This window comes from Rhamphochromis longiceps, linkage group LG2 (genome assembly GCF_057381845.1).
Source record: "Rhamphochromis longiceps isolate RC_006_pf linkage group LG2, R_longiceps_female_GT1.1, whole genome shotgun sequence".
Lineage (NCBI taxonomy): Eukaryota > Metazoa > Chordata > Actinopteri > Cichliformes > Cichlidae > Rhamphochromis > Rhamphochromis longiceps.
The window spans coordinates 13,252,829-13,324,917 of NC_140558.1; the positions used below are offsets into that span (position 1 = coordinate 13,252,829).

Consider the following 72,089-nt stretch of genomic DNA (forward strand, 5'->3'; position numbering starts at 1 on the left):
CGATAGACGGCAGACACGGTTTAAACCTCCTCCTCGCTTCGAGCCTCCGCTGTCTCACCGTCACCTTTTTTCTTCTCTTCTGTCCTTGACCTCTGCATCCCCGATGTGTTTTCCTCCAAATTTCAGCTGGTACTTCTGCGGGCACTTCTGCGGGCCTGGCCAGCGAGCCGGCCGGCATCAGGGCGATCAGCTGATCTCTGGAGTAAACAGTCCGTGCGTGTAGGAGATGTGCCGCGGTCCCGTTCCATGATAAAAGTAACAGTTCCACGGCCACCAGAAGAACAAAAACTCTCTCAATCCACATGATTGAGTAAGAGATAGAAAACGGAGGAAAATACAAGTCAGAAAAAAAAAAGAATACGTAAGAAAAAAGAGCTAAACTAAGAGAAAAGCAGGAGCGACTGTAACAGGCTGCACGCTGGTTGGCGCATGCGCACTGATTTTTGAAAAAGGCGAGCGGTTGCCAGAGACCTGAAACCCGCTGTTCCAACACCCCACCCACTGCCACGTCAGAGGCGTCGGTGATTAACGCGATCTCCGCCGACGGAAACGGGTGGGCCAGCAGGGCGGCGTGGGCCAGCAGGGCGGCGTCAGCCAGCGCAGACTTCGCTGCGGAAAACGCACGGACGCGTTCCGGCAGCCAGTCAACCGGATCTTTGGCTGTTTTACCTTTTAAAGCAGCATAGAGTGGCTGTAGCAGGTGGGCAGCTCTGGGGAGAAAGCGGTTGTAAAAATTTATCATCCCCAAGAACTCCTGCAATGCTTTAACCGACGTGGGACGCGGGAAAGCCGAAACGGCCTGGACTCTGTCGGGCAACGGAACCACACCTTCAGCGGAAATGCGGTGCCCGAGGAAATCCAGAACAGGCAACCCAAACTGGCACTTGGAAGGGTTGATGATCAGGCCATGCGCTGCCAAACGCTGGAAAACCTGGCGCAGATGGGACTCGTGCTGGCTCGCTGAGCAGCTGGCCACCAATATATCGTCCAGATAAACAAAAACGAACGGCAGCCCACGCAAAACGGAGTCCATCAGCCGCTGAAAGGTCTGGGCGGCACCTTTCAGGCCAAACGGCATGCGCAAAAACTCGAACAAGCTGAAGGGGGTAATGACAGCGGTTTTAGGAACGTCTTCGGCGTGCACGGGAACCTGGTGATACCCCCGCACCAAGTCAATTTTAGAAAAAATCGACGTTCCGGCGAGATTGACAGAAAAATCCTGAATGTGGGGGATGGGGTAACGATCATTCTCCGTGGCATTATTTAAACGGCGGAAATCTCCGCATGGCCGCCACCGAGCGTCCGATTTGGGCACCATGTGAAGTGGAGAGGCCCATGCACTGTTCGAACGCTGTACAATGCCAAGGCGCTCTATGGCTGCAAACTCTTCCCGAGCGACGGACAGTTTCGTGGGGTCGAGGCGGAGCGCGCGCGCAAACACCGGGGGCCCGACCGTGGGAATATAATGCTCAACCCCATGCTTCGTTACCGTGCTAGAGAAAGTAGGGACAGACAGCGATGGAAACTCTAAAAGCAAACGCTGAAAAGCATCCCCGGAGGTCACTACATTAGCCCGAATCAGTGGCTCGGCGGCCCGAGTAAAACAGGGTAGCGAAGAAAACGAGAGAGCATAGATTAAACGTCTGTTAGCAACATCGACAAGTAGTCCATGAGCACACAGGAAATCAGCACCCAAAATAGGTACAGAGCTAGCGGCAACAACAAAGTTCCACTGGAAATCCCAGCCATGAAAACAAACAGTCACCAACCTTTCCCCAAACGTTTTGATGGGAGAGCCATTAGCTGCAATGAGCTGCGGCCCACAGTTCGCTGCTAGTCCGTCGGCAGCGGTAGGGGGAAGGAGGCTCTTCTGGGAGCCGGAGTCCACGAAAAAACGTCTCCCGGAGCGCGAGTCCTCTATGAAGAGCAGCCTTTCTGTATTGCCAGCGGTCGCGGCTGCTACGGCGCGCTGGCGGGTCCGTTTCCCTGGGCCGTGAAAGCGCAAAGCGGCAGGCAGCGACGTGCTCTGTCGCCAAAACGCTGATGGTAGAAACAGATGCTCTTTCCGCGGTGCCGGCGTGTAGCAATCCCTGCCGTCAGCAAGGGGGCGGATGCTCCGGGGGAGGCAGGTGGAGGCGTGGAAGGTGCCGCAGGCGTGTCCGTAGCCAGGGCGTGAACGTCGAAAGTGCGGCTAGCCAGGAGAATACGATCCGCTTCTTCAGCCAGGGAGCGATAATCCTTCACAGGCAGAAGCGGAGAGTTCGCGAGGACAGCTCTCACGGCGGCCGGTAGTTGGCGGAGGAAGAGGTGCACGAAGAGGAAACCACCGTCATCCGGCCCGAGCAACGATAGCATGTTCTCCATGAGCCCGAGCGCGGTACCGCCACCCAAGCCTGACAGGTTGAGGAGCTTTTCGGCTCGTTCGGTGTCGGAGAGGGCATTGCGCCGAAGAAGCAGCTCTTTGAGGGTGGCGTATTACCCTTGGGCGGGTGGGTCCCGGAGGAGCGCCATCGCGTGACGGGTGGCCAGCGGGTCGAGCCACCACATGGTGATACTTCGTGTCGTCAGCCAAGATGCCGCGAAGGGCGAACTGAGCCCCCACGTGTACAAACCATGACGGGGGGTCATGGAGCCAAAAGTCCGGCAGTTTCAGCGCCACAGCGAACGTAGCTGCAACAGGAGGCGGAGGTCCGGCGGCCGCTGATGCATCCATAGCAGAGTCTGCGTTATCTACGGCCCGTTGCATGCTCGAGTCAGGGGTCACCAATGTGGAGGTAAGCATCAACGACACAGAGCTCTCAGTTCTCACTCCTTCTTTATTCGTCTCCAACATCAACTGCGCATATCGCGCCACAAAACACAGGAACACACTTCCTATACACTGGGTGTGAGTGGAGCCCTCTAGTGGTCCACCACAGTAATACCATTTTTTTTTTTAAAAAAGCAAAAAAAAAAAAAAGCTTGTACTTCAGTAACTCCTCATTAATAATTAACTATGGATTAAACTCTTGAACTGAAAAAATGTAAGAGAAGAACTTCAGATTCTGGGTGTGTGAGGACAGAGAAGGATCAGCTCTATTTCAGATTTGAGAAATAAACTTTATATTTCAGTTTGTGATGGTTCTGTTCTCTTTGTGATTACAGGAGCTGTGCTCATATACCCAGGATCTGAAGCAGACAGATCATCCAACATGTTAACTGCAAAATTAACTGATGAAAACAGTACAAAGGTTAAAGTACCACATGTGCTGTCAGTGACTGTTTAAAATGAAGAGTGGAATCCCTATTTTAAATTGTGTTTTAAAAAACGTTTTGAAAATCAGGTTAATTTGGAATTTGAAAATGGTTTTTGAAACAAGGTTTTTATTGACATTTAGGTCTTTTCTTTGTGAAATTCATTATCAAATTGAAGTGTTTATTGATCGATTAATAATTCATTTTGAAAAATGTATTTAAAAAATAGTGTTTAGATTAAGTGATTTAAAAATCAATTCGAAAATGAATTTACAAGTGCAGAAATCATTTTATAAATTATTATTTAAGCACAGAATTCTTTATTTCGATGTGTGGCTATTGTGGTCCTCCATAGAAGGAGGCGATCATGGGAGCAGGATGACGCTGTCAGTGAAGGGAGGAGGAAGAGGAGGAGGGTCCTGCCCGCCGGCAGCAGCAGCATCGTACTGAGCCTCTCTCCATCCCATGTGCTGCAAAGGGAAGAAAATGAGCTCACGTTCAGACATGTGCTCCTAGAATTTCAGCTCTGTTCGGCTTTCCTGTTTTTAAAAAAAATATAGCTGGTGATAAGAATACATCAGCAGCCTGGAAGATAATTTGTCAATCAAAATGCTTCCCTGCTCACCATCCGCGCAGATGGAGGGATGCGAGGAGGAGGAGGAGGAGGAGAAGGACGCACACATGCAAACAGAGGTAAAATGACACAAACGTCTCCTGTGCTGACTTCCGACACTCCAAATCAGCGTGTGAGAGGCGAGCATGCATGCGGGAGCCCGAGCGGCTCTGTTGCCCTTGTGGGACATTTCGCCGCCCGGCTTATGCTAGTGGAGCTCAGACATCAAAGAGCCGGACCCCTCCCTAAATCGTGCTCTTCACGCCATTTAAGCGAACTGAACCAGTCAGTGAGGAGAAATGATACGAGTAGCACAGCTACATCTTCCTTCATGGGGAAGTTTCTGAGTTTAAAACACGCTGTGTGTCTTTTTGTGTAAAAATGTGCGGAGTGAATGAGGCTGCCGGCTTATTCTGGACCGTGTGTCTTACTGCGTGCTCCCTTACAATAGACAGAATGAAAAACGCCTTAAATCATGTTCTCACACCACCAGGGCTTGGCTATGACCCCAAACACCTGCATGGTAGGGGTGGGCACAGGGGAAGTGAACCCCAGACCCCATTTCAGTGGTAATGCCTTGCTCTTGGAATTTAGTTGCCCCACCCTTTGACCTCCAAGAGCGAAAAATATGCTTAAAGTTGAGGTGGGAACAAAACCATCAACCTTTAGTGCTTATTCACCTGCTTCTTGCCCCCTTTTGATGGCTTTATGCCCACTTACTTACTGGGAATCGGACCCTCAAACCAAAGTGTATCAGTGCCTTGCTCTAATGTTCAAAGGCAGTAATGGATCACTAAGCTTTATGCTCGATCAGAGTCAGGGTTTCATCAGAAAATTCTGTTTTAGCACCATCTTCTGCAGAAAAATGTATTTGTAGCTGTTTTGTGGGTGAAGAAGAATAGAAAAGAGTCAGAGTCTTACTCACATTCTAATTTAACCTGCTAATATTAAACTAGTTTGCTTTAGTTTCTTCTTGAACTTTGTAAAGAATTAAGTTATAATCCAAGAACAAGAGCAGAGTCTTAGGGTCATATTGCAGTTTTTATAGGTTTCAGCTAAATTTCCTGGTCTTCATTTGACTCAGGCACTCTCCCAGACACCCACCTCAACCATGATCATACAGTTAAAGATCCACACTTTAGCCGTACTCTGGTAATTACTGTATTGGCTTATCAAGGCCCAGCTGTGAAGCCTCAAGCTGGATTTTTAAATGCATGAGCGAGGTGTGGATCCAAGAAACACAGCATGATCACTGCAAAGAAAGAAAAGCATCTACATTTTAGCTAAATCTACCTACCGTTTACAAGGATTCAGCCAAAAGAAAAAAGCTTAACCTTCCAGGTATTATCATATGTGGACCATGTTTTAATACTGTAATTGTCTCGGTGCAAAGAAAATGAAAAAATATTCATAATAACAGTTTGTTTCCATTAAAATTAAAAGGAAATGAGAATCAAATAGCTTGGGACTGCTACTCTGATAGGTGGGGAATAGGTTTTTTGTCGTGGTCGGTGGGAAGTGCAGGAGATCGAACCGCTCAACCAGGCAACCTCAGTGCCTTCCTGTGTGCCGATGAACCGGCTGCCCTCACTGTGCTCCTGAGGGAAATCTAAGCTGACAGTGTGTGAGGCTGCAGGTAGAGCCGGGCAAAAGTGGGACAAGTGCTTCCTGCTGCTGGAGGAAAGAGAGAGAGAGCACGAGCGAGCGAGTGAGCTGGATGCTGAATGTCCTTTTCGTGCTTTTTTATCTGAGGAATGTCCGTTTTGTCGCAATTCCGCCCTTTAGTGGCCTCGAACTTTGACCACTGATATGAGATCAAGCACCGTTTTCCTGTTAGCATCAGAACACCATGAACACATCTGTGTCACTGACACAAAATAGATCCAATCAGACTGTGTTCATCTGTTTGTAGAACTTTTTAGGTCACATCTGTGAAATCTAATGTAAGGGGAGCTGAGGATGGTGAAGCATCAGTTTAGGGCTACACCCCAAGAACAGTTTAGGTTCTTAGAGCTCAAACCAGGAAGTGCTGGTGTCTGTCGGTCCTAGATTTTAATGGAATAACATTTAACGGGTTTAAGAATTCCAGAAATTAGCCCAGTTCTCCAAGTAGCTGAAGTTACACCTCTGACATCAGTGTGTGCAGGTGAAATGTGTGCAAATAGGTCTTACATTACAAATCACAAGACAAGCGAGCACCAATTGTAAGGAAAAAAAAGATCCCATCCATCCCAGAATTTATATCCATATGTGGGATTTTGCAGTGTTGTTACTTCTCTGTTTTGTCAAGTGTTGGTACGTCATCCACAAAATGTCCTCCATCACTGTCAGAAACACCAAGTAGCTTTAGGATCTTCAGTGGAAAATGTGGTCAAATGTGTCCCTGACCGCCTTGTTTAGTGATCTAAATGACCAAAGAGCTATCTGTCTTGGTGGTCATTCATGATCTAGTCTGCCTGCGACTATAATACTAGGTCATTATGGCCACACAGAGTGAAACTAATGGTGCTCTGTGAAACTCATCAAAGTCAAAAGTTGGTTCATCAGCTGCAAGTTGCTCTGTAATGGCAGATTAAGTCAAATAACTAACATTTGTTAGAACAATCACAGAGTAAATAAAGAGTAAGGGGGGAAGCCACCAACATTAAGTCACCCAGCGGTTTGTAGAGTGTTACGAAGCTTCAGGTTTGGCCTTTCATCCGTCACCATCTTTGTTTCATTTAACCTGCATCATGAGGTGGAGGTGACTGAAAAAGTCTAATCCACCTTTCCAATCCCAAAGCAGCCACACCCTGATGCAAGCACAGCTTCATCTCCTGTGGATCAGAAGTAGAAAGAATAGAGGCTTAAGATGCCTTTGAGCCCTGTGCACACTCTGTGGAAACAGCCAGTCTGTGTTTGCATCACACCCAGCTGCTGCATCAGTCAGATGCTTCTCCTGTATTTACCAGTGACTGATGACCACCTGAACACAAACCCCTGATGAGTACAGTATGGTCACCGTGGGATTTGTCCAGGCTTTACAAGCAGACAGTAACTGCCTGAATGCATCTTTAAATTGCTGATGGGCAAGCGAGGATGGACACTAAAAGCCACAAAGGAGACATCATCTTCTATTTCTGAGAACTATAAAAATCGAACGTCTGTAAGTCCAAATGTTTGAATCATCAGTCCTTGAAGGAGCCTGTATTTGGGCCACCAGGAAAATTCACTTCACCTTGACTGACTATAAAACTCGTCCCCAGCTTCTGCCTTTTGGCTCATCTTATGTCAGTCCATCTGAAGTAGTTACCTCCAATGACTGTGCTAATGACATGCTGCATGTGGACATACCATTTGGCCTAAAAGTTCATCATTTTAACCTTGTATTTGGCATTTCCTTATGATGCGCCTTGTCACGTGTGACATCACTGCAGCGGTCCGATGGAGCGTGTAAAAGGTAAATCTTTTTAACGATGCACTCCCTGCAGAGGGTCTGATTCTGATGAATCTTCAAGGTTTGGCTGTTGCCAGTTTGCATCAGTCATATGTTAACCATTATGTTTGTTTCACTACATTGCTCCAGAAAATGAGCTTGAAGCTAATCAGTGTTCTCCGGTATGCAGAGAGTGATGTTTCATGCAGTGCATTTGTACTCTGGAGGTTGTTTAAACCCACAGGGAGACGTTTCTTTGCCTGTGTACTTTTGTTTTTTGCTTTGCAGGAGATCACTGAAAGCTTTACGAGTTTCAATTACCATTTTAAATTAATTGTGTGCAGAGCACAGCAGCACAGCAGATACTCTGTTGGTGGCTGTGGTCACTCAGGAGGGCACTTTACTTCTGTCCTGTAACAGGGAGGAGATATGAATGATGGGATGATAATCCAACAGTTACTTTTCTGCTCAGTGAGCAAGCACAGACACATATCTGAGAGACGGCTGACTAGAAAGAAACCGTCATCATCCCAAAGCTTCTTGGGGCTGCTCTTTTATTCACACGATGCCACCACACACCTGGCTTTACCTGTTTGATTTAGCAACATGAATCCTTTCATATGTCAGGCAACTCTGTCAATGTTAGTAATACGGGGAGATTCTAACCAGCTGTGCGTGTTTTTCTCAGTCAGACTAGAAATACATGTTTGGGTGTGGTGGAAAAGTTGATTTGTCTTTGAGTGTGCATGTTGAGTTTCTGTTAATCTGTGACGTTTGCAGCTGCTTTCATTTTTCCAACATTCAAACGCGGCGTCTCCTCAGCTGCTTGTCCGAAACACAGCACAAGAAGAGACAGTGGATGCGAAAATAAGCAGTTATGGCCTTTCTGGCTTTTTCTATGGTGGAAGTCAAGTCAGCAGGAGCAGAGTGAGTCAGTCTGTTATCAGAGGTGATGGGCTGTCAGTGTTATTACAGAAAGCCAGGCAGCATTTTAAGACGATGGAAGAGGGCAGCGCAGCCTTCAGCACAGAGGGAAATCGGGCAAAATGAACGTTTATCTGGAGGACGTGGTAGGAAGGAAGTGCTTGTGATGCTTGTGTTAGCTGCTAACACTGTCGCTGCAGTGTTCTAAGCATTACTTCATATTAGCCACATTCAGAAAGGATTAATATTATTGTTGGATTTTAAACGTTGGTGTCACCAAGTAAAGTAATGCCAGTGAATCTTAGCAATCACAGCTTGAGAATCACCAGATACATGCAGCTAATCCTGCAGAAATATTCTACAGTGGCAGCAAGGTCATGGTTCGTACCCGCCTAACGTGTGAGTGTTTCTGTCAGGGGTCTTTGTGTTCTCCCTGTGCCTGTGTTGGTTCTCTCCAGTTTCTCCAGCTTCCCCAAAGGTGTGCGTGTTAGGTTAACTGGTGACTCTCGATTTGATGTAGGTTCTGAATGATTGTTTGTCTGATGCACCAGCTTCCAGGTACTGCTCGTTGTTGGCCTGTTGAAAGTGTTTCAGGATAAAATCGCTGCTTTGTCACAGCTGAGTGTGTAAACTGTTGTGTGTGTGTGGGTGTAACTTCACTCTGCTGATATCAGTGACCTGTACGTTCAGCCTGTTGTGGAACACGATCTGATGGGTTGACCCTGCTGTCTGCTCCAGCAGTGCAACAGACTGACGGAGGAGAGAGACGAGGCAGAGAGACAACTCAAACACATCAAGAGAGGTGAGTCCAGCTTGTTTACACCTTCTCAAACTCTCAAACACACAAAAAAATGTGTTTTGAAGCAGGAAATGAAATTAAAGAATCTTTGCTAAACAATAACCTTCAGCAGCTATAACAACCAATAATGGAGTGACAGACATTTATTCTGCAGACATTAGTGTTCTATAGAGGATGAATAATACCAAGTCATCTTCTTACTTTTAAAAGCAGTCAACTCTGAAAAACCTTTACACATATCCCATCAGAATCAGTTGATTGTTTTTTTGTGCAAGAACTTGTATATCCAATTTTTTTACCTTGACTTTACTATGAATATTTTCCCAGTTACAGGTCCTAAAAGTACATGGGTGTGGCTTCGAATTTTTATCAATGGTTTTCAAGCCTTATAACTTTATAAAACAGAAGATATCTATACCAAATTTCCTGGTCCTAAAAACAAGCTTTGTACCATGGATGTTTGATCTGTACCCTGAAGATCCAGCTACTCCTGGCATTTCCTGTCTGCTCACTTTGACCTTGGGATAAACTGGTTTAGAGTTTCTGGATCAGCCCATATTCATTAATAGTTTCTAACTTACTACTCATTTTTCTTCACCTGTCAGATTTCCATTTAGTAAAGTCCTCGTCCTCCTAGAGGTTGCAGAAAACTATAATTATCATTTAAAAGTAAATAAAATAAAATAAATGGTGCCATTAATGCTTCAGTGCACACAGACAAATACTTATGTCCAGATATCAAATACCACAGAGCAGCCTGACACCTCATCCCAGCGAGCCTTCACTTCCTCCGTCCCTCTTCACGTTATTCATCTGTGCCTCTGCTGGTATGACATCACCAACACCTTGTCCTCTGAACAGGTGTGTTTAAGAGGGTGTCACCCGTTTCCATGGTGACTCTCAGTTTAGTCAGCCAGTTGTAGGGGAGCACTTTTGTTCTGAGGAGTTTAACTCCTGATTCTAAAACTGAGGAAACTGCAGCACTTACCTACGGCTCCCATGCCTTCCATGATTATTCACAGAGGTAAGAGAAGGTTTACTGATGTTTATCTATTATAGAAGCATGTAGGAGTCAAGTGTTTGCATAGCTACCTGATTATGTGTGGGATGGATAAATTAGTGGTGCTAAATGTCTGTTTAGGATGCTAAAATTCAGACTACCAACTTTTTCATATTCAAAAGGCTTATATTCGATATTCTTGTAGATTTAGCCATATTAACGAACACACAAGCCAACATTTGTCTTCCAAAAAGATTACATTTTAATTATCCTTTTGTGTCTTAGAGAAGCGGGTCAGTGATGTCAGTCGGTTCAGTCAGCTATGTGTATGTGGGCGAGCTGTTATTGTCCAAAGGTAACAGGAGAACCAGGCGTTCTCCATCTGTGGCTTGTCCTCAGGTGACGTTTCAGTAAAACAGGCCGATTCAGAGTCATCGCCTACCTCCCCTAACTACAGCAGTTCTTCCTAAATCTAACGGTGTCGTGTCAATGTCTGATTTAAAGATATTTTTGTTTTACTGAGCTCCTTTGTTGATTTAATTTAAGTGGAGGCATTCAAATGATCTTACCAAAGTTAGTGTCCCCTGAGGATGAACTCTAATGATGCTGTCAGGGCTCATACTCTACATCTGGTGTCACCACAGGGCATGACACTGTATTTTTTAACCTTCTATGAACATAAGTTAACAGCTGTTGGATAGATTACTGAGAATTTTGATAAACTCCATCTTGGCCCCCAGAGGATAAATCCTAATTCAGCTGACATTTCCCTGCCTGCCATCAGGTCAAACATTTTATTTGACCTTTTAATTTGCACAACGTGGTCATCTACATTCGTGATCCTGCAGTGAGACTGACCTTTTGCATTTTTAAGCATTTAATGCATTGGCATTAAATTTGGCACACAAGCATGATCCCAGCAGCATTATGTTAATCATACTGGTGATTTTTACTGCCTGGCATCATAAAGTTATAATTAGCGTTACCAGTTATTGGGTTTATGACCAGTTAACAGCCTTTTCTTTCCTTAGTGTTCTGTGAGAATGATTAAACTGACACGCTACAAGCTAAACTAAGATTGCAATCATTGCAGAGATCATTATACTTAAGCATCAGCTTTAACCCTGATGCACCGTTTGTGTTATATAATTAAGAGCACAGAGCTGCCATTGTGTCTGCAGACTTTCAGTCGGTTGTAATTTTGTCTAACTGAGCCAAGCACGAGCAGCTGTTGTTGGGGCGGGGCCTATGGCTAATGGGGATGAAATAAATGAATAAATTAACAAATATTTGTTAGTTTAACTGGCGTTTAAAGAAACATGAGCTGAGTTATCCAGCTGGTGTTTTGTTGAGGTCTTCAGTGACTGTCAGATATCGCAGTCCTCTCCTAGAACTCAATAATATTCATATTAAATGGTAATGATGTGGCAGTTTAAAGTGCACGGCATGCTCCTAATGGAAGGAAATGATTGTCTTTCATATTTTGCAGTTTAAAGTAGAGTCAGTATACAATACAACGATCGGCAAAAGCGTATCATTACACACACAACAAAGAGGCCTTCCTGTTTGCAGTCTTTATGTTTAACAGGTGCAAATTAAAATCTGGGTGTTTAAAATTTTTATCAGAAAGGCTTCTGTTCATTTGGGGATTTTTCTCAGAACATTTCATGGGAACCTGTGAGAAAAACATATTCTAGTCTTTTAATCCGACTCAAACCTCAAACTGCCAGGAAAGTGTCACAAACTTGTCATCAGCAGCAAAACTGGACCTAAGATCCTCAGCAGTGTCAGCAGAATGCTGATCCTCCTTTTCACCATGGGTCTCATCACTTCACACACCCAGTCTATCGTTCATTCACTCATTTATTCATTCACCGCCTTCCCCCAGAGAAGACAGCAGTCGCTCTTGTCATGTTATTCTCATGAATTATTAAAACCTCCTGACATGAATAATTCAGCAGCAGAAAACTGGGGACGGACGAGGGTGTGTGTGGGAGGGGGGTGGGCTCATCTTGCCTGACTCTTTATCCACTGTGGTCCTTGAAAGGCCCTTTCTACCTGTTCCTCAATAATTGATGACCGTGCTGTAATGGCTTTAATGAGGGAGACTTGGCTGCCTGGCAGGTACTTGATTTTGAGCTCTTTTGGAACTCAAAGGCCAGTCTGAGATTAAGTGAGCATAAAACAGTGAAAACATGACCCGAACCGGAGTCTCTGTGAGATAATAAACTGGCCTCAGTGACGGAGGATCCTATTCACACTGAGAGCAAACATAACTAACTGACTTTATTACAATCCTGTGAGTAAAGTAACAGAATACGTACATGATTATGATACTCACTCAACATTTCACATTTTTGTATTTTTGTTTATATAAGTTTAATTTAAGCATATTTCTGTTATTTCTGTTATAGTTTGAGACCAACTATATATTATAGTTGGTCTCAAAAATGATTGTGGTTAAAAAGTCCACCTCGGCATCACTGTGTTTGCTTCTACTGCTGTTACATTTCTTCTGTGAGTGCAGTTTTTATAAGGTATTTTTAAGGTTTTAATTTTATCTCCATTTATTGATTCCCATTGTCATTGTTTAGCATAAAAATTTATCAGTTAAATATTTGTTCCTTTTCACAAAATCAGTCTCTGAGTATTTAATGTTTGTTGCTTATAAAAGTTGCAAAAAGCACAGAGAAGAACAACAGCATGGAAGATCATGGGTTTGATGAGAATGCTACTAATACACATAAATGTGTGTGCAGGTGATTATAACAAGGCTTACTTTGTGTAGAACTGTCCCTCTAGTTGGTCTGTGAGATATCCACATTCTAATTTGGAGTGGATTTTAATGTGTTGAGAATTAATTGTTCCAAAAATCTAAAAATCTAAATACATTTCTGTTGTTTTCCTGTGACTGGACCAAAGATAGTCCAGGCATAGCTGCCCTGTCTCGTCTGGTGCAGCGTTGTGTCATATTCCATGGCAGAAATTGTGAGTTTAGTCCAAGATTACTTCTATAAATATGTTTGCAAGCTGACAAACCCTAAAGTAGGAATAACTAAACAGATTGCAAAGGTCCTAACATGTTTCCTGCAGCAGCGAGCACTGAGGAGCATCATTTAGGAGGAGGTGATCTGTCAGAAGGTTTCTTTCCCTTTATTTTGCTTTTCTTGAACCTTATATTTTCTCTGTTAAAATGGAAGCTGCCCGGCGCCCTCAGCTCTTTTCCTGAACCTTTCAGCCAGTAGGAAGCAGGCGGAACTGATGTCTCACAGTCTGCAATTTATTCTCTATTAAACCAGTGCAGCAGAGCAAGTAAAAGAGCACAGGAGCAGAGTGACAAACCTGCCTTCCTGGGAGGGATTTTGGCAGCAGCCAAAATTTGTTTGAGCTCAGTTAAAACCAAAGAACAATGAAAAACTCCACAGAACAGAAGACAAAAGAATATGTGAAATGCAATGAACACATCAGCAAATAAACTTTAGAAAAGAGACAAAAATATATTTCTATGTTCTTCTTCCACCAGTGCTTTGCATCACCTACTGTAATGCTGCATGTAGCTGGAGGCCAACTGTGCAGCACTCAGCTTCACAGGCTGATTGCCTGCAGTGTTATTATCATGTGCAGCCTAGTTATCCAGTCTACTGTACTTAGATAGAAGCCTGTGGCTGCACTTTCCATGCATTCGAGTACTGCAGGAAGTACTGAAATTACATGCTCAGAGTCCACAGAGGACCTGTGACCATGTGACTCTGGTAGAAACTTTCAAACTACATGAAATCAGGACCCGGGCATAAATACGATGAGCACAAAGGATCCGACACTCAAAAACAGTACAGAAAATAACAATGGCATCAGATTTAATCACAGATTGTGCCCTAAAGCATTGAAGCTGTTGATCATGTTCACAATGAACTTCTAAAGTTAAAACATAATTACACAATTAGACATTCAGTTATCTACAGCTTAGCTTAGTGTTGGAGCTTAAACGCCACAGCTCTCTGTCCTCTCCAGCATTTTAACCCTGTTTTAACACTGCGCTGGGATTTTGCTGTTACGCACAGATGAATGTCCAAACCGTTGGCTAATCCTCCAAATCTTCTGCCGATAACACAGACCGCCACTAAAGCGGCTTTACCAGCTGCAGTTCGTCGATGAAAAACAAAAGCCTGCCTCTGTTTTAGCTTCAATTGTCACAGGTTTTAACAGCACGTCATTTATCTCATGAGGCCCTGAGCTTGGAGGAATTACTGACCCAGAACAGCTTCTGCAGGACAAAGTGTGTCTGTGAGAGGACAGCCACATGTTTTATTTCAAACTGTTCCTGTGATGCTTTCAAAAAAGATGAATCGTCTGCTCTTCAATCCTTCAATCCTTATCTGACAAATGATGCATCATTTTTCATCATTTGTCATGATCTCAGTCAGCATGAGTACGCCATTTCAACTCTTTGGGGTTCCAATTTATATTTAGTTAATAAATAACATCTTTAAACTCCTAATAATTCATATTGGTAGCTTACAATTTGTCACCAAAAGGTTGATTCTGCTCATCTGGACGTAGCGTTTTCAGTGGGAGAAACGTTTCGTCACTCATCACTTATTTAAGCTACTATCGTCAGTGTACGCACACACGAGAAAAATAAAGGAGACACAACAAGCAGGGTCAGTGTGTCGCGTTCTGCTGGATAAAATGCTGAGCATGTGGCACAGCTATATTACATTAAATATGGATTATAAAACCTACACATATCCACATATGTAAAGACATCCTCGCAGACATGTGGAGATAGAAATAAATGAATTATGCATGGTTTAACTTTAAAACAACGTAAACAGCCACATTAATGGTTTTTCAATAGAGGAAAAAAATAAAAGAAAGAAGAGGAAGAAGCTTAACATTTCTCACTGCACATTATTAGGTGTGGGATTACCGGGAGATCCAGAGACTGCACCAGCTGAGGGTTTCTCCTGTAAAATAACATTTGAAAGCTATAAATAGCTGAGAATGAACTGTTTGCTGCGTCTGACCCGCAGAGCTGCAGCTGAGCTGCAGTGAAGTCAAGTGGAGGACGATCCGCGGTGGCATGTGGGCTGAAGCAGTGTTTAAAGGGACCAAAAGAATCCCTGAGAGATCTCTGAGGGTTTAAATGAGTCTCTGGATTGGAGGGAATCACACACCCAAAGCCCATCCACGAGCATTAAACATTGAATGAGGGATTAAAAAAAGATCCGGAAGCCTTCCCTGTCTCCCTTCTCTCTCACGTCATCCTCACTGCTGCTTCCTCACCCATACCCAGGCCCTTATGTAAGCATGGCCGACACTCTGGGTCAACATCTTCTGCAGCTGAAGCTTTTCTGTTTGCAGCTCTTGGCTGCTCAGAAATGTGTGGATGGATTTTATTTGGTCAGAGCTCTAATCAGCACTTTTCTTTATTCATTTATTACTTTCATCTTATGATAGGTTTAGAAACAGTTAAAAGATGATGTTAACCTAGCTTTATTCGTTTTTGAAAAATATGTACTTAATAGTTAAGTGGTTAACCAACAAATACCATCCATCCATTTTCTGCTGCTTTCTTGGGGCGTGGGGATATAAGACACAGCGCTCACTGGTCCTCTCTCAGCTTCCCAGGACAACCAAGGATGCAATGTCTCCTTCCCATATGAAGGAGCTCCCCGCCCCCGACGGTGTCCCTAGGGAGTTGCTTTGGGACTCCAGGGTATATGATCTATTGTTACAGGCCTAGAATTTCAAGGCACGGCCAATTGGAGGATCAGACAAAGCGCCTCTTCTTTTTGCTGATGATGTGGTTCTGTTAGCTCCATCAAGCTGTGACCTGCAGCCTGCACCGGGGTAGTTTGTAGCCGAAGGTGAAGTAGCTTGAATGAAAATTGCACCTCGGGTCAGTTGGTGCCCATATCACAGGCCTGCTTCATTTTTAGAATAATTTATAATAATAAATCAAACTAAAAAAACCCAGACCTAAACATTTACATGATGAGGTACATGAGGAAACTATTTTGTTTGGGTCAGTTTATTTATTTGCCCCAACAATTTTGCTGTGATTTTGTGCCTTAAAAATAAAATTACTCTACTTTAGAGATGCTTCTCATGTTAGTGCAAAGCACAAGCCCTCCTGTCCATGTATATAGGACAGAGGCAGATGTGTTAGAGCTTTGTTTTGGGTCTCCTCAGAAAACGGTTCCTTCCCCTGCTCCTCAGCCTCCTCCTGATGATGTAGTTCAGCTTTATTTCCTGGTGAAGACGATCATTTAAAACAGAGCCCAACAGGATCGATGTCATCATTTCTTTTAGCAAAAATATGTTTGATTCAGATCTACACAGATTAAAAAGCATGATTATTTGTGGTTTTGTAACATAGTTCTATAGTTGTTGTAGTATCTCCTCCAGTGCTCTGTTACTATTCTGGATCAGTTTCCCTAACAAATGTGTTGCTTTGCTTTAAAGGAAGTCATTTTTCGGTGGTCTTTAGATCAGATCAGTGTCTAAGCCGAGTGACTGATCCACAGCTGGAGCGCGACGTCCCGCAGGCCCTTTAAATCCAGCTGTTTTTGTTTACGCGGAGCTGTTGGTATGTGCCCAGAATGCATCATCAGGCAGAGAAGCATTAGTCATGTTTCCTGCAGGTCTCACCTGACTCTAAAATGTAATAAGCTCAGGTGACCTGAAGACATCAGCGACACAGAGACGGGTTCAGCTTGTGGTCACTGTCATCATCGAGGGATTTCTATTTTCTTCTCATTGTCTGATATTACTCTGACATTTTTTACACATGCAGATTTTTTTCATGCAGCAAAAACTTTAAACGTCACTTCTGTTTATGTATTTGTGAAAATGGGACACCAAGGAAAGGCTTTGAAGGACATGCATGGATTGGTGAAATTAGAAGTTAGACTTTACTTTTTGTTACAAATTAAGGAGAAAATATTGTGTATAAGTGTTATTAGGTGATATTTCTGATCACTGTCTGGTCTGGGCACGCCGGCTGAGCTAACATCTTTTAAAGATGACAATCAGGATAAGCTGACGATGTATGTTTCTGCATGCCAGCAGACGCGAAGGTTTCACTTACAGCAGCCTAACAACCGGTCTGGCAAATGATGGAGCAGCAGCCTGTCATTGCAAAACTGTAGGCACAATTCACTGCACAACACTCAATTACCAAATTTCCAACACACTCCTAGCAAAAGTATACACATGTATGGCTATCATTAACACTAATTTGCCAACTGTCTGGCACACTTTCACATGTGAAAACTTCTTTAGATAATTAGTTCACTTTGCAATCAGCCTAAGCACTATAATACAGGTAAGCTGTGTGTGCGGAGTACAATGGAGGGAGCAGAAAGTGTGAGAAGTAGAGGAGGCCGAGGAAGAGGATGTGGAGGTGAAGAAGTAGGATGAAGAGGACGACAAGGACAAGGAGGAGCAAGAGGAAGATGAGGAGGGGGGAGAGGAAGATGAGGAGGGGGGAGAGGAAGGGTAGGAAGAGTAAGAAATAGAATTGCTGATGACATCAGAGCTACAATAGTGGACCATGTAATCATATGCCAATGAGAAACACACCAATACCATTGATGTAAAAATACTGAAATTGTTACTTTACAGAATTGCTAGATGACCAGATGCTGGGGGCAGAGGAAGCATGTTCACTGCAGACCAAGTAACCCATATAGTCATTATGGTGATTGCAAATAATCCTATACTTGGAAATAAACACTTGTGTTTGTTTTGATGTGTTTGAATAAACACCAGTACTTGAAGTTTGGATCCCTCTATGCTTATGGATCTATGACAGAAGTATGAGCTCAAACTGACATAGCCTACCTTGTGCACAGAGAAAGCAAAAGCCAGATGTGTTTTGTATTCATACCATCAGTGTGCAGTTGGCGCATTGTGTGCTTAGTAGATGATGGCTTGTGTGTACTGTTTGATACGGAAACACCATTTTTACGAAGGTGTGAAGAGTTAATCTAGCTGTGTTTGCTTTTGCAAGAGAACTACAATGTTTTGATGATTGGGTGACAGGTTTTCTTATTTGTGTGAAGAGTTTTGCAAAATTAGCCAATAGTTACAAAAAATGTGCTTAAGCAATCAGAAAAAACTGTAAGTAGAGTAGAATTAGAAGAACCAGAATGTATTCAGCTTGCTCAGTATGCCAGTCTGTGTATACTTCTCTCCATCCTTTATTCCTGTAAAAGTAAGTTCTGTTCTTTCATATTTTAGCGCCAACATGAACTTTTGAGCTTCAGCAGAGGGATGCAGGCTCACCAGCAAGTACAAATACAAAAAATACTGAATGCTGCCCACTACAGCAGCTGTTCACTGCAAAGGTGTGGGTTACTCTGGAGTCTGACAGAAGTGTGCCGGTTTCATCTGTTTATGCCACTTCTCTGTTTCACACCACAGACAAATATGCCCATAAATATTTTGACCAATGCTAAATGCTACTGCAACAACAACAAAGAAAGAGGACAGTACATCAGAGTTATTACAGAGTCTCTGTGGCAAATGAGGAGGAGGAGGGCAGGAACACATTTCCTCCTGCCTTCAGCTGAAGGAGTGAAGAGTATAATTAGATTTGGAGCTTGTATATTGATCAGGAAGGACTGTGTTAATGGAGCCAGGATGTTAGCAGCAGCTTCCTGTTGGCTCTAATACAATCCAGCGCCAGCTGCTGAGAGAGCCCAGGACTGACTGTGTCGCAATACCAAAACTTGTCATGTATTTCAGCTGTATTTGAAATACAGACTTTAGATTTACAGTTTTTTACAGACGCTAGGACACATTTCTCAATACTTAGGTCACGTTTGCAAAACTCCTCACACAGTGAGCACAACAGAAGTCTATGTGGGCTAAACTGAGGACCAGTTATCATTGTTTTGGCACAAAATGCATTCAATGACTACATCTCTCAAATTTCATGAATTATCTTCTCACTCAGACACAACAACTGCCAAAAATCTTTGTACGGACAGGACATTTTGCATGTGCTTACATACTGTTTTCAAAACTGTTAAACTTATGGCCAAAACAATAACACAATGCAAAACTTGAAAAGACAGCAAAATCCAACAGCAATATTTTATTGAAACATATTTTAAATCTAAAAATGCAGTTTAACCAGCCACAGCTGATTCTCATTGTAGATGAACATCTACACAGGTGTTACTCCTTCAGTCTTTCAACTCCTTCAATTCTGGCAGCCAGAAGATTCTTTCCTAGATGACATAAGATGTGATGTGGATGAGAATCTGTGGCCAAATGGAGAAGACCGAGTAGATTAGCATTACTATTGTATGTGTATCAGTGGATGGTGTGTATACAAATTCTTGTATTTTGGGATTACTTAGTGCAAAAAAATAAAAATACATAAACAAATATTAACAAATTCTGCATGATGTCTGATTCATTCCAGTAACATATATTGAAATTATAAACAGAGATGTGTCCTTGTTTTACACAAGAAAACACTGTGTAATGCTACATGTTGTTAGTGTTTTTTAGGTCATTGTTTTGTGGGTGACAAAGTGTGTTTGTCGGCTGTCAACCTTTGCTAGTGTTCTGGAAGAATGAGTTTATTTGAGACCTGAATGAAGTGTTTTGGTAGTTGTAGTGCATTTTGAATGTGAAATGAACTGCTTTGCCAAGCTGAAGGTCAGTTAGGAGGATTGTGTGAAGAGTTTTGCAAAAGTGACCTAAGTATTGAGAAATGTGTCCTAGCGTCTGTAAAAAACTGTAAACTCTGGGGATTAATCATCAGAGCTCTCTAACCAGTTACACCCTGAATGCAGCAGAGACGACAGCACAGTGAGACGAGTTGAGCTTTATTTTGACACGATAGCAAAGCTACTTCTCTCCTCTCACTCTCCATTTTTTTCACCAAGTCTCCAGATCTGGGTCATTTTAAAATAACCCAGGAGTCGCAAAGGCTCGGTGACACGTTCGACAGCTGTGAGCGTCTAACAACCTCAAGCCTGCTTCTTTCAGCTGTTTGTGTTAGCAGATACTCTCTGAGCAAAACGACACGGCACGATGCTCTGCATGCTTCTTCTCTTCTCTGCATCAAGGAGACAGATACTCACTCAAAGGACCTTTCAATGACTCACTTTACATGTTTAAATATCTGTCTTTCTGATTGGTCAAAACCTGCAACTCACTGTGGACATGCCATTGTTCGCTTAAGGTTCAATAAAGGTTACGATCTGTACTGGAAACCTGATTTTTATTATGTTCAAAGGTCGAGTAGCTTCAACTGCATCTGTGTGCGTCTAAATAACAGTCGCTTGCAGCTAAAGTGAAAATTTGCTGAGCACTGATTTTATTCACAAATCTCGAGGTTTGATGCTTTTTTTGAAATGATGTTTTAATATTGGCTTCAGACATTAAAAAATGGTCATCTCTGTCAAAGTCAATTCATTCTGTGAATATTGTGTAAAACAGTAACAATAAAACCATATTTATGTACTTGCATTACTTATGCTGTGTTATTACTCAACATTTAGAGTATGAAAGCAAAACTGACACTCTGTGTGTGTGTGTGTGTGTGTGTGTGTGTGTGTGTGTGTGTGTGTGTGTGTGTGTGTGTGTGTGTGTGTGTGTGTGTGTGTGTGTGTGTGTGTACTCCTTCAGTGTCTCAGATGGTGATTGAGGAGGTGAGTGTTCTGCAGACTCAGCTGGAGATCGAGAAGTCGTGTCGGGAGAATGCAGAGGCCCTGGCCACAAAGGTTGCACGCAAACACGCACACACACACACACACACATACGCTGCTCAATAATCAATGCTAAGATTAGAATTATCAGGGCTCAGCTGGCAGTATCAGGAGGAGTGAGTCAGGATGACTGTGCACAGAGACGATTTGACTACATTATCTGTGTGCATTAATGCCTCCACTGCAACAGCTGTGTGGTTACATTAATGATGTAGTAATATGTCTAAAATACTTAGAACAGGTACAGCGATGATGGTGACCAATTATACAGTTTAAAGGTACAGAACAGATTTTCATGTTGATAAAAGTACTAATAATGCCTTAAAGTGCTGTCACTTTCTATCATTTCTTCCACAAACTGTTTGTCTCTCGCCTCCTGTTGCCGATTTAGTTTCTGAATAAATGAACTGATCGTTTGTCCAGTGTGACTCCTGACATACATGATGCCTGCCCAGATTATTATTATTGACTAAAAATAAGTTCTAAAAGACAAAAAAACAACAACAAATCATCATCACAGAGCATTAGAAACATCTCAACTCATAAAATAAAAGCAACGTAACCTGTCAGACCAACTAATGTTGTAAATGAAAAGAAAATAATCCAGACCAGAGCAAAAATTATTATTATGAGCTGCTCTTACTGTCGACCCCTGTAACCTCTGACCTGCAGCTGAACTGTGAGAACAGGAAGCTGAAGTACCCGAGTCTGACGTCACGGCCGTGTTTGGACGAGCTGCTCCCCAGCATCTCCGACTGCATCGCGCTGGAGGCCGACGCAGACGCAGCAGACACGGGAGACTGCAGCCCCGACGTCTTCACGCAGTACCATCAGCAGGTTAAAGGTACAGCTCACCAAATGAGGTTCACCTTCCACAAACAGCAGGAACGTGTTCTGGAACAACGTTTTTGTCACGGATTCATTTTTACTCATTCATTCTTGCTAATAATATATTTTTAAATCACTGCACTTGATGAGTTTTCCAATACACTCCATAATTCCGCTGCTAATCTGAATAAATGAATATACTTCACTGTGTTTGCTCAGAGCTGAGGGAGACGGTGAACAGCTTGTTGGAGGAGAAGAAGAATTTTGTCTGTCAGATTCATGACCAGCAGCAAAGGATAGAAGAGCTGATTACACAGGTGAATACTGCACAGCACAAACATTACTGTTTGTGACATCATGGGTCACGTGATTAGTTTGTTTCTGGAAACATTTTTTCAGTCCAAACCTTTCTCTTATCATACAAGCTTAAACTGTGGGTCAGTGTCTCAATAGTCATGAAGATTTCATAAATAAAAATAGAAAGAGAAATAAAGTTTTTGTTTTTAAGACGTTTTCTGTGTGTTTGCTCTTCCACTGCGAGCAGTCAGAGAAAGATCAGACCGAGATGAAGCAGCTTCGTGAAACAGTCGAGCAGCAAAGCAAAACCATCAAGAGATTTAACAGAGGTGAGTCGAAATAAACTGCAGGCAAAGAGCAACTTAATGCAAAGCAGAGAGCTGGAGTAAAAGCACAAGTAACCTCATTCAGGCCCTGATGGCATCCCCGGGCATCCCCGGGCATCCCCGGGCGTGTTCTCAGAGCGTGTTCTGGGGAGCTTGCAGGAGTGCTCACAGACATATTCAATCTGTCCTTGGCCCACGCTGTGGTACCGGCCTGCTTCAAATCCACCTCCATCGTCCCGATACCCAAAAACTCCAACCCATCTTGCCTCAATGATTACCGCCCAGTAGCACTCACCCCCATCATCACTAAGTGCTTAGAGCGACTGGTCCTAGCACACTTCAAATCCTGTCTCCCCCCCACCCTGGACCCCCACCAATTCGCATACCGCCGGAACAGGAGCACAGAGGATGCAGTCTCCATCGCAATGCACTCTGTCCTCTCACACCTGGACAACAACAACACCTACGCCAGAATGCTGTTTATAGACTTCAGTTCAGCATTCAACACAATCCACCCCTCACAACTCATCAGGAAACTGACAGACCTGGGTATCAGTTCCCTCATCTGCAAATGGTTACTAGACTTCCTGACCAACCGCCCCCAACATGTCCGGCTGGATAACCGCTGCTCATCTACCATCACAATGAACACCGGTGTACCACAAGGCTGTGTGATGAGCCCTTTCCTCTACTCCCTCTTCACCCACGACTGCAGACCTGCTGATGGTTCCAACACCATCATTAAGTTTGCAGATGACACCACGGTGATTGGCCTCATCAGTGACAACGATGAGGCCGCCTACAGGGAGGAGGTGGATCGTCTGGCTGAGTGGTGCGACAGAAACAACCTGCTGCTTAACACCGAGAAGACCAAGGAGCTCATCGTGGACTACAGGAGGAATGCTGACCCACATCCACCCATCCACATTAAGGGGACGGCTGTGGAGCGTGTGAGCAGCTTCAAGTTCCTGGGAGTCCACATCTCCGAGGATCTCACCTGGACGACCAACTGCTCCAAGCTGGTCAAGAAGGCTCACCAGCGCCTCTTCTTCTTGAGGACTCTGAGGAAGAACCACCTGTCCTCAGACATCCTGGTGAACTTCTATCGCTGCACCATCGAGAGCATCCTGACCAACTGTATAACAGTCTGGTACGGGAACTGCTCTGCCTCGGACCGGAAGGCGTTGCAGAGGGTCGTGAAAACTGCCCAGCGCATCGCCGGAGCACCACTTCCTGCCATAAAAGACATCTACAGGAAGCGGTGTCTGAAAAGGGCTGGGAAAATCATCAAAGACCCCAGTCACCCATCACATGGACTCTTCACCCTCCTGCCCTCTGGGAGGCGCCACAGGAGCCTCCGGACTAAGACCACCAGGTACCGGAACAGTTTCTTCCCCACAGCTGTCAGACTCCTGAACTCTGCCTCCTGACATCTGACCCACGTTAAACTCATGGACTGAACATACACACACCCACAATGGACAACTGTACCCTCAAACACAATAATAACATGGACTGAACCACCACTCACAACCACTAGCACTTTATATAGCCTCTGTAGAAACTATCTACACCCTCACTTATCTTAACTGCACTACTGTATAGCTCTGTGTAAATAATCATTCTGTACATTCGATAATTTTTAATCCTACAACTGTTTACAACTTGCATAGTTCCCATTTCTGTATAGCTGTATATCCCAGATTCTGTAAAGTTATTTATTTCATATTCTGTATAGTTTTTCATATTTATATCCTGTTCATATCCTGTACATAGCTTGTACTCACTACAGCCTGTACATACTTATAGTTATAGAATATTCACAACATACTTCATACCGTGTACATTATAACATACCATAATAGACCCATTTCTGTAATATACTCACATATCTATATTATTGCTAATATATATTGTAATATATCTATATCACTAAAGCACTTCTGGATGGATGCAAACTGCATTTCGTTGCCCTGTACCTGTGCATGTGCAATGACAATAAAGTTGAATTCTATTCTATTCTATTCTATTCTATTCAGCATCACATTTATGCTGCTATGCTAATAACTCCAAACCCTTAGTGTAACATCAGTGCCTTTCTAAACATGCCCCCCCCCCCCCCCCCCCCCCTGTATCTGCAGTCTCCATGATGGCAGCTCAGGAGTACGAGGGAATGAAGGAGCAGCTCGACTTGGAGCAGAGCCTCCGAGTCAAAGCTGAAACTTATGCACATGAGGTAAAGAGCGAGTCACAGAAATGCGGCTGTACAGTCAAACACCTAAAGAAGCTTAAAATCTGCCTCTTCCTGTTTGTCTTGGCAGAGCAGAAATTTGAAATATGATTCATGGTGGAATCAAACACTGCTTCCAGTTTTCCAGCTGGCAAACACAATGACTAATCTTTCACTACGTTAATACATAAAAGCCATGCTTGCTGCTGCGGCTGCTGTCTCACCACAGCTGCAGAACTTAATCTTCATATTTTGCATAATCGGCATTTGAGAGTTTCTCCAATTCGTCGAGAGCACTTTGTGACTCCCACAGTTTTCTAAAGTCATGCATTCTGATAATCCAAGCTGAGCTTTGCTGCTGCTAGCTTCAGTGATAAACAGTGAAGTGTGTTTCTGTGCTTGTAACTGATGTGTGTGTTAATATTGGTGAAATGTCCTGAATCTGGTTTTTACTGATCTGAAAAGTGAACAGTCTGTGGGATTAAAGCAGATTCTGTGCTGGTTTGTTTAGAGTAAAGATTCACAGACGGGCATTTCCTTCTCTCTTTCTAAAACTTCCTTTGTTCCCATTATCCTCATTATCGTCCTCGGTTTTCTGCAGATGCTGGTGAAGCAGAAGGAGGCCAACAGGCAAAGCATGCTGCTGCTGCAGAGTGCTGAGCCCAGCGTTCAGCTACTCAAAGCCCTTGAAGACGTTGCTGCTGTCACCAAAACCCTAGAGGAGGAGCGACTGCAGCATCAGCAGAAGGTAAAATATGAAGCCTCTTCTTCTGCAGCCTTAATTTCACTGCCAAGAAGGCGGAGTTTCTACTGCTGGAGCTGTGTGAATATATCCTGAAACAAGCAAATATGATCATCGTGCATGGTTAAGGATAATAGCAGAGGTGTGATTTTGTTGTGTTTACCTGTGAAATCATGTAGAGCAGTTAAATAATACTCTCAGTCAAAGCGGTGAGTGAGAGCTGTGCCTGTGCTGAAATATTTCCGCTGTGCTGAAAGAGTTTAAATATCTAAATTAAAATTTTATATTATTTTTCTTGTGTGTCTTGTTGTGGTTTCACTTCCGGGCTTTGCATTTTGTCTCTAGTTCCTTTTCTGATCTTCTCCACCCTCATTGGCTCCATCTGTTCTCAGTTCCTTCTGTAGTCCTGCCTCGGTGCTTCCTGGAGATTCTGCTTTTCTGGACATTTTGGAATTTTTGTTTTGATTTTTAAATGAGTTCAATCGGTTTAGCACTGAAGCTTGCTCTTTGCTAATACTCTTCTTTGGTTTGCATGTTGATCAGACAGTCCAATATATACCAATAAACAGAAAATATGCACATAGTCTGAAATGACACAGTCTGCAGTACTACATATTTCTTGTAACATATTTCACACCGGTCCCATCATGACCTTGACTGAAGGAAAAATAAATACTGAAGGAGGACATGCAGAGGGTTGGTGTGACAGAGGAGGATGTTGGGATAGGGTGTGATGGAGGAAGCTGTGGCGACCCCTAAAGGGAGCAGCTGAAAGAAGAAGGTTGTTAAAGGTTGAGTTTTAAAACAGCCGACTTGTGCTGGGAGGTGAATAAAACCCTCAGTAATCCAAAGCAAGAGTACATGTAGTATAATAACTCAGGTAATTAGATTTTTAGTTTTGCTTCAACAGTTGGTGACATTCTGCAGGTATCATAGTGTTATGGTTCAAAATATTGGGGATGGAGACGAGAAAAAACCACAATAACAACACTGGTCCGGCCGGGTTAAGTCAAACGATGATTTTAATGAACACACGCGTGGGAGATGGACACCGTATGCAGACAGCCTCAGATCTCAAAATGGTGGAGCATTGCTCAAACTCTTATAGCCTCTGGTTCTCCCACCTTATCATAAAAGCCTAAACATTCACATGCTTTTCTCTCACACGGCGCCTAAGCTACGACCTTGGCTCCCCGTTTATCTGCTCCTGCTGAGATGGGGCAGAAAACTCCAGTATATTCTGTTCTCTTCTAATCAGACAAATAAGGCGATGACTCTCTGCAAACAGTATTTCTTATAACATCATAAAACAATATCATTCATCCACAATAAATCAGCAGTCTAATGTAATGCAAATCAGTTTAACGAATGCAATAGTTATCAGCTTCTTCTAATTCAGGAGAATACTGCAAACTAAAACTACATAATAATTCACAATCTTTAATTAGGGGTATAACATGGCATAAAATAATATTATAATCTAACAATAGGTGAAGCTGGTCCTTTACTTTTTAGTTATTCCTTGATGAGATGCGGTGGTCATGTGATTTAATGGGTCTGATGGCCTTTCATCCAGTGCTGCATGCTTGGAAAGCCTTCAGTCTGGTAACGGTGCTTCTGTGTAGCTTGTTCTGAATCATGTGCTACGCCTGTGTGTAGGTGCAGAACCTGGAGGAACAGCTGGAGCAGAACCGTGTGAAGACACAGCTAGAGGCTCTGCAGAGGCAGCTGGAGCTGCTGGAGGTGGACAAGAAGGAGGCGGAGGGACGACTGGAGCAGGCACTGAAGAAGAACGAGGAGCTGGAGGAAAAAGGTGGGTGGAGGTGGAGACGCACACACATTAAGAGTGTCCCATAGAGAATATATACAGGAGGTGCACTTCACCAAGTCCTCAGGTGAGCATTAAAATAGAAGTTTAACATTAAAAGGAGACAGGAGACACACAGCATAGCAACAGAAAAAAACTATCTGTGATTGGCTGGCAAGAGTCTGCCTAAACAAACTGAGTGTAACACAGTGAAGTAGATTGTTGCTTTTGTAGGAAGACGTGATGACGCTAAAGATAGAACAAACACTTCCTCTCAGACCTGTGGGCGCGTCTCTTCTTTCAAAGGACAGAATAATATTTCAGCTGCATGAAAACTGGAGTCCTGTTAAAACTGGGATCAGTGAAGCCTCATGCTGCTACATGTTATTTATGCACCAATACTTTTCCAGCCAATGTGGCATGTGTCAATTGACCCAGTTTTAGTGCTCAGATCAAGCTGCACCAGAATCAGACCGCTTCAACCTTCTGTTTTCCATTTTTGTTCCTAATAAAATGGACGTGCTGATGAATATGCAGAGGATTAGCAGGGGTGGACTCAATAACTCTGCACACCCACAGATTCCTCATTTTGTCAGCTGACCTTATGTGTTGATTAAAACTTTAATATCATTGTGAGCCTAGTATAGAACACTGGAGGTGAAGGGAGGCTGTATTTACTGAATTGTGCCCACTGTGATCTTCTGGAATGAAAGTTTTCCACATTATAGATGAAAAAATTTGTTAAAATAGGAAAAGGGAATAACATACAGCAGCAGGCAGGCTGAATGGTAATCTGAGGCACCGATCAGGTCCCACACTCTGACATACAGAGAAAGACCCCACAGCTTTTAAACACAGAAGCAGGTGCCATGAGATGAGGTTCAGATAATTCTTGTATTCAAGTAAAATGTCACAAACTCACTGAAGCTGAATATGAGAGACAATAATACAAATATTAACTGTTTAAGTCTGGTTTAACTCATGTTTTTGTCTGACCTGCTCCCTGACTGGCTTTTATATTCATCCTCCATCTTTCCTTTGGACCGGGCAGCTTGTCTGTGTCTGTGTAGAGAAGCAGGTGGATGCTGCTGAAAGAGACGGACAGTCTGTGGGTGAGAGTCCTGCCTGCTGAGAGGATCCTGGGAGTTAATCAGCTCATTCCTGCTCTTTATGATATCACTGTTCAAGCTCACAGCAGGTCAACACGGCTGTGAGTCCACCGAGGGTTAGGTTAACTGCTCGGTCCCTAATGCAGTTAGCAAAGTAATCAATAATTTCTATGTTAGCTTTGAGTCTCTTTCAAGCACTTTTTCCTGAATCTTCTACAGACGAGGAGCAAGTAAACGAACTGCAGCAGACTGATTAATGAGAAATAATCTACATTTATAATTCACATTAAGCAAAACTAAGTAAAAATAAAATATCCATGGTACAGTCAATGTTTTACGGTTTTTAGTGATTTTCTATTGTAGTATAATGTGAGGAGGAAACAGCTGACCCGATGGCTGATTAAATAAGAGGGTTACAGGTCTCGGTGCTTCGTGGCTCCTGTGTTTATTCCTCTGCTGATGCAGAAAGAAACAGGATGACTCCAGCCTCACAACACTGTCTGATACTCGTAAATGGGTCACATGATGTCAGGGCTAAAACCAGCAACCAATGACAACGGTTAAAAACATGACCAGATCCTGCTCTCTGAGTTTAGGAAGGAGCTTCAATGAAAGAAAATCATCATTCGAGCAGCTGAGAGGATTTTTAACCGCTCACGTTTTCTTCTCTCCAGTTCACGAGCTCCAGGAGGCCCAGAAAAAAATCGCCATGACAACCAGCACAGACCCTCCTCCTCCTGCACCTGGGGTCGCGCCGCCTCCCGCCCCTCCTCCACAGCCACCGCCACCCCCTCCTCCTCCCCCTCCCCCTCCACCTCCGCCTCCGCCCTCCAGATGTAACCCCCTCAGGTGAGAGACCAGCGTTTGTCTCGGCCAATCAGAAAGTCTGGCTGCCAGTGAGGGCAAACACATGAATAAATAAATAAATATTAAGAGAAAGACTTAAAATCACGTATTTATTTTCCCGTATCTGATACTGAGAGTAACAACAATCTGATAAAAAGCTGATATGGATTTTCTTTCATATGTGAGATAAACATGTCGCTGAAGCTGTAATAGGAAGTAAATTTGACTATTTGCACATAAGTCTGACCTCGTGATTTTTCTTTTGTTTCTTGGTTTTTCATTTTGAATCATTTTGCCTGTTTCTCAGCTCTCTGATAGCCATCATGAGGAAATCTTCCAAAGGTTCCAAAGCCTCCATGAAGGCTGAGCAGCCTCCTGGTGGGTTTCACCACACTGTTTTATATTCATGTATTGATAGACAGAATGTTATTGTTATTATTTATCATGATTGTTATGGTCAGCAGCGTGTTCTCAGCCAAAGCCAGCCTCAGAAATAAATGATAACGCTACGTTAATCCAGTAGGTGTAATTTGGGTTTGTCTCCCTCTGGCTGTCCAGCTGCTGCTGAAGGTGTGGATGACGTGAAAGTGAAGGCAGTGAACGAGATGATGGAGCGGATCAAACATGGCGTCGTCCTGCGGCCTGTCAAGAGTCAGGACACCAAGGTGAGACGGAGCACTGCACGCTGAGAGGCGTAACCCTAACCCTTTTTTTTCACAGCTAAATTTGAAAAACAAGGACACGACTGGAGTTACGAGTGCAGATGTGAACTCCAGTTTAAACCAGTAAATGTGCTGAGCTGCATTTCCAGCATGACGAGGCACAGACATGCGTCACCTGTCAGGAATAACAGGCGTTTGTGTGTCTTTGCGGTCGACCTGCCTCCGTTTCTGTCACTTGTTTTCTTCTCTTTGTTGTTGTTTTGTGTCCTTTGTGTGTCTCTTCTTTAGTCTTATATGAAGCCAACGACGAAGCTTGGGTCATTGTTGTTGGGGCTTTTGTCTCTGTGGGTATTTTTAGAAACACTGACACCCCTCCATTGATTCCCAAATATATAAATGGATGTAGAAACACCTGAGCTTGATCTATCAGCTGGTAAAGGCTGTGAGGTGAAGTCTCTGACAGGAACCACATATAATCTGATCGTTCATTTTTTTTATCATTTCCTGCTCACTTTAATATGTAAAGAAAAAAGATCACAGTATTTACTATAGTGTATTTTAATGCTCCAGAATGTGAGTGAAGCATACACTCTATAAGAAGACGCATTTGCTCATCACCATTTTAAACTAATTGTCAAACGGGTTCTTTTGTTGTCAGCTTCCATTGATTTGTTTTACCTTCAACAAGAGTAAGAGATTAAATGTCACAAATATGAGCTGTAAAAAATCAATCTGTACTTCCTGATTCATCCTTCCTGTTTTATCTCAGCTCGTTGTTCATGTGAAAATGAATCCGGGTGTCTGTTAATACTTTCAGGGCTGTTTTTTCTCGTGCAGTCTGAAAGCACTCTGCCTGATTACTGTCCTCTCTTTCCTCTCCATGTTTCTTCTTCTTTGTGCTGCTGCAGAGGATAGCAGTAAAAGTGAGTCAAGTCACAGTTGCTCTCTGGGCTTTCCAGAGAGACTAACACACACACACACACACACACACACACACACACACTGCAGGTCCTCTTCCAGTCACTAAAACATGTCACTTTAACGTCCATTGTTAAGCACTTCATGGCCCGGACACCATGTGCCTGCTCAGTTACTAGAAGCTTCTTCCCCTTTTCCATGATTCTCTGCTAGTGAGGCTGCACAGATCTGTCGGTGGAACATGAAGGTCATGAAGGTCAAGTGTGATGTTTCTGTTTTTGCTCCAGCAGCCTCCAACCTGTGAGGAGAAACAGCAGGAGAGCGCCATGGAGGAACTGAAAGGCATCCTGGTAAAACGGGCTTATGTTGGCTTTACTGCAGCGTGTTAAATGTTGTTAAATGTGAAAAGAGAATATTCAGACAAACTGCATGGATCTTCCTGTGTACACTGGAGATGTCAAGAGGAGAAATAAGTGCATTGCCCCCTGGTGGGCGGTGCGCATCGTAAGCTCTGACCCCATGAATACGCCAGGCTTAAGATGGTGCTTGTTTCCATCAGACCTGCTGCAGGGTGTTTGAGGATTGATCTGGACGTGGTTTTCTGCGAACAGTGCCGGGTTTCTGTTTCGCTGAACCAAGTTGCTCAGAGCAGACAAAGAGCAGAGGAGGCCAGACACGGAAGCAACGCAAAACATCAGGTTAACTGTGAAAATACGAGAAACTGCATGAAGGATAATTCAAAACTCACCCAGAGACAGACCTCGTGTCATTCAATACATTCAGCCCTCCCACTCGAGTGGGAGGGACACTAAACAGCCCACCAAGGAGGTTGTAGCTCTGAGCAGTTGTGTGATCCACTCTGACTCAATGTCTCAGCCTCGTGTTTCCAGCACACCCTCACGACACGTTTGGGTGCGTCGAGACTGGAGCATCTTCCCCCACCACCTGATCGTGCCGGGTGCACTTATGAACACTCTGGTGCTAAAACAAAGTTTTTGTTAAAGGCAACCTGTGACTAGCACAGAGGTCTCAGGTTCAGCTGACTGACACTGTAACAATGTCTAAATGTAGTATTTATGTTTTCTGGACCTGACAGTTAGGATTGTGCAGTAGGATCAGTTGTAGCATCGCTGGTTGGAAACAATTTGTTTTCAGATTAAAAAACTATACTTCCTGCAGTAATGTGTGTACTCCTCCAGGAGACGGTGAAGAGGAGCCCCAGCCGAGGCTCGCAGGAGTCGGGACCGTCACCTCCCGGAAAGAAGGACAGCGAGCTGGAGGTCATCCTGAGACGCCGACGCAACAAGGCGGGCGAGGCCGGCTCAGGAGGTAGCAACCTGTCACCAAGCAGCTCATCAGTGTTGCGTCAGCAGCTATTTTCATTAATTATATACAATAAAACATTTAGTCTTTAGAAATATTGAAAATCATTATCAAAAGTGCCAACAAGGACCTCAAAGAGCCGCCATAGTGTTGGTCAGGATACTGTCACTAAAAGTTCTACTATTGTTGTTTTTTACTGAAGTAAAAGTATTTAAGTATAATCAGGATAATATGAATATAAGATCTTAATAAAAGCTTAATGAACAAAAGTCGTTCCAAACTGCTGTGTCAGTTTGTGTCCAGCAGAGGGCGCACTGCGCACACAGGACAAACACTTCTGCTCTGCTTTCCTCGCATTGATTGACCCGTTTGGCAAAAAGAGCCACAACCTTCTGATTTTAAGTGTGCAGAGTATTTGAGCTGGATAAATATTCATCTACAAAACTTCTAATTTCTAAAAAAAAAAAACAATGACACAAAGAAGAGCGAGCAGTAAGCAGTAGGATGTAGTTTGAGTAGGAGAAAAAGTTCAAGGAAGATAAAAACAGTGTTAAAAAGCAAATAAAAATAAAATAAAGATGAATAGAAATTCAATACATGCAGTCAGAGAATATAAAGCCACAGATGAAACTAACATCTACCCTCTATTATCAGACATCTGACATTCTTTCTTCTAAATAAAAGTTCTGTACCATTTTTTTAAGACAGACTCATGTAAAAACCTGCTTTTTGGTTTTTGTCTGTCTCTTTGATAACCAGATGAGGGCCGTATGAGCCACGTCTCATCTTCTGACAGCCTGAATGGAAGGCGAACCAGCAGCGACTCCGGCAAAGATCCAGAAGGGCCCGGCGGGCTGAGTGCCCCGTCTGACCCAGCAGGGCCCAGGCTTAGCCCAGAGAGACGGGGGTCGGGCTCGGGGCCGGTCGTAGCCCGAAGGAAGAGCTCGGACACGGGCAAGGAGAGGAGGTCCTGCAGCTCTCTATCTGAGAAAGAAACAGCCGAGTCTCCAGTCAGCAACGGCTGCATAAACAGGTGGAGCGACACTCATCACAAGCATGCCCTCCATCCCGTCCTAATACTTTCTGACCCGGGTGGAGACGCCATCAGTATCCCTGGAAGTTCATGTATCTAATCTAAAAACCTTTGCATGTGTAAAACAAACACAGAAAAGAATATTTGAAGTCATGCAGTCAAGAAGGAGGCTATGTAGTTAGCTGCAGTTTTAGAGTCCAGGTTCCAGCACAAGGTTGATGCTGACCTGGTCTCCACAGATTACAGTGATCGCTGCGTCTCGGCTGTTCTCGGTCTCTTACATGTTGCTTGCTGTCTCTGCTCCACAGTGTCAAGGAGGATCAAATCAAGTCAAACGGAGTCGACCATGCAGTGCCCGGTGATGATGCAGACGCCGCCCTCTGCGACAGCTCAATCAATGGCAGCGCAGACGCAGAGTGCTAGGATGGACTCTGAGTATCTTCGGTTTGTGCGTTTATTGACAAAAGAGTGATGAGATCAGATGATTTGCAGAGTGTTTGCCTTTTGTTTACTGTGTCAGATCAAAAATGGAAACGTTGACTTTGTTGTACTTTTGTATTTATGTTTTTTTTGGATTTACACTAACCGACTAACAACTCGCTCGGATGAAGATGCGCAGGTAACAGAGCAGTAAGAGCTAATGCACTGGTGACTTTATGAAAAAAGCAGGGCTCAGATAAGGGGAGGTGATCAGCCATTGTAGAAACTCCAGCTGCACAAAGACCGACTGTATCTGCTGCTCCATACGTACCACATGAGGCTAACGTGCTCACATTCAATAAAACTGACACTCGGATTTTTGTAGCTACTTCTAAAAATACCAAAAAGTCTCAAAGGAGCCAAAAGAACAGCGTTAGTGCACTGTTGGCTTTTCTACAACGGCTTTTATCGGCCGCTCGCTTCTCTGATGATTTTTGACAATAAACCTGTGGATCCAGGAGGAAGGATGGGCTGCACTGTACAAGGGAAGCTGCACTATTTTTGCACAGATACTCAGTTTTCTTCAGACACTTTGACTTGTATAAAGACTGCAAAGCTTTAGGTTGATTTAGTTCTATTTGATGCACAAAGATTCTGCTCAGCGTCACTTTGTGTCATCAGCAGGAATGCGCTGTACTGTTATAGAGCCCAATTCTCTGGCTTCTCCTGCCTTGCCTCCACGTCCTGTAATTTTTCTCCTGGTTAAGTTAGACCTGTGCTGCAGCTGGCATCCTCGGCGGCGCGAGCATAACTGGTTTTTCTCTGTTTATAACCTGCAGTTGCAAATAGTGGAGAAACGCTCTTCTTCTGCTGCTTTCAAACAAACGAAACACTTTGTCATGGGTTGCTTTTGAGATGTGCACCACAGATTCTGCTGTGTTCTCCGGCAAACCAAGCAATACCAAATGTACCAACAGACAGATGATTGCAGTTTTAAAAGCGTGTTTTTTGGTAATGTGGGGATGTTAAAATCGAAGCTTCTTTTCAGACATGTTGTAGTCAATGATGAAAGCATTGGATGTTTCAGAAAGTTCCAGATGAAGTAAATGAACAGTTTAGTTTTGTTGTGCTGCTTTCAGCTTCCTGCAGCTGCCTGCAGCTCCACCTGTCCAGGCGTTTACCTGAGTATGAGTTCGGGCTGATGAAAACACCTGGGAGTCATTTTTATAGACAGGGTTTAAAAAAAAAAAAACGTTTCCTGCCTTCTCACACCTTTCAGTCCAGGTGTGTCGTCATAAGTCATGCAAGGTGAGAAGGGGGGAAACACAGAAGTGACATGTGACTGATATTTCAGGTTTAGAGGAACACGACACAAGCTTTTTAAAGATACATGTCACAGAAATGTTCTCAGGGTCCATGGGTCAGACCTTCATCAAACCTACTTTAGGGGCCTCAGTGAGAAAACGATGAGGAAAAATGAGCTAAGAATAGAAGTGCTTTGGAGGAATTAGGGTGCTTGTGTACTTTTTCTACCTCTCCATACACCTGCATCTAAACCTCAACATCCTGAGTTATAGTCTGTGGCGTGAAAACTCATGAGATCGTGTCATAGTCCACCAGAGACGAGATGTCTTCCTCCACTGAATCAGCACTGAGTCCAGAGACCTGTGTGCACGTGTCCTGAAACACCGCCCTCGTTCCTCACCAGAACAGTTGACTTTTATTTTGTAGGGCTTGCTGTCTTTACATCGCTTTCCTGGCACGTGCCCGCAACATTAAAACATTTTTTCACGAGTATGCAAAGACGCAAGGCACATTTATGTGACGCTTTCACTGCTTGTCATCTTTTCTTAAAACACAGAATCACATTTAAAAAGTGCATTTTGTTCCGTCCATTCGGTGTGTTTTACTCTAGTGCAAAAGGACCACACACTCGACATCAGAAGCTGCCTCAGGCCTGAATATTATGCATATTGAGGCCTTGCACAGGCCTCCGGATGGCAGGGGAGTCCCCCTGCAGATGGTGCAGGTTTTGGGTCCTCGCATCGATTGCTTAGTTGGTAACCAAGTGGCTTCTTAACCGAGGGATATACCATATTTGACAGAGATGGGGTGACTAGATATTGTGTGTGTTTGAGATATAAATGGAGTGTTGGTTTTTTTTAAACATCACTTTAAATAAATTGGAATTCAAATAAAACGAGAGATTTCTGTCTTTATTTCAACAATGAATTTGGAAACTTGCATTGGTTACATCATTGAAAGATATAATGAATGTGTGCCGAGTCAAAGATCACATGTGTGGTAATATGAACATATAGCATTACTTTGAGTGACAGCGTTACTGCCACTGAATCTTAAAGTCATAGACCAACATCTGATATATGTCAGAAAAGATGATGTAAAGTTCAAAGGGCATAAAAATCTCCCCCTGCACAATCAGTGGATTTATTTTTGTACTCAAACCTATCACGCTGTTGATGTTCACGTAGGCCTATGTGCAAAGAACTGCTGTATTTTCTTTAGAAAATGAGAGATAGTAAAGCATTTTTTTCTGCATGAATTTACAAAAGGAAGGAAAAAATTGAAGAAAATAAAAGCAAAATATTTCACAATGATTTACCTAAAAGCAGATCGTGCCACTTCTTTCCAGTTCTTCCACAAATAGTCACAAAAAAAACTTTGATGTATAGATTAACCCACTTTAAACTGTATGATAAAACTCTATCAGCTGTAGCACATTAAATGCACATAGGCTGCAAACCAGACTGTTTCTAATTTGACTGATTAAACATGCAGTGTGTTGTGCATGGATTGTGTCATGTTATGCATTCCACATTATTAATAATGATAGAAACAATACAATGAAGCTGAAGTACTTTTTGTTTTCTGGGATTTAAACTGAAGATCACTGACTGAGCTCTGAACTGTTTCATATTTTACTGTCATACAGAAACGAGGATCTGACAGTTTGTAAATGATGGATGATGCTCATTCTAAATTTCTTAAATAGCCCATTTCCCCAAAGCTCAACGAAACCTGTTTAAATTCATTCATAAGGTTTATGCAGCTGAAATTTCTTCAAGGTGAAGTCTGGCTTTATGTTTTTCTTGTGTTGGTTTTAGTTGTTAGAAAATGCATATCAATTCAAATAAATGATGTCACAGTTTGAGATTTCTTATATATTCTTTTAAATGGATAACTTTAACTTTTCTGTTTCTAATTTGACTGATTAATCATTCTTATGAGCAATATCCTGCAATAATAAGGCCTTTTCATTTGGTATTTAGAACGATTTAAATATTTTATTGCTTGCATTAAAAAATACAGATAAGATGGATTTACACATACTTCTTTTCTACTGTTGTTTTCTGAATGTATTTATGTTACAGGACGGTTACAGGACCTTTTATAAAGTTAACCGTCTGAGCAAAGTAAACAAGTGTCGGTCCCCTCCGAACCACCAGATGGCGCGCAGGCTCCCTTAAACCCACCTACAGTCGGCGGCCACTGTTGTTACGTAGGAATCCAAGATGGCGTCGCAGTATTTCCAAGAGATGCAGGAGAGCTTTAAAAATAACAACAAAAGCCGCGAATTCGCCGCTCATACGGCTAAAGTTCACTCGGTGGCGTGGAGCTGTGATGGCAGGAGGCTGGCCTCCGGGTCCTTTGATAAAACAGCGAGCGTCTTCGTGCTGGAAAAGGACCGTTTGGTGAGTCACATAGCGGCATGTTGCTAGTATGCTAGCGTTAGCCTGGTTAGCTCGCTACCGTGAATGAATGAATGTTGGACGTTAGAGAGCCGACTGTCACAAAAAACACGGCCCCCTGGATAATCCCCATCACTCAATAACTGCCACTAACTGAACAGCCTTGTAGTTATTTAGGAATTTACGTCATTAAGCAGAAACCTATAAGCTCCGTCTGCAGCCCAGCTTTCTACTTAATTTTTTATTCATTTTAATTACGTATATGTTTACTGATTAGTATTTTTATCACTGAAATGCCCAAATTGATAAACTTTCATATTTATGTAAAGAGACATGATCAAATCAGAAAGTTAAAGTCACAGCCCTCAAGTTTAAATTATAACTTGAGGGATGCTAATTTTTTTTTCCTTTCCACAAAGTGTGGTATGCAAGATAATCTGAGTCATATTTCTAAGAGAAAACTTTACAGGTGATCGTCTTGCTGGGCTGCTTGTGGATGTGCTCTGTAAAGTGGCACACGATGGATGCCTGATACATGTGATGTTTGTCTGCAGGTGAAAGAGAACAACTACAGAGGTCACAGTGACAGTGTGGATCAGCTCTGCTGGCATCCCACCAACCCGGATCTGTTTGTCACGGCGTCCGGAGACAAAACCATCCGCATCTGGGATGTACGCACCACCAAATGCATCGCCACCGTCAACACGAAGGGTAGGCTCTTGGTTTTTGTGGCGAACAGAGTCAGCAGCTAGTACTGACCTCAGGTTGCTGCTGTTTGCCTGCATTTTCTCTTTGGGAGTTATTGTAGCTGATAGAAGCTGACTGATTCAGGTAACTGACTGGGATCCTTTATGACCCCATCTGTATATTTATGTCAGTTTGTTAACATTGTAGAGTCTGATTTGATTGTAATTGGGCATTTACTATTGACAGTTGAAGATTTTAGATTAAGATTAAAAGTAATCCTAAGTATTTTTGAGTGCTTATGCTCAAAGGCTTTGAAAGATTCCACTTCTTTAAACCGGATGTTCGTTCAGCATGAAACAAAATCATGAAAATAGCAAACAGTCCGAGTATGATGACATCATCCAAATTTGTTAATCAGAACGTTACAGAGTCACCTGTTCATGGTGAATTCATGAGTCCGTACCTGCTGATTCATTTTTTCCAGGTGGTTTCTCCCGGGAAGCTTCTGTAATTTGAACATCCTTCAAATCTCATTAAAAATAATTGTCATACAGACTTCTGTAAGGCTTGTTTGTCTGATGTTATCCTCTAAACACACAGCTTGCATTAATGCTGAATGAGCTACCTGCGCTCTTAGCTGCAGCGCTGCTTACTGTGACTAGATGGTGAAGAGACTCTTGAAAAGACACTGACATAAACCATTGTGAGTTACAGACTTCAGTAAAGCGCCAAAGATGTTTAGTGAGTCGAGCTTCCCAGATTATGAAGTCATAAGTAAAGCATAGTAAAATACAATTATTCCTTCATTCATGGTTACATTAGACAGCGAGTTGTAACCAGTTCTTTGAACAAACAACGTCTCTGTGCAGCTGGTCAGCCCCCAAAAATTTAAATGAATACAAAAAACCTTCTGGTTATTCAAAGATACAATAGTCTCACCGTCTGAGGAAAGTCTGCTGGGATGATAGCGGGCACTTTTGTATCGGTCATTCAAAATGCCCACCCGTACAGGAGTCATGACCCTTCTTTAAACCTCGCTCATCACTGTGTCATCAAAACTGAATCTTTGTCTAAAGGTGAAAACATCAACATCTGCTGGAGCCCGGATGGTCAAACCATTGCCGTGGGGAACAAAGATGACGTGGTGACTTTCATCGATGCCAAGACGCACCGCTCCAAGGCAGAAGAGCAGTTCAAGTTTGAGGTGAATGAGATCTCGTGGAACAACGACAACGACATGTTCTTCCTCACCAACGGAAACGGCTGCATCAATATTCTGAGGTACGGAGCAGATTTCTGCTCACGTTCATTCCTGACATGCATGTTCATGAAAAGCTGAGCGTCATGTTCTCCGTCGCTTCTCACACACCAACACAGGCTAGCTGCTGAGTGAAAGTGTACAACTAAAGGTTGGGGAGTTTGATTTTTCTTTTTTCAAATCAAGGTGAGAAAATGTCAACAAGCTGATCCCAGAGCTGGCTGGAATGGTCGCCACTTCATTGTGATTTGGCTTTAAAATGTGTTTTTGCATTATTAGAAAACAGAGGAACTTTTCTATCTGCTCCTAATTCTGTCTTTGAAATGAACACGCAAACACTGCAGGTCAACAATAACTAAAGGTCTGAAGGTATTTTACACTGACTCACGTTTTTCCTGACCTGTGCACGAGCCACGTGGACTCCTCTGAAACACCTGGGTTTTTTCGCAGTTATCCAGAGTTGAAGCCCATCCAGTCTATCAATGCCCACCCGTCCAACTGCATCTGCATCAAGTTTGACCCCACAGGGAAGTACTTTGCCACAGGAAGTGCTGATGCGTTGGTCAGCCTGTGGGACGTGGAGGAGCTGGTGTGTGTCCGCTGCTTCTCCAGGTCAGAGACGGTTTATTTTCAGAGTTTTAGGTTTCATGAGATAATTACAGTAATGGTCTTTTAAAAAAATAAATAAAAACACATCATGGATCACATCTTTATCGTGGAATAGAAATGTGCCGTTATGACTCTAAGGTTATTCTGGATCTCAGAGAGTTTCTTTCTTTTATCGCTCTGATGGTGCAGACTGGACTGGCCAGTGAGGACTCTGAGCTTCAGCCACGATGGCAAGATGCTAGCCTCGGCCTCCGAGGATCACTTCATAGACATCGCTGAGGTGGAAACGGGTCAGTGAGACAGTTTGGAGCTGTAAATTTGAAATATATATATTTTTTTACTAAGCATTAAACACATTCTCCGTCTTCTCCTCGTGTTGTAGGAGAGAAGCTTTGGGAAGTTCAGTGTGACTCTCCAACCTTCACAGTCGCCTGGCACCCAAAGAGGCCCCTGCTGGCCTACGCCTGCGATGACAAGGAGGGCAAGTACGACAACAACCGGGAGGCGGGCACCGTCAAACTGTTTGGCCTCCCCAACGACTCCTGAGGTCATTTCTGCGTTCAGACTTGTTTAGCTTGAACTCTGTGAGCGAAACCTGCCAAGGATGGAAGTAGAGAGTCTTCTCCAGCACCGAGCGCGATCCTAAAGCAGCAGTAGCCTTTTCCCACCAGCAGATGGTGCTGCTTTCCTAGCGCTTCCTTTACAAACTTAACTCCATTCCTCATTTGTGTACATGAATAAAAATGTGCTGTAAGATACTGTTTGTATGTAAAATAAAGTGCTTTGATATTAAAGCTGCTCTCTGTCTATAAGTCTTTTGTTTTGAGCTCTGATAGCTGAACTTGTGATTATAGTTCAAATATGAAAATGATGAAAGCCTCGGAGGTGTGCGTTAGTTTATTAAGCTTCATTATTTTTATTTGACTTTAGACACTGGATGTTGACTCATCATATCCTTCCTGCAGCCTGTAGGTATACACCAGGTAGGTGTACCAGATAAGAGGAGATGCACCTGTACCCTGTATAAGTACACAGACACACTCAAGCCAAGAAAATCAATTCGCTTTTGCCTTCAAGTCAAAGACTGATTCACTGCTTTTATTACATGTCCACTGTTCCTAAATAGTTCATTTTTATTTCTACATTATAAGACCTTTTATTTTTTAATTAGGCCATCGTTATAAGGTATAACACTGCCGAGTGTAAAACAGACATCAGCTGACAGCAGAAGTGTCTTCCTGTCTTTTCCTCCTGTGACTGCTTTATCTTCCTCCACCCTGACATACGTTCACAGTGTGAGCAAAAATTTAAGGCCCTCAGCCCAGGCTGGTGGCAGCTGGTCACTCCCGGTCCCCAGAGCCTGAGAGCAGCAGGCTGCAGGTTGTTTTCCCCTCGCAGCTTCCTGTCGTCTTGGCGGGGATGTCAACGGGAACCCTGCTGTCTTGCTTTGATTTCTTTTAATTTGGTTCAACCCCACATGAGAAATGTGCCCAAAAACCTTCCTGTGGAGTGGCTGCCCTCTGCTGCCTCGCCTGTGCTGGCATTAAATTAACCTTTTATTTTATATTCAGAAATATTTGCTGGAAAATGTTTTAATGCTTCATTCACTAAAGTCTTTTAGAAACCTTTAAGGTTTCTGTGCAAAGAAGACTGTTAGCGCCATTTATAGTTATTACATGTTTTATTTTGAAAAGCCTGAAAAGGATATGGTGCTTTTGTTGTGAAAGTTTTGTGAGAAATAAAGTAAGCGAATGGCGGAGCGACACGATGGTTTTACCGTCGTTGTTGCACAAACCGACGCGTAAAACAGCCTCTTGTCCATCCAGACTCTTATTTTAGATATAAGAGAAATAGAGAACTCCAAGAAGAAACAAAGATAGCCATTACATTAAGTAAAACCATCATGCTCCCGAACAAGACGACTGCATCGCTATGAGATCGTGCAAAGTTTGATACAGCAAGTCAGTTAAGTGCACAGAGCTGTATGCATGAAGAATCTAAGAAAAGAAGAAATAAGCTTTCATGGATAAAGTTTTGGACTATGATATGCTGCTAAGCTACAAGTCGTGTTAAAACTGAACAATTGCGATTCTCAACTTCTTACAAATAAGTCAGTGACAGTGTTTTTGGTCTTAAGAAGATGACACTAACTACGAAAGCCTCAGCTTTGTGTCATAGACCATTTTGTATCATGAACACTTGTTGAATAAGAAGTTGTGTAAAAGGGGCAGAGATGGCAGATAAAGACCCGCAAGGTTGCAGGCCCAGGGCACAGAGCTGCAGTAGCGGGACTGGCCACAAGAGCGCGCAAAAGTACACCGAAAGAGGTTTGGAAGAACAGCTCGGCAGGCACATAAACGCAAGAAGGTCCAAGCTGTCACAATTAACTTCAAAAATGAATAAAATTATTGGACTGATGAAAGAGAATGAAAGCCTTGACATTGTTGATGAACATTTAAGTAACTTTTCAAAGCTGCATGAAGAATTCTTACGGGCAAATGATGATGTACTGTCACTGTTGCCAGAAGATGAAAGGAATGTGGACCAGATGCTCTGGTTCAATCCAAAAAAGGAGCAGTTCAGTGCGTTTATGACTGAAGTTGAGAAATGGATCATCGTAACAAGACATCAGCATCAAGACGACGTGAGCCCAGATGACAGCGTGTCAGTGACTGCTAGACTAATTGCAAAGAAATCAGGTACCAGCGTTGGAAGAAGCTCAGTCAGTAGCCGCTCATCAAGATCGTCCAGAGCTTCTTCGGTATCATCTGTACGGCAGAAAGAAGAAGCAGAGCGCGCTGCTCTGCTCGCACGAGCCGCATCCTTGAAACAGAGACAAGCCTTGGACATTGAAGAATGTAAGTTAAAAGCAAGAAGAGAACAGCTTGAGATCGAGACAGCTATTGCTGCTTCTACAGCCAAAATAAAAGTGTTAGAGGACTGTGAATATGACAGCTGTAAAAATGATGTGGAACAGTGTGAATCGGCTGTTAAGCACTTCAGCTTCCAAGAGCCAAAGGTACAAGGTGAACATGATGGGCATTCAAAGGTAAACAGTCACAGTGTAAAACAAGAAGATGACTTGCACCAAACTGATGCCAGTGTTATTCCAATGAATCTATGTGAAGTCATGTTGAAACAAAATGATATCACTGAGATGTTAGTCAAACAACATAGACTGTCACATTTGCCTCAAAGAGACATTCCCATTTTTAGTGGTGATCCACTTGAGTTCATACCATTTACAAGAGCCTTTGACCATACAATTCATGACAAAACTGACAGTGACAGTGACAGGTTATATTACCTTGAACAGTTCACCAGAGGTGAGCCCAGAGATTTGGTAAGAAGTTGTCAGCACATGAATCCTCAACAAGGCTACAGTGAGGCAAGGAAGTTGCTGTTTTGTCATTATGGTAATGAACTGAGAATTGCAACTGCCTACATGAACAGAGCATTCAATTGGCCACAAATCAAAACAGATGATGCAAAGGCTCTTCATAGCTATTCACTGTTTCTCACTGGTTGTAACAATGCAATGCAAGACATCAGTCAACTGCAAGAGATGGAGATCCCCACGAACCTCAGAGTTATTGTCTCTAAACTGCCATACAAAATGAGAGAAATGTGGAGAGTCTCTGCTTTTGACATTCAAGAAACAAGTGGAAGGAGAGCAAAGTTCTCAGATCTGGTTAGATTCATAAACAGACAAGCAAAAATAGCTGCAGATCCTTTGTATGGTGACATTAAGGATGCTGAAGACAAAGCAAAGTCATCTGCAAATGTGAGAATGACTAGATCATCCAGGCAAAGGGGAAGCACATTTGCTACAAGTGTAACACAAGCTGCAAATGAAAGGTCACCTGAAATTAACAAAAGTGCTTCTTGTCACACTAGCAATGCCTTCCAGAAACCATGCATATACTGTGAAAAACTCCATACACTGGCAGAATGTCAAAAGGTCAGAAACCAGCCTTACAAAGAAAGACTAGAGTTCCTTAAAGCAAAGGGTCTATGCTTTGCATGTCTGACACAAGGTCATCTGAGTAAGGACTGTAAGAAAAGATCATTGTGTGAGTACTGCTCTAAGAGACATCCAAGTATGCTTCATTGGACAAAGGAGGAGGACAGTAAGGCAGACGATTGCATCCAGAGAAATGTCTCAGACATTCCCACAAGTGATGAAACACACACTTCAGGCAGAATTTGTGGAGCCACGGGGGCCGGAAAAGGCATTCATGTGTTATCGATCGTTCCTGTGTGGGTTAAGTTGAAGAAAGGCAATAAGTTGATTGAGACTTATGCATTCATGGACAATGGGAGCCAAGCCACGTTTTGTTCAGAAAAACTGATGAGACAACTGGGTGTAGAAGGTAAGAAGACAAAATTCATGCTTCGCACAATGGGACAAGAAAAGATGGTGACAAGTTACCACCTGTCAGGATTAGAAGTGTGTGGTTTAAATGAGAACACCTATATAGATCTTCCTGACATTTACACTCATGCAGACATTCCAGTGTCTAGAGAGAACATCCCTACACAGGATGACTTAAAAAGGTGGCCACATCTTCGGCAAATCAAGTTCCCACATTCAGACGCAGACATTGGACTTTTGATAGGATGTGGTGTGCACAAGGCTATGGAACCATGGGAGATTATTCATAGTAACGATAACGGTCCATATGCTGTTCGAACAGTCCTGGGTTGGGTTATCAATGGCCCTCTCAAGAGAGATTCTTGCTCTACTCCTTCTGACAGAGAGCTGAGTGTTTCAGTAAATCGCATCTCTGTCACTAATGTTGAGAATCTTTTGATGCAACAGCTCAACTATGATTTTCCAGAGAAAGCTTCTGAGGAAAAACAGGAAATGTCACGAGAAGACATCATGTTTATGGATTCTGTCAATGGCACAGTTGAAAGGATTAATGGTCATTATAGCATAGGTATTCCTTTGAGAAACAAAGCTGTCAAAATGCCAAACAACCGGAGTGCAGTAATGCAGAGGGCAGAGAATCTGAAAAGAAAATTAATCAGAAACACAGAGTTTCACAAGGAGTATCAGAGCTTCATGTCTGACTTGCTGAATAAAGGCTATGCAGTTCAGGTACCAAACACAAAGACTACCCCTGAAAATGAGAGAGTTTGGTACATACCACACCATGGTGTGTACCACCCCCAGAAAAGAAAACTCTGTGTAGTTTTTGACTGTGCAGCATCCTTTCAAGGGAAATCACTGAACGAAGAACACTTGCAAGGGCCAGACCTAACGAACACACTGATTGGAGTACTAACAAGGTTTAGGTGGGATCACATTGCCTTGATGTCAGACATAGAAGCTATGTATCACCAGGTGCGAGTACCTCCAGAGGACAGTGATCTTTTGCGTTTTCTCTGGTGGCCAAATGGGAACTTGAATGAACCTCTGCAAGAATACAAAATGATGGTGCACTTGTTTGGGGCAACATCCTCCCCAAGCTGTGCAAACTATGCACTAAAAAAAGCAGCAGAAGATGCTAAAGAAAAAATGCCACTAGCAGCAGTTACTGCTGTTCTGAACAATTTTTATGTAGATGATTGTCTTCTGTCAGTTTCAGATGAAACAGAGGCATGTACTATGGTCAGGGACCTGACTGCATTGTGTGAGAGTGGAGGATTTCACTTAACAAAGTGGATGAGCAACAGCAGAGTTGTCCTTGCTTCCATTCCTGAAAAGGAAAGAGCAAAAGAGATGAAAGATTTGGATTTGAGACATGATGCACTACCAGATGAAAGAGTCCTAGGAGTGAACTGGTGCACAGAGACAGATGTATTCAAGATCAGGATAACTGAAAAATCTGTGCCAAAGACTAGGCGAGGCATCCTCTCATTTGTAAGTGCAATATATGACCCATTGGGCTTTTTGTCTCCTGTCATTCTGACAGCAAAAATCATCCTGCGAGAGCTATGTGGCAGGAAGATTTCATGGGATGAGGAAATCCCAGCTGAACTGGCTCAAAGGTCACAAGTTTGGCATTCAGAGCTTTCAAAACTTCATGGCTTTACCGTCAACAGGTGTTTGAAACCTGCTGGATTTGGAGTGGTCATATCTACACAATTGCACCACTTCGCTGATGCCAGTGAGAGAGGCTACGGAGTCGTTACTTACCTCCGTATCACAAACCAGAAAAGAGAAACTCACTGCTCATTCATTATGGGCAAGTCCAGAGTGTCTCCTCTGAAGCAGATAACAATTCCACGTCTGGAGTTGACAGCAGCTGCAGTTGCTGTAAAAATGGACAAGCTCATGAGAAAGGAGCTGCAAATGCCACAAGAAGAATCTGTGTTTTGGTCTGACAGTAGCACTGTTTTAAAGTACATTTCCAGCGAGAACATCAGATTTAAGACATTTGTAGCAAATAGAGTGTCACTTATTAGAGACAACACAAAACCAAGTCAGTGGATGTATGTAAACTCTGAATTAAACCCTGCTGACCACGCTTCAAGAGGAATGAACACAGAGACATTCATGAAGTGTTCAAACTGGATTGCTGGGCCAGAGTTTTTGACAAAAGATAAGAAAAACTGGCCAATTCCACCAGACATTAAAGAAATACCAAAAAATGATTTCGAAGTCAAAGAGGTGATGAGTGTGGATGTTACAAAATTACATGAAAATCCAGTGAACAAACTGATCTCTCACTATTCAGACTGGTACCGTCTAAAAAAGGCAGTTTCCTGTATACTTACGTTCAAGCAGCTGCTTGGCAGGTTAAGTGCGCATCGGAAGCTTCTCATGTCACAAGCAAGTGGCTGTGACAGCAGTAAAAGGAAATCTGAAAAGGTTGCAGGTCAAATGCAGCAGTTCAAAACATGTATTAAGGGATCTTCACTTACCACTGCAGATGTTGCAAAGGGAGAAACTGAGATTGTTAAGTTTTGTCAAAATCAAAGCTTCGCAGAAGAAATTGCAAGTCTTCAAAAAGGTGACAAGCTTAAAAGGAGCAGTCACATTGTGAAGCTGGATCCTTTTGTCCAGGATGGAGTTTTAAGGGTTGGCAGTAGGTTGCATGAGTCTGCACTACCAGTAGATGTTAAGCATCAAGTGATTCTCCCTAAAGGTCATCATGTTTCTACTTTGATTCTGAGACACATTCACCAAGAAACAGGCCATGGAGGAAGGAATTACATATTATCCAGGCTGAGAGAAAGATTCTGGATTCCACAGGCAGATTCAGCAATAAGAAAGATCCTGTCAAAGTGTGTAACATGTAGAAGGACATCTGCGAAACCTGGTGAACAAAGAATGGCAAACTTGCCACAAGATCGCCTGATTCCTGACAAACCTCCATTCACAAATGTGGGCATAGACTATTTTGGACCTTTTGAGGTCAAGCATGGGCGCAGCAGAGTTAAGCGATATGGTGTATTGTTTACATGTCTTGCTGTTAGAGCAATACACATAGAAGTTGCCCACTCACTTGAGACTGATTCTTGCATAAATGCATTCAGGAGGTTTATTGCAAGACGAGGTCAAGTGTCTGTCATGAGATCAGACAATGGCACTAACCTTGTGGGTGCAGAAAGGGAAATGCGTGAAGCAATCAAGGGATGGAATCATTCAAAAATCTCAGAAATGCTCATGCAAAAGGGCATCACCTGGATATTTAACCCCCCAGCAGGGTCACATTTTGGAGGAATCTGGGAGAGACAAATTCGCTCAGTTAGAAGAATTCTTAACCAGATCCTAAAGCAGCAACCTCTGGATGATGAATGCTTGCGGACATTGCTATGTGAAGTTGAAGCAATTGTCAACGGCAGGCCAATAACAAGAGCGTCTAATGACCCCAATGATTTAGACGCACTTACACCTAATCATCTACTTCTTCTTAAAGGGCAGCCAGTACTGCCACCTGGATTGTTTCAAAGAGAGGACTTGTATGCAAAAAAAAGGTGGAGACAGGTGCAGTACCTGTCAGACATTTTTTGGAAGCGTTGGACTAAAGAGTATTTGCCGCTTCTACAAGAAAGACAGAAGTGGTTAGTGACTAGGAGAAATCTGAGACCAGGAGATGTTGTTCTCATAGTTGATGACAGTGCACCAAGAAGTTCCTGGTTAATGGGAAAGGTTGAGAGAACAGTTCCAGACTCACATGGACTTGTCAGACGTGTGTTTGTCAAAACCAAAACTAGCGTTTTGGAGAGGCCTATCGACAAGTTATGTTTGTTGCTTGAAATGGAGGCAACAGTTTGAATATCAGCCTCATGTGTAACAGATATATGTTCAACACATATGACTTATGTTTCATATAATGTTTGGTTAAGCCAGTTAGATTATGAGTGTTGATATTAAATGACGCTTTATTGTGTTAATATGTAATTGTTATGCCTTAGCAGTAACAATTAGGGGCCGGAATGTTAGCGCCATTTATAGTTATTACATGTTTTATTTTGAAAAGCCTGAAAAGGATATGGTGCTTTTGTTGTGAAAGTTTTGTGAGAAATAAAGTAAGCAAATGGCGGAGCGACACGATGGTTTTACCGTCGTTGTTGCGTAAAACAGCCTCTTGTCCATCCAGACTCTTATTTTAGATATAAGAGAAATAGAGAACTCCAAGAAGAAACAAAGATAGCCATTACAAAGACAATGTGGTGAAGTGTCACCACTGAAACTTAAAGGTTTGCGAATTTGATGTTGTGTGTCTTTTGTCTCCCACCACAGTGTTTAACATGAAGATAATCAAGATATTTTAACCTGAGCAGGCGTTCTGTAACCTTAACCAGGTCATTTCGATATATATAGTTCATATATGTTTATATTTTATAAGTTCAATTTGTTATATCTGTGAGATACTAAGAGGCCTCCATATGCAACAGGTACTGTTGTAAAGGTTTTCACACATACAAAGAAATATAGCAAAACAAGAGTAACAAACATGTATTAGTATTGGAATAAAGTGACTAAAATATGTGGTAGTGAACGAATACTAAAAGTATTTAGATGGTGTGCTTATGACACAGATTTTAAACCAAATGAAAGTGATAATAGATTTCAGTCCTGGATAGAGAGTGGACTAACAACATTCCATTCCTTCACACATAAAGGGACACTACAGAGTTTCCAGTCTTTACAAATAAGAAATGGCTTAAGACAAGTAGATTTCTTCAGGTTTCTTCAAATGAGGGATTACTTTAATAAACACTGCAATATCCCAAACCCAAATATGGTTGAGTCAGAAATTTTTTTTTTTTTTTTAATTCATATTTTTATTAAGGTTTCAAAAGCAGGCATTCACAATATGTACATCATGTAAGCATTCTTCATACTTAGGTTATCTGCCTTAGATACTGAAATAGTATTTTAATTTACAACCAAGTCATAAGGGAAGAATACTTACAACGATAGAAGTAATTGAAACCATCACATAATCCGAAAATCAAAAAACAAAACTAACAAACCTAAAAAAAGAAAAAGAAAAAAAAACAAAAAAAAACAAAAAAAAAAAAACACGGATGTGTTGTATGGGGTGATCCTATAAATATATATACATACATCATAATTATTGGTTTGTAATAGTAAAATCTGGCCTATGAGACGTGATATATTTGACCCAGTTTTCCCAATATGATGTAAATTTCTCCAGCTTGTGGTTAACAGAAGCTGTTATCTTGAGTCAGAAATTTTTAAGATAGTTAAATTAGCATATGATAGTTCTCTGAGAAAGGCAATCTCCAAACTATATGATGTGCTCCTTCAAGCAAGGAAGGATACTACTCAAAATGTTAAGATTAAATGGGATTTGGAATCGGGGATGGGTATAACAAACGAGAACTGGGAGAGGATTTGTAATTTTCATTGGTACTCAACAAGTTCTTTATCTTGGAGAGACCACTGTTGGAAGAACATTATTAGATTTTTCAAAACCCCTCATCAAACTAAATATAAAAATGGGACAGCAGAATGCTGGAGAAGATGTGGATCAGAAGAGGCACATCATTATCATATCTTTTGGGACTGCCCTAACTTAAAAAATTACTGGCTGGGAATCCATAAAACTTTGTGTGAGGTTTTTAAGATAAAATTTGACATCAATTTTGTAAATTTGTACTTGGGCTTGGTTGCTGACTCGGTCCGGGGAGGGGACACAAAACTCTTACAAGCGCTATTAGCGGCCAGCAAAAAAATCAACAACCAGAAAGTGGTTAAATCCAACTCCGCCAACACTTGAGGATTGGTTTAATGTGGTTTTCGAAATATTTAAAATGGAAAAACTGACATTCTTTTTAAAAATTCGGAAAGACAAATTCTATAAAATATGGAATAAATGGATTAGCTTTGTGTCCCCCATCCGCCCTGAATTTAGGTAAGACCAGCCCTGAATTGGTGTATCTTGGTGTATCTCCCATGTATCGTACAATGTCAGGTTGACCCTCAACGTTTTTTTGTTTTTTTTTTCCTTTTCTCTTTTTTTTTGACTAAATAATGTCAATGCACTTTATTGTAACAAGTCCCTTTTTTTTCTTCAATAAAAATATAATTAAAAAAAAAAGAGTTTGTATCCTTCTCATGAATCATAACAGCATAAATACACTAACAGTCAAAATTATTCACTCACTCGTCCAAATCATTGAATTCAGGTGTTCCAGTCAGTTCCATGTTTACAGGTGTATAAAATCAAGCAGCTAGGCATGCAGGCTGCTTCTGCAAATACCTGAAAGAATGGCTGCTCTTGGGACCTCAATGAGTTCTAGTGTGATACTGTGGATGACACATGTGCAACAGGTCCAGTTGTGAAATTTCCTCACTTCTAAATATTCTACTAAGTATTAGAGGGATTATAACAAAGTGAATGCAGGCTACAGACCTCCAAACTTCACATGGCCTTCAGATTAACTCAAGAATAGTGTGTTTCCATGGCGACCAGCTGCATCCAAGCCTTACATCACCAAGTTCAATGCAAAGTGTTGATGCAGCGGTGCAAAGCACACCACCACTGGACCCTAGGGCAGTAGCAGCATGTTCTGGAGTGACCAATCATGCTTCTCCATCTGCCAATCTCATGGACGAGTCTGGGTTTGACGGTTGCCACGGGAACAGTACTTCTCTGACTGCACTGTGCCAAGTGTAGAGTTTGGTGGAGGGGGGATTATGGTGTGGGGGTGTTTTTCGGGAGTTAGTTCAGGTGAAAGGAACTCTTTGTGCTTTAGCGAAGACATTTTGGACAATTTCATGTTCTCAACTTTGTGAGGACCTTGCTTTGTGAAGACAAATGAGTGATTTAAACCAGCACAGGCTAAACTGATCCTATAAGGATCTTCATTTCGATGCTGACATAAGTATTAGTTAAGTCAAGCACCTTTGATTGAATTTGGCCTCATGAACCTGGAGTGTTTCATCCAATCAGTGTCCCTGCTGATCCCAGCTGTTACTCATTGTGTCTGAGTATTGTGAAGAAGGTGGTCAATATCCATATTTGTGATTACCAGTGAGCATCATGAGTTAATAAATCAAGTATAGTCACCTGCAGGCTATATCTGATCTACCTGGAGCAGCCTCACTGTTTCATTAACTGCTGGCCTGTAAATCACTGATATTTCAGCTTTTTGCTGCGGCTCTGAAACCCTGTTAACTCTGCTGCTGCTGCAAGCAAAGCAGGAGTTATAAGCCTGTAAGACATTTACAGTGTTGGGGAGTAACGGAATACATGTACCGCCGTTACGTATTTAAAATACAAAATATGAGTAACTGTATTCCGTTGCAGGTACCGCTTAAAAAGGTGGTATTTAGAATACAGTTACTTTGTTGAAATAAATGGATTACACGGCGGTACTTTCCTGTTTCATATTGAGGCGGGTCAGGACTGTTTGGGTTTTGTTTGACAGCTATGTTCTGTTGTTCCAGGCGGTAGCGTTACGGTTGCCATGGTTACAGGGTGACGCTCTCTCTGCGTGTTTCCTGGGTGAGAGAGTGCCTTTTTGTTGTTGTTGTTGTGCTAAGCTGAATGCTGACAGAATGCTACAAGCTCTAAAGAATGTAGCATCATGGGCAGTGTAGTCCGTGCTGCAGGGAGAATGGACTGCCATACACGTTATGTGTCTGTGAGCGCGAGGAGGGAGAAAAAGGCAAGTGGAAAAGTACGAGTTGTCATCGAGCAGAAACGGGAGCTGGACGCATGTAAATATAATAATAACCACTGCAGCCAAGAAGAGTGCCTGACGAGCCCAGTTGTAACTAAGCTATTAAGACTCGACTGTACACTGTGTTCGTGTTTTCCTCCGAAACAATGTTCCGTTGGAGCAGCCTTTCAACGCCTCTCCACACAACAAAGTAAAGCGATTTTTCGGCTACAGCCCTACACGGAACCCGACGTATTAGCCAGAGGTCCCTTTACTACGGTTCGGACCTTCAGTAACAGTAATAAATCACAGCAATAGTACATTCACGTAGTTGTAAAAAGCATGATAATATAGTAAGTAATCCAAAGTATTCAGAATACGTTACTTCACAACACTCAGTGTTGGGAAGGTTACTTTTAAAATGTATTCCATTACAGAATACAGAATACATGCCCCAAAATGTATTCTGTAACGTATTCCGTTACATTACTCAATGACAGTAACGTATTCTGAATACTTTGGATTACTTACTATATTATCATGCTTTTTACAACAACCTGAATGTACTATTGCTGTGATTTATTACTATTACTGAAGGTCCGCGACTCCGAACTGTAGTAAAGGGACCTCTGACTAATACTGGGTCCCTGTCAGCTCGTAGCCGAAAAATAGCTTTACTTTGTTGTGTTGGTCAACTTTTCTTGCGAGAGACAGAGAGAGGCGTTGAAAGGCTGCTCCAGCGGAACTTATTGTTTTCAGAGGAAAACACGAACATGGTGTACAGTCGAGTCTTAATAGCTTACTTACAACTGGGCTCGTCAGGCACTCTTCTTGGCTGAAGTGGTTATTATTATATTTACATGCTTCCAGCTCCCGTTTTTCCTCGATGACAACTCGTACCTTATTCCATTCCCCTTTTTCTCCCTCCTCGCGCTCACAGATCCATAACGTGTATGGCAGTCCATTCTCCCTGCAACACGGACTACACTGCCCACGATGCTACATTCTTTAGAGCTATGCTTGTAGCATTCTGCCTGTTAGCTTAGCACAACAACAACAACGAAAAGGCGCTCTCTCACCCAGGAAGCACACAGTCGCAGAGAGAGAGAGCGTCACCCTGTAACCATGGCAACCGTAATGCTGCCGCCTGGAACAACAGAACATAGCTGTCAAACAAAACCCAAACAGTCCTGACCCGCGACAAAATGAAACAGGAAAGTACGGCAGTGTAATCCATTTATTTCAACAAAGTAACTGTATTCTGAATACCACCTTTTTAAACGGTAACTGTAACGGAATACAGTTACTCATATTTTGTATTTTAAATACGTAACGGCGGTACATGTATTCCGTTACTCCCCAACACTGCCAACACTGGACATTTATTAAACATAATGACAGAAACTGTTAAAAGTCAAATCCAAATTGGATTTTTGCCAGACTTTGTGTCTGGCCTGGGTCATTTCCTCTAGATTAATTTGAGGTAAACAGCAGAGAAGCAAGCAGGACAAATCTGCAGTAACATCACATCTCATACTAGATATCTGCTCTTCATCTCTCAGTATAATGAGACAACGAGTCAGCCTACATGAGCCTGCTCTGATGTTGCCATCTACAATATTTGATGTTATTAGATAAATTCAGACACTAAAAATGTAAACATCAGCCCAGGGTGTCTCTTGTGTTACTGGTTCAGTCAGCAAATTAGAGTTTTTACTATATGCATTTTTTTAGAGCAAAGAAAGGTAGCAAATACAAAGGGATGGTGGCTCATGACCTTTGCACAGTATTGCATTTGGGGGTAGGGATGGGGGTTTAAGTGAGGTAATGTGGAAATGGAAAAAAATCTTATTTCACTGTGTGAGGGTGCAGGGTAGCATTTCCCTTGCTAAAGTGAAGCACACACTCGCCATGTCTGAGGTGCCTATTTAAGGAGTTTTTTTGGGGGGCTGCGATGTTCATGTGTGTTGAACCTTGGTATTTATAAAGAGAAATATATTCAGAGCTCTGGGAAACGACTGAAGTCTGTTGTGATTGTTTTTTCTGTTATCTGGTCCCCTTCACGTTAACTACCGACCGCTACATGCTGTAAAACATCAATTCCAGCATCTCAAAGATGCTTTCCAACAAAACTAAGGGCAGCAGGTCTGCAACATGACAGCCATATTAGAATCAGGGAGGTTATTTTGAAGCCCTCGTTCAAATAAATGGGGAGAGAGCCATAATGTCACCAGCCACTGCAACATAAAAATTATATTAATAGCAAAAAATTTATTTTGGCCCAAATAAGAACTTCTAATTCTGTTTGACAGCTTAAAACTGCTTGATAACCTCTCTGTGTGACTTAATCACTACCGGCTATGTTTACCACTTTGCCTGCTGATTGGTTCTTTGGTGTCAGGACAGTCTCCACCTTAAATAGAATAGAATAGAATAGAATAGAATAGAATAGAATAGCCCTTTATTGTCATAGTACCTGTACAAAAAAAACTGAGTGCTCCACACCAACTGTGCCAGAATAAAATATAAATAGTAGTCAATAAAAAACAAACATTAGAAGTATATACAAAACAAGAGAAAGTCGTTGCAAAGTGCTTGGAAGTAGTGCAAAGAACAGACGTGTCTGAGTATAGAGTCTGTATGTGAGTGGCCTGAGTGATGAGGGTTACTCAGACCATGGCTCAGATTGATGAGGCGAGTGGGTACGGGTGGAGTGTGGGGGGATAATGTTTAATAGTCTGAATGGCCAGGGGAAAGAAGCTGTTAATGAGTCTGGAGGTGCCATCCAGGGGGCAGCCAGTCCAACGGGTGGTGGGCAGGGTGTAGGGGTCACCTGTGATGGCCCTGGTTTTCCTGAGAAAGCAGGATCTGGTGATCCTGTCTGCCAGGGGTGGCAGAGGGCAGCCGGTGTTAATGACCCTCTGCAAAGCCTTCCTGTTCTCAGTCGTGGCCCCTGAGTACCAAACACCAGGCAGGAGGAGAGCACGCCCTCCACTGAGGAGTGGTAGAAGGCCAGCAGCAGCTTCTGGTCCAGGTTATTCTTCCTCGGGATACGGAGGAAGCGCAGCTGCTGCTGGGCCTTCTTTACCAGGGCGATGGTGGTGTGGGTCCAGGTGAGGTTGGCAGATATGTGGGTGCCCAGCAATTGGAAGGTGGAGACAGATACTACCCATTCTCTATTTATAATGAGGGGAGTGGACCTGTCTGTGCCTGCTGAAGTCCATTATGAGTTGTTTTGTTTTAAGGATATTCAACTTCAGGTTGTTTTATGAGCACCAGCAGCACGTTCTCTACCTCCACCCTGTACGCTGTCTCATCTCCATCAGAGTTGAGCCTAGCCAGCCGATGGTGTTATTGGCATACTTGACAATAATGTTGGTTGGATGGGTTGGTTGTGTGCAGTCATATGTGTACAGAGTGTAAAGTAGGGGTAGGCAGTCTCCGATGTGCTGAGAGGTTACCTGCTCAAAACTTACATGACTACAGACGGGAGGGCTGTAGGTCTGTATTCACTGAGGCTGTCTACGCCAGTCTTTTTAGGGATGGGAATGATAATGGAGGTTGGATGGATTTTGTAGACATCACCAGGCACAGAGTGAGCAGCTGTGCCTGCTCAGACTAAAGCCAGCATTATTGTGACTAAACAGACAAATGTAGAGGTATTTAAGCATTGCCTGTGCTCTCCTAACTTCACATTAAAAAAAAACAAAAATCCAGCTTCTGAAACACAGCAGGATGCTCACAGACTCCTAAACAGCCTTTCAATAATGCCTTCTTCTTAATGTGCTTAACAGTTTAAACATATGGGAGGTGAAACGTGTCAGGATTGAGCCGCAGCCTGAAACAGGTTTCGCTGATCAATTGTCTCATTAACTGAACAGCAGCTTTCCCAATGTGATCCTCCTCTATTTCATCAGAGAGCTCAGATGTGCTCCAGCATGCTAATCAATCTATCCAGAAACTAATGCTTTCAGACAAGGTGTATGTAGCTGTGTGTGTGTGTGTGTGTGTGTGTGTGTGTGTGTGTGTGTGTGTGTGTGTGTGTGTGTGTGTGTGTGCTGGTGAAGGCCAGCTGTGTGCTGAGAGACAATCAGACCTGCCCGTCCATTTGCCGCTGCCACAATGAATTAGGGTCCAGATCCATTAAAGGGCAATTCCACTGTTCTGGATCGTCGGCGTGCTGCATTGATTGCAGGCTTCCTGATTGATTTCTGGAGTTTGATGAGAATCTTAAATGTCCCAGCAGTGACCAAATGTGCTTTGTTTCAGCTGGTCAAATTGTTCAACAAACATCCGTCAATCAACATTATTGATCAGACTAACATTCGCTGTATTTACATGCCCTTAAGGAACCGGACTACTCCAGCTTTCCAGCTTATTCCTGCCACGTAAACAACAAACCTTGTTACCGTAATGGAAATAGAGGATTAAAGAAATCTGATTTCCCAGGTGGATTTCTCTACAGTATTTGTGAGAAACCAGATTTCTAATTGGACTTTACAAGTGTGTATAGTGGGTATGTGCATGACAGAAGACTGCTGACAGGTATATAACAGTGATGGAAGAGGTGTCCATATCTTTTATTAGATTCACTCCTTATGTGTTAATAGACCTCTCTGCACTGAATCAAACTTGTTATTAATCTCTGTCTCTCTTCCACAGCATGTCTTTTATCCTGTCTTCCTTCTCTCACCCCAACCACATACATAGGGCGATCGTGGCTAAAAGAGTTGGCAGTTCGTCTTGTAACCGGAAGGTTGCCGGTTCGAGCCCCGGCTCGGACAGTCTCGGTCGTTGTGTCCTTGGGCAAGACACTTCACCTGCTGCCTACTGCTTTAGCCATAATATAGATATATTACAAAATATATATTAGCAATAATATAGATATATAGATACAGAAATGGGTCTGTTATAGGTATGAGGGTACAAAATATGGGTCTATTATGGGCATGTTACAATGTACACGGTATGAAGGTATGTTATGAATATGCTATAACCATAAGTATGTACAGGCTGTAGTGAGTGTACAGACTATGAACAGGATATAAATATTAAAGCTATACAGAAATATGAACTATGCAAGTTATCAGTGTTGGGAAGGTTACTTTTAAAATGTATTCCACTACAGAATACAGGCCCCAAAATGTATTTTGTAACGTATTCCATTACGTTACTCAATGAGAGTAACGTATTCTGAATACTTTAGATTACGTAATATATTATCGTGCTTTTTACAACTACATGAATGTATTACTGCTGCGTGATTTATTAATATTACTGAAGGCTACTCGCCATACCAATACCAACTAGATTTTTAAATCTTAATATAAAATGAATAACAGTAGGGTGGACACAGTGTTGGGGAAAAATGGAATACATGTACCGGCGTTACGTATTTAAAATAAAAAAATATGAGCAACTCTATCCGGTTGTTCAGTGATGACGCGGCGAATCCTACTTCCGGGTCTAAAGTAGTCTGCGTTTAATATGGCTTTTGTGTTGTTAACATGTTTAATGTTATGCATTTTCTTCTATTTGATCTCAAAAAGCTCCTAAAACAGTCAGTGATCACTGTTGACCTCTCTCGGCTTTTATTACCACTAATCATTTATTTAAGCTCAGTTTTTAAAACCTTAGGATGTAACTACAGCCCAGCCCATGCAGCAGTATGAATGACTAACCTCGTATTATGGATGGATTATCTGAGTTGTTCTCCTGGCTGAAGTTTGGTCCTTTTACAGCATCCTGCCATGCGATTACATTTGTTCCTGACCACCGAGAACACTCGCGTTAACTTTTATCGAGTGGAAAAAAAGTTAGCTTGTTTATATTATGCTAACATAGCTGTGTCGCTAGCGGTAACGTAGCACATCATTATACACCAGCTAGCCCAACTTCAGTAACCCTACAAACGTCACTACTGTTTAGTTTTCTGTCTTCATTTATGTTGGAAGTGATAGCAGAGCTGTACGTTTTAATTTGTTTCCAAAACCCCGCAGTCAGGACATGCTATATTGTATTTAGATTGAAGCTAGCGAGCTAACTCCCTGCTAACTTCTAACTCTGTTAAATGTCATAAATTCCGTTTTCATGGATGCCTGGATGTTAAACTCAATTGTTACACCTGGTAGAGCAGAACGCTGATCATTTTATTAAAGATGAAAGACTTTAGACAGTTTTTCAACTCTCAGTAATGCCATAGTGATCATTTGATATATGGACCTGCAGCGGAGTTTAGACCCAGACACGGCTAGTGACGTCAGACTGAACAACCGGATTACAGTTACAGTTACCGTTTAAAAAGGTGGTATTCAGAATACAGTTACTTTGTTGAAATAAATGGATTACACGGCTTTTCCTGATTCATATGTTAGGCTACGCCCTCTCTATTTTTTGGTAATTCCACACCGGACAAAACACGCATTAAGAGGCTCTAATGCCTGTGTCTCAATCTCGCGGCCCATGTCACCTCTACTTGCAGGCGCATAATGACGTGAAGAAATATTTTTAAAAATTATTTTTCGAAAAATTATTTAATATGAAGGCAATCCGGCTTCCTCCCACCGTCCAAAGACATGCAGATTGTGGGGATAGGTTAATTGGATAATCCAAATTGCCACTAGGTGTGAATGTGAGTGCGAATGGTTGTCTGTCCCTGTGTGTTGGCCCTGCGACAGACTGGCGACCTGTCCAGGGTGTACCCCGCCTCTCGCCCTATGACAGCTGGGATAGGCTCCAGCACCCCCCGCGACCCTGAAAAGGATAAGCGGAAGCGAATGGATGGATGGATGGATGGATGGATGGATGGATGGATGGATGGATGAAGGCAATCCGGTCTTTAAGTCTGACGTCATTAGCCATGTCTGGGCCCAAACTCCGCTGCAGGTCCCTAAGTCAAATGTTCACTGCAGCATTACTGAGAGTTGAAAAACTGTCTAAATTCTTTCATCTGTTACAGGTTATGTGATAGGTTTTTTGTTTTACTTTTAGAAATATAAGAAAATATAATGGTCCTGCATGTAGTGAATTATTTTATTTTGCAGTAAAGCTGCTCCTTTTTTTTTTCTTTGCATTTTTTGCATGCTGCTATCGACTGTTTATAAAGTAAAACTAACAAAAAGAAAAAAAAGAATCCAGTTCTGTGCAGCAGAAAACAGCAGACAGTTTTTGGAAACATAATGTTAAATATATATATATATATATATATATATATATATATATATATATATATATAACACCCAGCGCGCCCCTGCGGGCGGTTTATCCTTCAAGCTCGGGTCCTCTACCAGAGGCCTGGGAGCTTGAGGGTCCTGCGCAGTATCTTAGCTGTTCCCAGGACTGCGCTCTTCTGGACAGAGATCTCCGATGTTATTCCCGGGATCTGCTGGAGCCACTCGCCTAGCTTGGGAGTCACCGCACCTAGTGCTCCGATTACCACGGGGACCACCGTTACCTTCACCCTCCACATCCTCTCGAGCTCTTCTCTGAGCCCTTGGTATTTCTCCAGCTTCTCGTGTTCCTTCTTCCTGATATTGCTGTCATTCGGAACCGCTACATCGATCACTACGGCCGTCTTCTTCTGTTTGTCTACCACCACTATGTCCGGTTGGTTAGCCACCACCATTTTGTCCGTCTGTATCTGGAAGTCCCACAGGATCTTAGCTCGGTCATTCTCCACCACCCTTGGGGGCATCTCCCATTTTGACCTCGGGACTTCCAGGTTATACTCGGCACAGATGTTCCTGTACACTATGCCGGCCACTTGGTTATGGCGTTCCATGTATGCCTTGCCTGCTAGCATCTTGCACCCTGCTGTTATGTGCTGGATTGTCTCTGGGGCATCTTTACACAGCCTGCACCTGGGGTCTTGCCTGGTGTGATAGACCCCAGCCTCTATGGATCTTGTACTCAGAGCTTGTTCTTGTGCTGCCATGATTAGTGCCTCTGTGCTGTCTTTCAGTCCAGCTTTGTCCAGCCACTGGTAGGATTTCTGGATATCAGCCACCTCCTCTATCTGCCGGTGGTACATACCGTGCAGGGGCCTGTCCTTCCATGATGGTTCCTCGTCTCCCTCCTCTTTCTTGGGTTTCTGCTGCCTGAGGTATTCACTGAGCACTCGGTCAGTTGGGGCCATCTTCCCAATGTATTCTTGGATGTTCCTTGTCTCATCCTGGACTGTGGTGCTGACACTCACCAGTCCCCGGCCCCCTTCCTTCCGGGGACTGGTATATATATATATATATATATATATATATATATATATATATATATATACATTGCTCGGTGTACTTCATTGGCTTTTTTCCCCTAACAGCTTCTCAGATAATTGAGAATTTAAGCCTATGAAGCTCAAACTAGATCTGAGCAGCCTCATTGTCCATCCACACAGGCTTTGTTCAGCAGCTAGTGCTCAAACATTTAATTGTTGTTTCCAGATTAAAGTTATCGATTTATTTGAGTTGGGATCTGTAGGAGATTACAGACATGTAGAAAGGGTTAATTTTAATTTGAGGTTTGATTTATCAGGAGGGTTTTTTGTCTTTTTTCAATGTCTTTCTTTTATTTCTAATCACATATTTGGATGAAAGCGAGCAGTGACGTTTGAAGATCAGATAGCCCAAACCCAGATGATCACGTTAACATGAATTATTTGTGCTTCCACAAAGTAGAGGGCAGGGCGAATGTGCCCCTCGTGTTTGAATGCACATCAGAATGAGCAGTATTCCTTATTCTCAGAAATATGTTTTAAGGATGTGAAAGTTTCCACCTGACAGACACAAAGCTGAACCGAAAGGTGCTGAACCGCGTGGAGGGGGATGCCAAGCAATCACTGTATTTATTTTTTATGAAAAGCAGCAGGTGTGTTCAGCAAGCCCTGCTTGGACAAATAAAGGCTGAGTCTATCACAGACGACAATACGAGATATTTGGGTGTCTAATTTGTGATTTTAACCTCAGGGGACAAGGCGAGAATGACACAGATTACTGCTTTAACTGCATGTGCAGGAGTCAGGACTTTTCTTTCTGGGAAGGCAGTGAACTGCTGACAGCGGCAACCCTCGGCTGACTGAAGCAAATGCTCTGCGTAAAGACGAGAAGCACTGGGACACACAAGCACTCACCTCAGCAGAATTCATCCTAAAGAAAGTCATCTTTTTTTACATTTTATTTTTTCAATGCAGCTTTATTTGTTCTACAAAATGTTTGCACACCTGAATTTCAACTACGCATCAGGGGAAAAAACCTGAAGATAAATAATATTTCAGTCTGTCTGAAGGTCCTCATATATATCAGTTGCATGTTCTGTTTAAATCATTTCCAATAAAGAGCTCATTTACATATTTTTTTTTCACCTTCTGTTGTTGAAATAATGACTAAATAATGACAGGAGTGCAGACTGTTAAGACGAATGTCGTTTTAGACTTAATGTTGATTAACTGATTATCATAATTGTTGTAGTGTGACATTCTAGCACATGTAGTTAATGAGCAAACTCTGTAGTTGATAAATATAAACTTCAGTATAAAAAATTTATGAGCTCGGTCATAAACAAGTGAATGCAGAAAAAAAACTTGACGCTTATGTGAGGATTTGGACCTTAGCTGTAGCTGCACAGAGGTGAACTGTCGATGAACTCTTGGTTCTTGATTCGAGATGTTTCGAATAACTCTATCAGTCATCTTCTGCTGCGTATCCCCAAGTCTCTTCCTGGGTCTAAATTGTGGACATTCACTTGTTAACCCTGAAACAATAAAGGCATAAATCTGTGTATTAATCTATATTAGTTCAAATAGATCTAATAGGTTGCTCTAGTCTTCCAAGTAATACCTTCCCCTGGGGCGACCCAGGCTTCTAAGACCAACCCAGATTAACAAGTGCCACGATCAAGAGGGGAGCTGCCATGACAAGTCTGACTGATAAGATTTAACCTGCGAGGTTACTTGGGTTTCTTTGTATCAGGGCAACCAGTAGATGTCAAAGCAGTCGCGTTGGGCGAGTCCCCCCCCCCAACCACATCGGCTCTAGAACCTTACTGCACTCTCTACTGCATAGGATCCAGCTCATACAAGCTGAACCAGACTTTTTCTAATGTGCTTTTGTGGGCCTACCAATTGGCAAAGCTTCACCAGTCCATTTACCATCTTTACCATGCACCTGTGCACTAGCTTTGGCCAGTGCAAATGAGACCACAAATACAAGCCCAGCTCCAAAGAAGCTGGGATGCTGTGTAAAGTATTTTATTCATAGGAAACTCTTCCACTGCTGGCATAGATGCAGTATACGGTTCAGCATCATCCTACTGAACCACGAAGGACTTCGCAGAAAAAGACATCTGGATGGGCAGATATGTTGCTCTAACACCTGTATGGAACTTTCCACATGTGCCAGCTGCCAGTTCCAGTTGCTGCTAAGGGCCTGAAAATCACAGGCATCAAACACTGATTTTCAGCCTTGTCCTGTGCACACAGAGATTTCTCTGTATCTCTAAATACTGCAGATGATGAGATATTCAGTTTTCACAATGTTTTACTGAGTAAGTTTTGGCTCCAGACACGCTCAGTTGTTGATCAGTTTTGTTCTGTCATAAGCAATCCTTCCTCTTGGCTGATAACTGTCATGTTTTCTTTCATAAACAGCCTGATTTACAAACTGTTTACTGCAACCTTTATAGCAGTTGTGATGAAAGATGCAGTAGCAATTCATCTCATGTTTTCTTCTTTGAAGTATTTCCAACAATCGAGGCAAGTGATGGATCGTTTCCCGAAGCAGGAGCGATGGCTTGTTGGCTGATGATAAACTGAGCTCCCCTTGTGACTAATGGACTAATCAGTGCGGTAACGCCGCACAACAAAGGAAGAGGAGGAGGTAACCATCCAAAAACAGGGAAAACAAATATAGAAGCTGTTCCACTGAAGAAAGTTAAGCCGATACCAAGGTTTTACCATGCTCCGGTGACTCCACCGCCTTCACTTTCTTGTGAATTACTTCATTTCTTTTGCATTTTCTCCTCCTACATTACCCAATGCTGGTGAGAAAACACAAACAAACACAAAGCTGAACAGGGTTGGCGAATCACAATCTGGTGTGAAGCTCATGGAATAAGATTCAGTCCACTGCTGTGTTTTCGCTTCAGTTTAAATGCTTTATGAAAGATTTTACTGCAGCAGGAGGAAGAACAAAGACCGGATTAATGAGGAGGAAAGGAGATAAAGGAGGGAGAGCGGGTGGGGAAGAGAGAATAGAGGAGGATGAATAAAGGAAGCCTAAATGTGGTCTGAAGAAAGGAAGCAGAGACAGCGCTATGGAAGGGGACAAGACTCAGGTGAAAGTTTATAGGCCATTTATAAACACACCACTTCCTCCCACTGTGAGTGAAGCCAGGTATGGTATAAATGTCCCTTGTGCTAATGATGTCATTTGACCACTTATTTTTTACAGACATTATTTCATACTTTAAACATTTCTTTTCCTTTGTATTTTGCTTTTGGATGCTTCCGCACCTCCACATTCAAACTGTCTTGAGCCAAAAGCAAACTGGAGCAAAATATGTCGACCTTTGATCAGATTAAAGGAGGCAAACAGCTCCTGAACTGTGCTGATCATACAGCAGGCAGAAAAGCAGCTAGTGTTTTCTGGGATTGCACATTTATTTTGTAATGATTAAAGATTTGTGGTTGGATTTGTTTCTTGAGTTTCAGGGTGACGTCATCATATCACCTGTTTGTGAAGTAAGTGTAGAAAATTAGGAAATGAAAAAGAAAGCATCAAAGTAAATCCAGCTCCTTTTCCTACAGTGACCTTTTCACATCACTGGTATACGACTCTGTTACACACACACACACACACACACACACACACACACACACACACACACACACACACACACACACACACGCGTCTTCATTCAGTCCAGTCTCATTTCATGGCATATATACAGAGGCGCATATTACCTGTTCAGGAGATGGTGGATAATCACATTAACAATAAGAATCAAGGGAAATGTGTTCTTATTGAACAAAACCACTCTGAGGATAATTTTGAACAGATTTATCAAACTTCTCTAAGCCTCTAAATGTACATTAGAGGCTCAGTTCACCTTTTTTATTCTCACTTTACACTAATGACTGTACTACCTCCCAGCCAAATCAATATGTTGTGAAATTTTCTGGTGACACTGTGATACTACAAACCCACAGCTGTGTAGTGGAGGAATGCTCACCAACTAGATATTAATACAAATAAGACAGTGGAGATGCTGGTGGATCCCAGGTCAGTTGGAGATCACCTTCCAGTGGCTGTAAACGGCCGAAACATCCTTCAAATACCTGGGAATTCATATTGTTGGCGATCTAAGCTTGGTTTGTCCTCAGATCCATCAGTGTTGACACTTTCTCCGTAGACTCAGGTCGTTTGGTGTTTGCAGGGATATAATGATGATTTTCTTTTATAGAACAGCAATTGAGTCAGTTTTAAGGTATGGTGTTGCTAATGGTTTGGTAATCTAACTGTCAAATCAAAAGCTTATATTTGAACTTTGATTACGACTGCAGGGAAGATCGTGGGCACAACAGCTCCTCTAAACCCTCAAGAATTACTAGAACCGAACATCCTCAGGCAGGCAGATGGCATCATAACATGTTCTCTCATTTTCTGCATTCTGAGTATGTTTTACTATACTCAAGGCAAAGGTACAGAGCTTTTCTATGTAAGCATAACTGGTACAAGCACTCGTTCCTTCCCTTCCATCATTTAAGATGATTAATGAACACAGACCATGAGAGGAACAGGTCCAGAATAATAATTAAAAAAAAAAAAACCCAGATAACTAATTTGGTTCTTTAATCACTTTTATCTCGTGGTTACAGATATATAAGAGACTTTGACATTCAGCAGCCTACACCGTACACACCACAGTACTGCTTCCTCTACATCACAATTGTGTTTTTTCAGTCAAATCTGATTCTGTCGTTCACTACTAGATGCAAAGATTTTAGTAGTCATTTGATTTCTTCTCCTTTTTTATACAAGGGCACTTTGTTGAAGGCAGCACATGTTTATCTGTGACTGCATTTTATAAAAGCTGTAAAGACACAAACTCGTGAAATTTCATGTCAGCGTGCGGATCAGTCATTTCTTCATTCGAAACATCTCAGCTGATGCCTTGAAGCGGGGGGAGCGGGGCGCTTCGTGTTAGTACTGTGATCGCAGCAGCATGACTAATCTGATGCCAGTGACTTCCTCCAGCGCTGTTTTGATGGACAGATTTTTAAAAGACCTTGTTGCGTTGTAGGAATGTTCCTGGACTTTAGAACAGCAGGTCAACGCTGAAAGTGTTGATTCTGTGAACCACTGTTGGATTTAAGCACTGATGGCTCTGCAGCATGAACACATGATAAAGTGTCTTGTGAGCTGTAAACAGATGGAGCATGAATCCAGAGCATATACAGTGTTTTCTTCATATGAATTATTCACTAATGGCTGAACCTTGTGTGTTTTAAAGTGACATCTGGTTAATGAAAATGCTGCTGCTGTTCTGTAGGAGGACTTTCATTTATGGCAAACACCGGCTGCAATTAAACAAGATTATTTTTATTTAATTTTTCTAATGTTATGAATATTTTGAGGATCTACTCAGTTCCTAAAATAAGTTTACAAGGAAAACGAATAAAACTATAGGGATGTCCTGTGGAGACGGATTTAAGCCCCAGCACAAGTTTATCAAACCTTTACAGGCAAGCAGGCCTGTTGTTTACTGCTGTAGTTTTTAACTGAAGCAATAAAAATTATTATATCTGCTAAACATGAAGGCTTTATATGCTTTTAAATAACAAAAATATATATGCATCCACAAATATAACCACTCATTCTTACTTCATTTAGCTGTTTACAGCTAAATGAGGTAAGAACATTTAGCTGTTCTTACCTCACCTTACATCGTGAGGTAAGAACCCTGTCACCTAAAGCTTCTGTTGTATACAGCACAGGTACAGATACTCTACAATATTATATATATTTTCTTAAAAACAACAAGGTCATTAAGGTAAGATGTGACTTGATTATTCAAGACCTTGTATGTGAGGAGCAGGATTTGGGATCAATTGATTTTAAAGGAGCTTTTATCACATTAATGTCATGGTCCCGAGTCTTGTGACTCAGTATTTATGGTTTTTAAGTATTTATATTCTTTATTTCTGTTTATTTCTGGTTATACTTTAGTGGTTTTGTACTGTGCCTCCTGTGTGCTGTCAGTGTATTCTGCTTTGTTTCCTGTGTCTCGTTATGTCAGATTAACTCCGCTGTGCTTCCCTCCTGTTTTCCATCCCCTCGTTATTCCTGGTGTATTTAAGCCCTGTGTTTTCCTCTGTCCATTGTCATGTTGTACCCTTGTTGTGCTGTTCTTCCCTTTGTGGGCCTGAATTCAGTCCTTGGTTTGTTTTCCTAGTTTGTGTTTCTTATTTTCTGGTGTCCAGTTTAGTTTCTAGTTTTCATGGTTTTGATTTGTTTTTTTGTGAAATTTATTTTTAATGGAAAGTCTTCCCAATAATAAGTTTCCATGTAGGAGTCCTGTGTTTGGGTCCTCCATCCTGCCTGCCACAGCACACACCCTGACAATTAAACTTATAATAATGAATTATAACAGTCCCGCCTCATAAACAAGATGCAATTAAATAATGTTTTTCATCACTACTTGGACTGTATTCTAGTATCAGTATTATGAACAGTAAAAATGGCAAAGCCAACTGGAGTTGATTTGGTTTGTATTTGTTTATAGAGAAACCAGATAGCAGCAAAGTCCATTTGGCTATAGTTTTATTTCACTTCAACATGTATTATTTAAATACATTAACTTTATTTTCCCAAAGACTCATTGCTGCAGCTTCTCTGTTTTTAAGTCCCACATGTGACGTATTTTTCCTCGGTTGGAGGCTAGCCTGCAGACGGTGTGGACGCAGAGCACATTAATTAGCTGTATTTTCTTCTGCTAGGACAGTGGTGTTTTAAAGGCATGGTGGGTTAATTCAATTACATGCTCATGTCTGTTTTTTCCACAGAGCTGTCTCAGGCCACAAATACACAGAACAAGGTTCACGTCACTCTTCTCTGAAGTGTTGCCTCAGCCCGTTGTTTGTGAGCAGGAATAAATCCTTAAATTCTTCAGACTATGATGACAATAAAAATCATATTTTATATATTATTTACTCTACTCTTTTCTAACAATGCAATTCTTTTATATACTACAGACATAAATGTGTTTGAACCTCAGAAAATGAAGTCACTGAAGAAGTGCCAAAACCTGCAGTTCCTCTAACGTCCAGCAGAGGCTCCAACAGGGACTCAATCCCCACATGTTCACAGCCTGACACAAAAACTGTTTTGGAGCATTTTAATAACATTATGTGACCAATAAAATGGCTACGGAGAGATTATACTAACAGAGCTCCAGTTTGAGCAAGCGAAATTGTAAACTGATTTTGTTTAGGATGTTAGCACTAATTGGCACAAATCTGTCTGTTGCAACCTGATAGTCTGTGCTTGTTCAAATATGGTCCTTCTTCCAATAAATGACAACCAAAAGTCAAAGTGTTATATCCAGTCTATCCGGTGATGATTCTTAAGAAGATAAGAAGAACAAAGTCTCATATATGCTGTTGTGTTTGAAAAAGTTGTACTCGTAGCTAATTTATTTGAAAAACTCAATTTAACATCCAGAACATTTCATTGTCGAGCCAAATTTTTACCTTCTCTGTAGCAGCTGTGGTGTGATCGCCTTCCCGCCCCTGACAGTGTCATTTAATATGAAGCTAATCTAGCACTGCATTTATATTACAGATTCCATTTTCTGAAAATGTGCTGAGTTCATTCTCAGCAGCTTGGAAACTCATTTCATTTACACTCAGTTATACTTAGTCCTGTTTTACAGCCTAAACTTCATTAAAGTAAATGGGAAGTGTTGAGTATTCAAGGGTGATGTGCAGAGTCGTCACTACAGGGGGATAAAACTGATGAGCCATACCACGAAGATATGAGAAAGAGTTATCAAAGCTAGGCTAAGATGAGAGGAGATGATCAGTGAGTGGCAGTGTGGCTTCCTGCTGAGAAAGAGCTCCACAGATGTGATGTTTGCTTTGACAGCGCTGATGGAGAAGTTTAGAGAAGGTCAGAGGAGATTCACTGATGATAGGGTGCCAAAAGAGGAAGTGTGGTGAGGGTAGGAGTCACAGATGGGTTGAAGGTGGGGGTGGGATTACATCAGGGTTCTGCTCTGAGCCCCTTTTTGTTTGCAGTGTTGATGGACAGGCTGACAGATGAGATCAGGGAGGGGTCTCTGTGGACACTGATGTTTGCAGATGACACTGTGGTCTGTAGTGAGACTAAAGAGGAGGTGGAGGAGAGGCTGGAGAGGTGGAGGCATGAGCTGGAAAGAAGAGGAATGACAGTCAGAAGAAGCAAGACAGAACGCATGTGTGGGAATGAGAAGGAGACAGGTGGACATGCAAGGAGCAGAGCTTTGGAGGAGAGAGAATGGATATATTAGACAAAGGATGTTGAAGATGGAGCTGCCAGTCAGGAGGAAAAGAGGAAAACCATACAGGAGGTTCATGGATATACTAAAGGAGGACATGCAGTCGGTGTCCTCAGTCATGACAGAGGAGGATGCTGGGAAACAGAAGCAGGTGATCCACCGTGGCAATGAAAGTTTAGTCTCCAAAAAAGATCCAAATTGTCCATTCGTTGTATTTTGTACACAGCACAGTACACAGCACACAGCACAGCCCCACTCTCCCCCATCATCCTGACTGACACCCCCATCACCTCTGTGGACTCATTCCGCTTCCTGGGTACCACCATCACCCAGGACCTGAAGTGGGAGCCCACCATCACCTCCGTCATCAAGAAAGCCCAGCAGAGGATGTACTTCCTGAGGCAGCTGAAGAAATTCAACCTGCCAACACGGACGATGATGCAGTTCTACACTGCAATCATCGAGTCCATCCTCACCTCCTCCATCACCGTGTGGTACGCTGGAGCCACTATCAGGGACAAACAGAGACTGCAGCGTGTTGTGCGCTCTGCTGAGAAGGTGATTGGCTGCAGACTCCCATCTTTGCAGGACCTGTACACCTCCAGGACATTGCGGCGTGCAGCTCGGATCTCAGCTGACCCTTCTCACCCTGGACACAGTCTGTTTGACCTGCTCCCCTCAGGCAGGAGGCTCCGGTCCATTCGCACCAGAACCTCTCGCCATAAGAACAGTTTCTTCCCCTCTGCTGTTGGACACATGAACAATAACCATATGACTGTTCCCGCCACTAACACATGACCCTACGCTGTGTTCACTGCATCATTCCATGTTTGGCACTGATCACCACCTGCACTCATGTATATATCTTTCAACGTAGCACTCTTAATTCTTATTCTCATGTATATATCTCATGTATAGCTCATGCACATATCTTTCTACGTAGCACTTTTAATTCTTATCCCTACTTTTATTTTTTTTCATGTCTATTTAAGTGCTATTTATGACACTATGTTTGCACTGAAGCACCGCAGCAATTTCCTAATGTTGTAAACCTGCTCAACATTTGGCAATAAACCCCATTCTGATTCTGATTCTTTTGTGTAGTGAGTAATCTCATGTAGACCAATAGTGTTTACACTGACAGGAGATGTGCTGTTTAACAGAAATGTGGTTATGTAATCGCAGCCCGGTCTTGTAACAAAATGTGTGATGGCATACTGTTTCACAGTTAAGAGTTTTTATGGAATATCAGTGGGGTGGGACTCTTGGTGCTGGAAACTGGAACTGTGTAAAATGCTGTACGTGTCTCTGCAGTATATAGAATGCAAAATAAGCTACCTGTAATAGCTTGTCAATGTCTTTTAAAGTCAGGAATGAGGCAGGGGATCAGTTCTTGCTTGACCTGATTCATTTGCCTTCTCTTTGTGGGGCTTTAGTCTGCCTGGAAGCCTTGTAGTACTGCAGACAACTCAAGCTGACATCTCCTTTGATGCACAATTTAAAACACACAGCCTGACATGATATGGGCCTTGATGGAAAGTCAGTTAATCATCAAATTGATGTTTGACTTTTTTTTCTCATGCTCACAGACATCTGTATGACATTTCATAGAAATAAAATTTAAATATGTATGTGATGCAAAGAGAGAAAGACGAAGAAAAGAGTAAATTATCAACGCAGTCTAAAGTTTCATGATCACATTTGTACACTGATGTTGTGCAACATGACAGAGTCTTCTTATCCAACCAATAATCACCTGCCAAATTTTTTTTAAATCATTGATTTCTCCAGGGGAAGTGGGTGTGTAATGCTGTGTAAGCAGCCTTAGCGGCGCCAGCAGGATGTAGTGGCAGTAAATATGGGCAAATGTCACTAATGGCAGCATCCACGATTGGAGTTCCACATCATAACACCAGCACCACTGACTTTGCAGACTCAACTAAATCTTAATAGCTGATGACTGAATCCTCTGTTTTCAGAAGCCTAGGGATGGTTTTGTTTGCTTGTGTCGAAGCCACTTATTTGTTCATTAACACAAAAATGAGTGAAATGCGACCTTGCAAAAGTGGGAACCAGGAATCTTGACCATGCAAAGACAAACATCCGGTGACATTAACCCCGACAAGCAGCCTTTAAATGATTTTCAATTAGAGGATTAGTCAAAAACACACCTCTAACACATTAACCAGCTAGAACATCCAAAGATGGGATCTGCTTTGGAAAAAGAAAAAGGTCTAAATAAATGCGCACATGGTGCACACAGGAGTAACCTCCCTCTGAACCCACACGATGGATGTTTTGGAGAGGTGATGTGATTGCCATAACTAAGATTAGTATCCTCAGACGGCATAAAAGCCTGCAGTCGTGGGGAAATGACTGCCTCTGGGAAAGAGCCTTCATTCTTTTGAAATATTTAAGGTTGCAGAAGGATTTTTTTAAAGTAAAAATATAGACATTTCATTATTTAACCCCAACACAACATCTCTGCATAACTAAGTACAAACCATCTTTCAGTGTTCATGATGTTATTGTAGAGATTCAAACATATTCTTCATACGATTTTATATACATGAGAAAATGTATGTTTTTGGTTGTGTAATTAAAGGAAATGATATGAAAACTGATAACAGTGATTCACTTTAAATTTAGAAGGTTAATAAAGTGAAAATGTTTCTGAGTGAATCTCAGAAAGTTGATTTCCTTACCTGGATTATTGAACATGGAACAAGACAAACAAAAAACAAAAACTTTTTTGGGTCATTCACTGCTGCAGTATTTAATCTCTGCATTTCTTATGCTTACTAGTCCCTGACAGTACACCTAATGTTGTCACTTTCTGTAAGAAGTGTTTGAAGTGTAGAATAAAGACGCCAGTACACCATCTACGCTCATGATACCACATGCAAAGATGGGGTTTGATCTCAAAATGCATATTAATAATTAAACCTAAACTAACGCCTGGTGGTGCTTAATTGTGAGGACTGCGAGTTTGTTTCATTCGGCTGATTCAGCCGTGATGTTAGCGTGACACGCAGGAGGCAGCACCTGTCCTATCTGTTTGCACAGGATCTGTGTACATGCGTGTGTGTTTGCTCAGCGATAAAGGAGCTCGGTAATGACACGTTAACAATGAGTGCATTAGCGTTAGGCATCACGAGGCTTCGGATTGACGGCCTCCGGCTACGCAGGCTGCTCTGAGAGCTGCGCTGGCCCCGGATGCATCAGCGGCACCATTGTTTTGATTCATAAAGAAATAAAAGCCAGTATGTGGTCTTTGCATCTGTTCTCGGTCACATTGTGGGCATTTATTAAGTTATAAACTACCTACAGCTGCATGACAATAAAATCTGAACATCCTGTTATTTCATGTCACTGTTTCAACTCCCATGAGGGCTTGATGACTCAGGACCAGCTGTTTGACGACTCTAGGCTATTTTAAACTTCCAAACTTTCCCTTGAAGCCTGCATTGTTCAAAATTAAAGTGACACATGCAAGTCCCCCTGTCTGGTGCTTTCTTTCACTTCTACGTGTACAGCAGGCTAACTTTGAATTTACAAACAGCTGCTGCAGCTGGCTTCCTGTCGTGCGCCCACCTTGTCCACATGTATATTTCTATGAATGCTATTTTTTAAATGGCAGTGTCAGGCCTCTGTGTGAAAGATGTAGCATTCGGTTATCAAAGTGTCCTCTGATCACATCTGGCAAAATAAAATAGATGGCATACTGTAAACTGGAATATTCACGCCCGCAATCAAAATAAATGAATTCACCGACACCCCATTAAAACCTCTGAGGGTAAAATCCTATTTTGTGTTCTGGCCTCTTTTAAATTGTGCACCTTTGTCAGCTTAAACACTGTTCTCTTTGAATGGACTTTATGTGTATCCTAACAGGCTCACTTGTTGGTGGTGGCGTGCGCACTTTGGAGAATTTAAACAAAGCACAAAG

At 42.4% G+C, this 72,089-nt stretch overlaps 2 protein-coding genes across 10 annotated transcripts; both read left to right on the plus strand.

The window, feature by feature from the left end:
- The first annotated feature begins 3,649 nt into the window (after window positions 1-3,649).
- On the plus strand, window positions 3,650-35,449 carry shtn3 (shootin 3). 9 transcript variants are annotated; one of them, XM_085417896.1, is made up of 17 exons: window positions 3,650-3,927; window positions 8,925-8,988; window positions 20,639-20,733; window positions 21,391-21,562; window positions 21,766-21,863; window positions 22,091-22,172; window positions 24,311-24,405; window positions 25,001-25,147; window positions 26,801-26,954; window positions 28,732-28,906; window positions 29,211-29,281; window positions 29,462-29,568; window positions 30,474-30,488; window positions 30,771-30,833; window positions 31,683-31,812; window positions 32,566-32,839; window positions 33,148-35,449. In XM_085417896.1, the coding sequence occupies exons 1-17, from the start codon at window positions 3,844-3,846 to the stop codon at window positions 33,260-33,262; spliced, it is 1,941 nt and encodes a 646-aa protein (XP_085274022.1). In that variant the 5' UTR covers window positions 3,650-3,843; the 3' UTR covers window positions 33,263-35,449. The 9 variants fall into 9 exon arrangements, with proteins under 9 accessions (XP_085274022.1, XP_085274041.1, XP_085274028.1 ...); XM_085417915.1 differs by having other exon boundaries at window positions 31,686-31,812; XM_085417902.1 differs by having other exon boundaries at window positions 30,774-30,833.
- Window positions 35,450-36,769: 1,320 nt separating this feature from the next.
- thoc3 (THO complex 3) lies at window positions 36,770-40,321 on the plus strand. The gene is made up of 6 exons (XM_085417963.1): window positions 36,770-36,972; window positions 37,524-37,680; window positions 38,733-38,937; window positions 39,365-39,526; window positions 39,713-39,813; window positions 39,906-40,321. The coding sequence occupies exons 1-6, from the start codon at window positions 36,793-36,795 to the stop codon at window positions 40,067-40,069; spliced, it is 969 nt and encodes a 322-aa protein (XP_085274089.1). The 5' UTR covers window positions 36,770-36,792; the 3' UTR covers window positions 40,070-40,321.
- Window positions 40,322-72,089: the final 31,768 nt, after the last annotated feature.

What these genes read in the sequence shown, in the direction of transcription:
- thoc3 (XM_085417963.1), top strand. Translation starts at nt 36,793, where the DNA reads ATGGCGTCGCAGTATTTCCAAGAGATGCAGGAGAGCTTTAAAAATAAC. An exon ending in GGCTGCATCAATATTCTGAG is followed by an intron (nt 38,938 to 39,364) that starts GTACGGAGCAGA and finishes GTTTTTTCGCAG; the next exon opens with TTATCCAGAGTTGAAGCCCA. An exon ending in TGTGTCCGCTGCTTCTCCAG is followed by an intron (nt 39,527 to 39,712) that starts GTCAGAGACGGT and finishes CTGATGGTGCAG; the next exon opens with ACTGGACTGGCCAGTGAGGA.
- shtn3 (XM_085417896.1), top strand. Translation starts at nt 3,844, where the DNA reads ATGCTTCCCTGCTCACCATCCGCGCAGATGGAGGGATGCGAGGAGGAG. An exon ending in TAGAAGAGCTGATTACACAG is followed by an intron (nt 21,864 to 22,090) that starts GTGAATACTGCA and finishes CACTGCGAGCAG; the next exon opens with TCAGAGAAAGATCAGACCGA. An exon ending in AGCAACGGCTGCATAAACAG is followed by an intron (nt 32,840 to 33,147) that starts GTGGAGCGACAC and finishes TCTGCTCCACAG; the next exon opens with TGTCAAGGAGGATCAAATCA.